The 62,116-nt window shown below is 43.1% G+C and overlaps 2 protein-coding genes across 3 annotated transcripts; both read left to right on the top strand.

Moving 5' to 3' along the window:
• The first annotated feature begins 9,222 nt into the window (after positions 1 to 9,222).
• Positions 9,223 to 38,637, top strand: TOP1MT (DNA topoisomerase I mitochondrial). Of its 2 annotated transcripts, XM_081951959.1 has the most exons (15): positions 9,223 to 9,242; positions 10,002 to 10,669; positions 18,454 to 18,569; positions 18,819 to 18,940; positions 20,658 to 20,780; positions 21,150 to 21,337; positions 22,646 to 22,790; positions 24,116 to 24,259; positions 26,267 to 26,452; positions 29,292 to 29,360; positions 30,574 to 30,688; positions 32,025 to 32,152; positions 34,772 to 34,866; positions 35,614 to 35,763; positions 38,308 to 38,637. In XM_081951959.1, the coding sequence occupies exons 2-15, from the start codon at positions 10,320 to 10,322 to the stop codon at positions 38,408 to 38,410; spliced, it is 2,034 nt and encodes a 677-aa protein (XP_081808085.1). In that variant the 5' UTR covers positions 9,223 to 9,242; positions 10,002 to 10,319; the 3' UTR covers positions 38,411 to 38,637. The 2 variants fall into 2 exon arrangements, with proteins under 2 accessions (XP_081808085.1, XP_081808086.1); XM_081951960.1 differs by lacking the exons at positions 9,223 to 9,242; positions 10,002 to 10,669 and adding an exon at positions 12,520 to 12,861.
• A 6,363-nt stretch (positions 38,638 to 45,000) lies between these two features.
• Positions 45,001 to 56,075, top strand: LOC309392099 (lymphocyte antigen 6E-like). Its single transcript, XM_081953075.1, has 3 exons — positions 45,001 to 45,133; positions 52,139 to 52,258; positions 55,276 to 56,075. Exons 1-3 carry the CDS (start codon positions 45,082 to 45,084, stop codon positions 55,431 to 55,433), a joined length of 330 nt encoding a protein of 109 aa, XP_081809201.1. The 5' UTR covers positions 45,001 to 45,081; the 3' UTR covers positions 55,434 to 56,075.
• The last annotated feature ends 6,041 nt before the right edge of the window (positions 56,076 to 62,116 follow it).

The following is a 62,116-nucleotide window of genomic DNA, read 5'->3' as shown; positions in this document are numbered from 1 at the left end:
AAATAGAAAGAATAGAATAGTAAGTAGAATAAAATAAAAATAGAATAGGATAGAAAATAGAATAGGATAGGATGGGATCATGGGATGGGATGGAAGGGAATAAAAGAGAAGATAGAATGGAATGGAATGGAATAGAATAGAATAAAATAATTTGAATAGAATAGAATTCAGAATAGAAGAAAGAATAGAATAGAATAAAATTCTGAATACAATAAAAATAGAATAGAATAGAACAAAGAATAGAAAAGAATAGATAATAGAATATGATAAAATAGAAAGAATAGAATAGAATAGAAAATAGGATAGGATAGGATAGGAGGGAAGGGAAGAGAAGATGGAAGGGAAGGGGAGAAGAGAGGGGAGAAAGAAGAGGAAAGAGAAGAAGGAAGAAGAAGCAGGAGGAGTAAGAGGAGAGTGAGGAAGAAGAAAGAAGGGGGAGGAGGAGAAGAAATGAGTAGAGGGGAGAAGAAAAGAGTAAAGAGGAGGAGGAGGAAGAATAAGGAGAGGAGAGAAGAGTAGAATAATAAAGAGAAGGATAGAATAGAATAGGATAGAATGCAGAATAGAATAGAATAGAAAATACAGAATAGAATAGAATGAAATAGAATGGACAAGGAATAAGAGCCGAGGTGTCACAGTGGTTAGAGTGCAGTACTGCAGGCTACTTCAGCTGACTGTTAGCTGCAGTTCAGCAGTTCAAATCCCACCAGGCTCAAGGTTGATTCAGCCTCCCGTCCTTCCGAGGTGGGTAAAATGAGGACCCAGATTGTTGGGGGCAAGAGGCTGACTCTGTAAACCGCTTAGAGAGGGCTGGAAAGGACTGTGAAGCGGTATATAAAGTCTAAGGGCTATTGCTAATAATGAATGGAAGATGACCAAGGAGAGATTCAAGCTAGAAATAAGGAGGAACTTTCTGACGGGGGGAACAATCAACCCCTGGAACAGAAGTTGCCTTCGGAAGTTGTGGGAGCTTCATCCCTGGAGGCTTTCAAGAAGCGACTGGACTGCTATCTGTCAGAAATAATGCAGGGCCTCCTGCTGGGCAGAGTGGGGGGGGGTGGACTAAATGACCTACAAGGTCCTTTCAAACTCTTCTGTTATTCTGGAAGTCAGCATTTTTGTTGAGCAGATAAAAGGAGGAAAAGACGTAGAGGGAACTCCAAAGCAAGCGTAGCAGTGCTAGTTCCCCAGCTCCAATCTCTTTTCCTTTGCAAAAGGGAATTCCACCTGGGTGATGATAGATTTGGGTGGAGGAGGGGAGCCGGAAGGAGCTTAGATACAACGCAGAGACTTCTGCGGCCAGATCCCGTTTCTTTCCTGCTCTGGTGGCTGATAGGGATGTTTTCCCTGCTCACTGGAGATACGCAGAAGGCAGGATAGCCAGAGAAATCTTTGGTTTATCTCGGGGCTGCACAGGAAGAATCAGGACGGCAGCAATTGGTGGTGATTTGGAGCACAGGGGAAACACGATGGGGACCAGTGGCGGTGCCATTGGTCTCGTGGTGTTGGAAGAAACGTCCTTCTAGGTTCAGTTCCAAGTGGGGAAAAAGACACTGGAAACATGGAGGCTGCTTGGAAAGATGGTTTTAATGGTGGACAGGACCACATGGCTCGAGCTCCTGAGCAGAATAGGGGGACCAGATGCTTCCAGATGAGAAGAAGAAAAAGGGACAGATGCTGAAAGTCCCTAGTTTTATGCCCTCTCTGGCCTTTGATCTTGTGCTTGTCTTCTGATTGGTTGTCAGACTCCATGCAGGGGCAATTCTCTAGGCCAGGGGTGTCCAAACTTGGGAACTTTAAGACTTGTGGACTTCAACTCCCAGAATTCCCCAGCCAGCCATGCTGGCTGGGGAATTCTGGGAATTGAAGTCCACAAGTCTTAAAGTTCCCAAGTTTGGACACCCCTGCTCTAGGCTGTGAGCCACGTTTGGTTGAGCATTGCTTCTTCCCAGGTGCCCTGTGGTGAGATGGGTCAAGGGCTAATCGTATCATGCCTTAAACCCATCACCCTGGAGCTGAAGGGGGAGATCTTTGTTATGTAGAATAGACTGCCACAGGCCCTCTAATGGCCCATTGGCAAAGGTGGGGGCTATTAAGAGTGAGTCTGTTTCCTGTCTAAAGGCACGTTTCTCCATTTCTTACCCAGGGAAATATAATATTCTGCCTTTTCAATATTTCCCGGGAGATTTCATTTTTCTAGGAGAGGGGTGGGTTTTAACTTCCTACAGTGGTGTAGGGTTGATTCAAGGATGTTTACAGCATTAACAGCATTAACAGAGCATTAACAGAGTTGGAAGGGACCTTGGAGGTCTTCTAGTCCAACCTCTCTTGCTCGATCTGGAGACCCCCTATCATTTCTGACAAGTGGCCCTTATGCCACCAGGCTCGATATTTTAGACCTGGGCAACCTCGAACTATGCCACCTACAGTCCGACCTAAGCAAAGTTCACAAAACTGTCTGCTATAACGTCCTACCTGTCAACGACTACTTCAACTTCAACTGCAATAATACAGGGGCAAACAATAGGTACAAACTCAAAGCAAACTGCTCCAAACTCGATTGCAGAAAATACGACTTCAGCCACAGAGGGGTCGACGCCTGGAATGCTCTACCTGACTCCGTTGTTACATCCTCTCTAACCCTCACAGCTTCAACCTCAAACTGTCCACCGTGGACCTCACCCCATTCCTAAGAGGTCCTTAAAGGGGGCGTGCATAAGCGCACCTGCCTGCCTACCGTCCCTGTCCTACAGTCCCCATTGATAACGTACTCATTTTATGTGCTCATGTCCATGTTAGACTTATTTATATCCATCTATTTGTACCAATCTCATGCGATAATGTCCATGTCCATACTAATAACTATTATGTTGTACATGTTGACAAAATAAAGTAAATAAATAAAAATAAATAAATCTCTTCTTGAAAACCTCCAGTGATGGAGCACCCACAACTGATTAATTGTTCTAACTGTCAGGAAATATCTCCTTACTTCTACATGGCTTCTCTCCTTGATTAGTTTCCATCCATTGCTTCTTGTTCTACCCTCAGCTGCCTTGGAGAATAGTTTGACTCCCTCTTCTTTGTGGCAACCCCTGAGATATTGGAAGACTGCTATCATGTCTCCCCTGGTCCTTCGTTTTGTTAGACTGGGCATACTCAGTTCCTGCAACTGCTCTTTGCATACAGAAACAGAATAAGAGAATAACAGAGTTGGAAGGGACCTTGGAGGTCTTCTAGTCCAACCCCCTGCTTAGGCAGGAAACCCTATACCATTTCAGACAAATGGTTGTCCACCATCTTCTTGAAAACTTCCAGTGTTGGAGCATTCACAACGTCTAGAGGGAAGTTGTTCCAATGGTTAATCATTCTCACTGTTATGAAATTTCTCCTGAGTTCCAGGTTGCTTCTCTCCTTGATGAGTTTCCATCCGTTGCTTCTTGTCCTGCCTTCAGGGTCTTTGGAGAATTGCTTGACCCCCCTCTTTTTTGTGACATCCCCTCAAACATTGGAAGACGCTATCCATTTATGGTTGCAGAAGGACTGCATATGAGTCTGATTGCTTAGCTGTTGTCAGGATCCATGAAGCTTCTCCAAGTTCTAGGAAGACTATCTTAGTTCCCCAAACCTTTGCTCAGTCTAGATTACAGGGGTCCTCAACTTGGCAACTTTAAGACTTGTGGACTTCAACTTCCAGAATTCTTCAGCCAGCTATGTCTTTTATCTGAAATGATATAGGATCTCCTGCTTGAGCAGAGGGCTGGACTAGAAGACCTCCAAGGTCCCTTCCAACTGTTTTGTCCTCTCCTCTCCTCTCTCCTCTCTTTTCTCTTCTCTTTTCCTCTTCTCTCTTCTCTCTTCTCTTCTCTTCTATGTTCTCTTCTTTTCTCCTCTCTTCTCCTCTCTTCTATCTTCTCTCTTCTCAAAATGAAAGTTTGTGGTAGGGTGGATGTCTTCTTTTTCTCAGTTTAGCGTCACAGAGTGGCAGGAAGCTGTGTCACCCAGGTCTGACAACTGTGTTTACAGGTGCTTCTGAGGGACACCAAAATGGGTTGGACCTTGGTTTATCTCCCACTACATTGGGGTGAGAGGACTAGGAAGCCAGGATTGGATTGGGATGGGTGTAGGTTGTCATTTGAAGGGCGCAGAGCCCAAAAAAGACACTAACTCTTGTTTGTAGATGTATTAGAGTTATAATTGAGTTTTCCTCTTACAGTCTTGTCTTCTGAAAGAAAGATCCACATCAGGGTTTTCTGTCAAAGGAGATGCCATTGCAAGAGAACACAGCTTTCCAAGCTGAACTTTTGCTTGGTTTTAGAAGAAGGGGACCGTGCCAAAAAGGGTGTGTAGAGTGAAGACGATGGTTTTCCCAGTTGCAATGGATGGCTGTGAAAGTTGCACCAACATGAAGGCTGAGTGCCAAAGAATGGAGGCCTTTGAACTCTGGTGCTGGAGAAGAAGACTCCTGCATTGAGTCCCTTGGACTGCAAGGCCATCCAACCGGTCAGTCCTAGAGGAGATCAACCCTGACTGCTCTTTAGAAGGCCAGATCCTGAAGAGGAAACTCAAAGACTTTGGCCAGGAGAAGGAAGGACTCACTGGAGAAGAGCCTAATGCTGGGAACGATTGAGGGCAAAAGAAGAAGGTGACAGCAGAGAAGGAGGTGGCTGGATGGAGTCACCCAAGCAATCGGCATGAGCTTAATGGACTCCAGAGGATGGTAGAGGACAGGAAGGCCTGGAGGAACATTGTCCATGGGGTTGGGATGGATCGGACACGAACTCACAACTAACAACAACAACAAGGGACCCCCACATCTTCTGTACGGGACTGCACTCAAGTCTTACTTTTGCTTAACTTTTGCTTAACCAACCTTGGCAACTTTAAAACTTGTGGACTTCAGCACCCACAACTCCACAGCCAGCTTGACTGAAACCCATTGGTCTTAAGTTGCCAAGGTTAGACGCCTCTGCTTTGACACATAAGTACTTAAATATTTCTTTAATATTTTTCTTAAGAATGAATTAAGAAAACTTAGAAGTTGGATCTCACGATGATCATTGCTTATGAAGAGAGTTGGGGTCTCTAGGGACCATGTGATCTGCTCACTCATTGCACTGAGCCACAATGTAGATTTATGGGTTTTTGTTGAGCGTGATATGTCAACTAAGTCAACTGAAGCTTATTCAACCAATCGCTGTTGAGCAAATTAAAGTTTAAATGTGATTTGTGATCTCATAGAGACTTGAAGCTGGTCTTGTAGGCCATCACTTGGTTGATGTAGCTCAGTCTCTGCTCACCTTGGCTTGAGGATCTTCAGCAAGAGAGAGATCTTCCATGACTCATGATTCATCCAAGTCCATCTCTCTTGACGTTGAACCTCAATCAACCTTCCTCATTTATTTTTTTTAAGCCCCTATATCTAATCTCAATTTCTGGGCAGCAGGAAACGAAGCCTTCCTTCATCCCCTCCGTCTACATTTCTCTAGGTAAAAGTTATTCTACATTCCTCTTCATGGCTTGTCTTCTAAACTCATGACTGTTGTCTTCTCAAACATGGAGCCCTGAATGTACAGTAGATAGAGTCAGATGGAGGCATTAAAACTCCCTTTTTTAATATAGGTTACTAGCTGATAACGCTCCGTTACACTGGTATTTATTTATGTTAATCCTGTATTAGACAGGAAAAGGAATGAATTATATCTATAGTGTTAAGTCAAAGTAATGCTGGAATTCAGACAGACAGACAGACATATACATCAACTCGAATCCAAAATGTATGCTATCACTGTCAAAAGTACTGTGATTTGACAATATAGATATAATTCATTCCTTTTCATTTTAGCGGCCCAGGCGTTCCAGAGTTAATGATGGAACACACAGACACAGACAGACAGACACGCCCACACCAAGGGGTGTTAGGAGTGTCTTACCCCCAGAGTATTTGTTTCCAGAGAGTAAGTCATCTGTGTACCAAATGTGGTTGAAATTTTTCAGCGGCCCAGGCGTTTCAAAGTTATGCTTTGTGTACACGTACATGTACACACACACACACACACACACACACACACACACACACACACACGATCGATATGATATACCATGGTTTTGGCTTTATTGTGGTTGATGAACTCAGACATTCTACTTGGTTCAAATCAGAGTGAAGCAAAATATGGCTTAGTGGAATGTTGAAATTCAGCTCCTAGCTTATTAGGGGAAGGAAGCAAGGAATGCTGGTTTAATGTTGAGCAGACTATGAGTGGAAGTTTGTTTAGCCATTTCCACTGGCAGACAGACTCTGTGGGCTTCATGTACAAGCAAGAAAATTAATCCATTTTTTTTCATCTGTCCAAAAACTCCTATTCATAGGGTGGAGTTGAAATCTAACAACGATCCAGAGCTTTCAACATAATTGGTTTATGATAGCATAGAATCGAATCTGTCTCAAAATCTGTCTCTGGATTATATTTTGTCCCTTTGGTTTTATATGCTATTTTTTAATATATAATTTTCTTGAAACTTTTAGCCACATTAAAAACAATGCAAATATTAGAAAAGAAGTGAAGAAAATAATAAATGAGAAATAGGGAAAAAAAGAAAAATAGTTTCTCATCTTCTTAAAAGTGGTTATAAATGCATTTATATTTTACTCTCTCTCTCTCGGGTTACTCATAATTTTCCCCTTTTCATATGGTCACCTTTCTAATCTTCAAACTCATAAATTACAAAAATCATTTTTTTCTTTCTCCCCCCCCCATAAAATGTTCGTAAGGTTTTTACCTGCTATTTTTTTTTAAAGAATTTTATAAAACTTAGGTAAAGGTAAAGGTTCCCCTCGTATACATGTGCTAGTCGTTCCCGACTCTAGGGGGCGGTGCTCATCTCCCTTTCAAAGCCATAGAGCCAGTGCTATCAGAAGATGTCTCAGTGGTCATGTGGCTGGCATGACTCAACCCCAAAGGCGCACAGAACGCTGTTATCTTCCCACCAAAGGTGGTTCCTATTTTTCCACTTGCATTTTTTACATGCTTTCAAATTGCTAGATTGGCTGGAACAAGTAACGGGAGCTCACTCCATTATGCAGCTCTAGGGATTCGAACTGCCAAACTGCCGACTTTTCTGATCAACAAGAATAGCGTCTTAGCCACTGAGCCACCCTTTATTAGACTTATGGAAGTCTAAAGTACAAATAAAGATGAAAATATTGGGAAAATGGAGAAGGCAAAAAAGGGAGATTTTTGATGTGTTCTTCTTAAATTCTTTTCTCCTTCCAGAACTCTTGAGAATGTCATGGATTGCACCCTACATAATGGATGTGGTGTTCCCTTTCTGAGGTAAATTCAATAGGAGCCAGCCATGTGCTGGAGCTGCCAAAAAAGCCAACACAGTTCTAGGCTGCATCAACAGAGGGATAGAATCAAGATCACGTGAAGTGTTAATACCACTTTATAATGCTTTGGTAAGGCCACACTTGGAATATTTGCATCCAGTTTTGGCCGCCACGATGTAGAAAAGATGTGGAGACTCTGGAAAGAGTGCAGAGAAGAGCAAGAAAGAGGATTAGGGGACTGGAGACTAAAACATAGGAAGAACGGTTGCAGGAACTGGGATAGGTCTAGTCTAGTGAAGAGAAGGACCAGGGGAGACATGATAGCAGTCTTCCAATATCTCAGGGGTTGCCACAAAGAAGAGGGAGTCAAGCTATTCTCCAAGGCACCTGAGGGTAGAACAAGAGGCAATGGGTGGAAACGTATCCCGAGTTCCTTAACAGTTTTGGGGTTTCTTGAAAGTTGAAATCCTGGAGTATTCTCGGGGGAAGATGCAGCCGAGTTTTACGCACCCGTCTGAAGATCCCTTCTGCTGTGTTTGCATTTCAGAGAACAGCCGGCGTTAAAGAAGACCAGGCTTCAGGCGGAAGAGGGGGCAGATGTGGCTGCACGTGGGAATAAGGCAGTAAGCATGGTGTAATTTTGTGTAGCGGTTGCATTTCGTTCTGTAGTGGGAATGGCCTTGAGAGCAGAGGTGGGTTTTACGTAATTTTTCCACTGGTTTGCCGCGCACCGAAACTGTGAGCATGTGTGCCTTCCGTGCATGTATGTGGCCTTCTGTGCATGCACACTGCTTAGAAAACGTGGCTAAATAGGGCGACATAGAGCCGAAGCAGGTCGCCGCTACTGGTTCGCCTGAACCAATCTGAACCGTCTGAATCCCACCACTGCTTGGGAGACAGGAGGAAGAGCTGCAGATTGGACAACTGGCAGATGAAGGATGTCTCAGCCCACAGTAGGAAAAGGAGCATGGGAAGGGCTCAAAAGGGGACCCTCCCTAGTTTCCCAGAGAGTAAGAGTGGGGCGAGAAATGTTTTCAGTCTTGCAAGATGCTACTACTTTAACCTTACAATAGAGATAGAGCTAATGCTTCTACAGACAGTCCTCAACTTGCAAACAGTTCATTAAGTGATGGTTCAAAGTTACGATGACACTGAAAAATGTGACTTATGGCTGTTTTTCACACTTACGATCGTTGCAGCATCCCCATGATGACATGATCCAAATTTAGATGCTTGGCAATTGACTCATAGTTAAGACTATGGGGTCACACGATCCCCCTTTGCGAAGTTCTGACCAGCAAAGTCTATGGGGAAGCCAGATTGCGCTTAACAATCAGGTGACTAACTTATCAACCATAGTGATTCACTTCTAGAAAGAGTGCAGAGAAGAGCAACTAAGAGGATTAGGGGACTGGAGGTCTAAAACGTATGAAGAACGGTTGCAGGAACTGGACATGTCTAGTTTAATGAAAAGAAGGACTAGGGGAGACATGATAGCAGTGTTCCAATATCTCAGGGGCTGCCACAAAGAAGAGGGAGTCAAACTATTCTCCAAGGCACCTGAGGGTAGAAGAAGAAGCAATGGGTGGAAACTAATCAAGGAGAGAAGCAACTTAGAACTGAGGAGAAACTTCCTGACAGTTAGAACAATTAACCAGTGGAACAGAAGTTGCCTCCAGAAGTTGTGAATGCCCCAACACTGGAAGTCTTTAAGAAGATGTTGGATAGCTGTTAGGGATGTAACCCTAGGCTTGGCTTGCCAATGTATATTAAGCTATGATTATGTTACTGTTACTTTAAATGCTTAAGAGATTAATTGGTTTGTTACCTCAAGCAGCCATAAGAGGGAGCTAGAATGGTTGTTAGATCTCTCTCTCTGTTTTTGTTAGAAGCTGATCAGGTGTATTTTGAGGTATTGTGGTTTGTTACTGTTAGCTATACTTTGTGTATTTAACTGAGAATATTGATAACTGACTGACTGAACCGTGTATGACTTGGACTGTTAACCAGACTCTGAATACCTCTATATTTCTACATAGTAAACTACTATATTTTTATACTATTCATTTCAGTGTCTCTGTATGCTGGTTTGTGCGTGTTCTTCCATATCACTCTCATTACGCTTCTCTGCATACTCACTCTCCCAATGGGGAGCTTAATTACTTAACAATAGCCATTTGTCTGAAGTGGTGTAGGGCTTCCTGCCTAAGTAGGGGGTTGGACTAGAAGACCTCCAAGGTCCCTTCCAACTCCAATTCTAATTCTAATTCTAATTCTCTTCTCTTCCATTCCATTCTTTATTATTCTATTCTGTTCTTTTCTGTTCAGTTCCGTTCCATAATATTCTATTCTATTCTATTCTATTCTATTCTATTCTATTCTATTCTATTCTATTCTATTCCATTCCATTCCATTCCATTCCATTCCATTCCACTCCACTCCACTCCACTCCACTCCACTCCACTCCACTCCACTCCATTCTATTCTATTGGTAGTTACCTTTAAATCCTTCATAGCTTCCTTCATAAGTAACCCTTATGAGACTTAATGACTGTGACAAGAAAGGTCATAAGCCACTTTTAAAAAGTGCCATTGTCACTTCAAACGGTCACTAAATGAACTGTTATAAGTCGAGGACCGCTCGTAAACCCGTTCACATTGTCTTTAACAGGTGATTGAACAGCAGGAGCAATCTGCGGACTCCTTCCAAAGTGATGGACCAGAGGAGGAGAGGAGAAGAAAGAATGAGAGAATTTGTGTTAGGAAAGTAGAGGCAGAAGGTCATTCCACCCAGGAGGGGAAAAGGGGTAGCAGAACCACAGAAGGTCTGGACCAGGAGGGTTTCAGAGGAACAGAAGAAGGGAGGAATAATGACAAGCAGCTGGAGCAGAACGTTGGACCAGGAGAGAGAGAAGATGTGGTGGACAGAGAAAGATCTGAGCAGAACATTGAGATCAAGACGGAGAAGGAGTGGGAAGGTGAGAGAGAGATGGACAAAGAATGGACTGGTGAGGAAATCCCTCAGCTGGGAACAGAAGTGGAAGAAGAAGGAAGGACAGAAGATGAGTCCGGACTTGGGGCACCATTTGAGATCAAGCTGGAAGGTGACTCAGAAGAAGAAGAAGAAGGGACAGAAGGCCAAGGAACCCTACAAGATGGGGTTGAAAAAAAGTCCAAGAGAAGCAGAAGCAAAAGAGGTGTTCGAAATGTAGAATTTCTCAGGGGGTCCCGGAAAAGGAAAAACGAGGAAGTGGACAAGACTTTGAAAAAGAAGAAAAAGAAGAAAGATGAAGGAAATTGTGGGAGAAGGTCAAAAGCCGAGGAGGACAAGTGGAGATGGTATGTTTATTATTTAAGTGATTTGTGATTTATATGGCAAACGTTTTTGATGTTCAATCTCTACCATTGAAGTCCCTCCACTTGATTTTATACAGATAGAATAGAATAATAAAATACAGAATGGAATGGAATAGAATAGAGCTGGAAGGGACCTTGGAGGTCTTCTAGTCTAGCCCCCTGCTCAAGCAGGAGAACCTATACTATTTCAGACAAGTGACTGTCTAGTTTCTTCTTAAAATCCTCCAGTGATGGAGTGATGGAGACGTTGGTTTCACAGAAGTTTGCCACCTGTTTGCCGTGCGTTTGCACACTCGCTTGGTGAGGGTGTGTCTTCCGCACATGCGCTTTGCGTGCTCTCGTGGCTTGCACACATGCGCTCACTTAGAAAATGTGGCTAAATAGGACAGCATAGGGTCATCATTTCGGCCGAACTGGTCCGAACCGGCTGAATATCACCTCTGTGGAGTACCCACGATTTCTGGAGGCAAGCTGTTAGTTAAGAGAAACACTTTTTTCAACATTCAAATGCCCCCAACATTTTTGGGGAGTTAGTTTGAGGTAGGTTAAGACCGATCTATTGAATTTGCAAGGGTTTCTACATTTATTTGAAAAGACATTGAAAAGCGATGAGGTGGGTTAATAAGAATGATCAGTAAGTTATAAATCAAGTATAAACAAATTGTAAGCCTTACAATGCAATGAGTTAATCTTACCTAGGTGCTACCAGACTTTTTCTGAATTTGTTTGTGATTTTTTTGCGGGGTTGTTGTAGACTCTTATAATATTTACAAGAAGTGTCATAATTATTATGGTGCTTTATTCCTGCTATACTTCTATTTATCCACTAGATGTCATCCAAGACTTCTGTTTTGAATTTCTGGTAATTCTTTCGGTCTTGTTCCTTGGACTACGACTCCCAGAATGCATTGGTGTCTGGACTACAAGTCCCAGAAAGTGCTGCCACATTGAATTCTGTGGAATAGCCCATCTAGAGAGCACAGATTTGGAGCAAACTGTTAAGAGTCAATGTATGCATTGCTCATTAAAATAGCAATCGCCTTCCAACAAAATTACTGGATGCATTAAAATTGCAATTTTGAATTGCAATTAAAAATCAGAAGGGAGCACCTTTTCCAAGTGACAAATTTTATTACAGGATGAAAGCTTTGGGGATCGCTTAGAGTTCAGCTGATCCCAGCTTAAATCCTAACACAGTCTAGCCCAAAGTTTCTTAAAACTTGAAGATGGGTGGCCTTCAACTCCCAGAATTCCCCACCCAGCCTCTCTGTGCATCTGATGAAGGGAACTACACCTGAGTAAGACTTCTTTCTTCAAAGATCAGATTTAGGTATGGGAAAAGATGCCCCCAAATTCCTGAGCTTCTCTCCCCCTCTTGACTGATATGGGTCTCCTCTTCCTCCTGGCAGGGGAATTCTGGGACTTGAAATCCACACATATTTACAAGTCTTGGTTGGGGAATTCTGGGAGTTGAAGTCCACCCATCTAAAAGCATGCTGCCTGGGGAATTCTGGGAGTTAAAATTCCACACATAGTTACAACTCCTGGCTGGTGAATTCTGGAGGAATGAATCCACCCACCTTAAAGCCTGATAGCTGGGGAATTCTGGGACTTGAAGTCCACCCACCTTATTAAAGCCAATTTTGAGTAAACACTGGGTCACAGCATGACTTTCTGACTAAGGGGGACGCCTGTCTCTTTAAGCGAGCTCGATTGCTCTGGTATCCATTAGCTGCCCCTAAGCCAGGAAATCCTTAAGAGGACTACATTTCCCAGGTGCCTCGGGACATGCCCATTGCACCGGAGCCTCCTCTCCCACCCCCCCAAAAAAAGACCCACAGCGGGCGGGATGCAGCATTTGGTGAGGGCTGCCTCACTTTTGCACCATGCCTCGTGCAGGAAAAGGCACCACGCGAGCCCAGTTTGATTTTGCAAAATTGAATATTCATTTTTTTGCAAACTAGGGATTGCCAAAGGAGGGTTTACCTTACTCCCCCCCCCCCCAGCGCCATCTAACCCATCCATGTGGCCAGCTGCACATGACTGGGCTGGCAAGGCATGCTCAAGCATGGGCACAGCCTGGCACGGTGGGCACGCTCTCCACTCCAGCTTGCGCCTCTGACTTTCACCCGGATTTGCGCCGCGTGCATCAGGGTCCTGGCCCCCAAAGCCAGGTACTGTGTTCAGGTTTTGCCAGGGGAGGAGGTGTACACGTGTTTTGCTGGAGTGGCACGGGGCGTGCATGAGCGTGGGAGGCTCTCCAGCGTTGCTGGGCATAAAGCATGGAAGAGAAGGCTGGTTTGATTGCTCTTTATAATAATTTCCTTTGGATTTTGCTGCAGTTTCCTAACTCCAAAGAGTATGTAGGTGGTGAGGTGAGGTCCCCCCCCCCCCCATGCCAACACTCTGCTAAGCAATCAATTGCCACAATACTGTTGCAACTATTTAGTTAGTCTGTATTACTATCCTTCTTCTCATCCTTCCTATTACCTATCTCCTTTCTCTACTTATGGCTATAACTTTGTTGCTTGTAAGCTGTATGGTTCCTATTGGTTTATTTAGTTTCCTAGTATGGTTTCCTAGTATCTTCCTTGTACCTAACCACTTATGACTATAACCGAGTTGCTTGTAACTTTGCAATTTATATTGTTTTGTTTCCTACTATGATTTGATTGCTTATTAGTAACCTATGATTATCACTAAGTGTTGTATCTTATGATTCTTGATGAATGTATTCTATTTTATTTTTCTTTATTTACACTGAGCACATGCACCAAAGACAAATTCCTTGGGTGTCCAATCATACTTGGCCAATGAAGAATTTCTATTCTATTCTATTCTATTCTATTCTATTCTATTCTATTCTATTTTTCTACTCTACTCTACTCTCTACTCTCTTTCTTTTCTTTTCTGTTCTGTTCTTATTTCTATTCTCTATTTTTTTCTCTTCTGTTCTCTTCTACTCTATTCTCTATTCTCTACTCTATATTTCTATTCTATTCTATTCTGTTGATTGCTTATTTAGTATCCTATAACTATCATCAGGTTTTGTACCTTATGACTATGATGAATGTATTTTTATGATGATTATGATCATGATTGATCACTTATAACTTTTATGTACCCTGAGAGCTTATGCACAGAAGACAAATTCCTTGTGTGTCCAATCACACTCGGCCAATAAAGAATTGTATTACCTTTTCTAGCCAATTATTCTTAATGGAACTATGGTTTAATTTTGGAAATTGTGGGATCATAAGGGCTGGAAGGGACTTTGGAGGTCTTCTAGTCCAACCCTTGCCCAAGGCACTAGTCCTCAGTACTTTATTTAAACAAATACTGTTTTCTAGGAATATGGTAAAGTGATTGAAGGCTTGCATGCTTTTCTCGATGCAATTTAAAACTCTGTTTGCTTTTCTGCAGCTCTATTTGAGAGTCACAGTCAACTTGTATAAAATAGTTTAAATAGAATTCTTCACCTTTTTATTGAGGGGTAAAATATTATAAGATACAAAATACAAAAGTAACTAGAAAAGCAGTGGGGAGGAAGAGGGGGAAGAGAAGTGAGGAAGGATAAAAAAAAGAAAAAGAAACATTGATTGGCATAAGGTGGTCTGCTTGAGCAGGGGGTTGGACTAGAAGACCTCCAAGGTCCCTTCCAACTTCATTATTCTGTTAAACTTCCAACTCTCTCTGTTGCAGTAAAATAAGGCATTAACATCAAATCACAACTTTTTGTTGTGTCTATAAAGATCTATCAATCTACTTGGTAAAACCCAAAAATCAAAATCTCATTCTTTTTTATCTCATTGATACCTAAAGATAAAGAGGGCCCTAAGAAACCAGAGGATTACAGGCCGATATCTCTTCTGAACACAGATTATAAAATATTTGCTAAAGTATTAGCCAACAGATTGATGCCGGTTATTCAAGAGATTATTCATCATGATCAAGCAGGATTTATTGAAGGCAGACATATGAAGGAGAATGTAAGGCAACTCATAGATTTAATTGACTATCTTGATAAGAATAAGCAGATCTCTGCAGTGCTGGTTTTCTTGGATGCAGAGAAGGCCTTCGATCGAGTGAATTGGAACTTTCTAACCAAGACTTTGGAAAAGATGGATATGGGACCACGATTGCGGCAGGCGATTGGAGCAATTTATCAGCAACAAAATGCACAACTTATTATTAATGGAAATTTGTCAACAACTTTCGAGATACAAAAAGGCACAAGACAAGGTTGCCCATTATCCCCATTGTTATTTATTTTAACTTTGGAAGTCTTGTTGAACGCAATTCGCGACTCAAAATCCTTAGATGGCATAGCTATCAGGCAAAAGGAATACAGAACTAGAGCATTCGCCGATGATCTGGTTGTTACCCTTTCACATCCTTTGAAATCAATAATCCAGATGAAAAATATCATAATAGAATTTGGCATGGTGTCTGGGTTTAGACTAAATCAAAACAAAACGAAAATGATGGTTAAAAACATGACAGAGACTCAAAGAAAGAGACTTGTAAGTTTAGCAGGTTTTGAAATAGTTTCTAAAGTTAAATATTTAGGAATACAAATTTCAGAATCAAACACAAAACTTTTCTCAAATAACTATGAAGTGTTGTGGCAAAAGATACAGAAAGATCTTGAAGCGTGGAAAAAGTTACAATTGTCTTTGCTTGGAAGGATCTCAGCAATTAAAATGAACATTCTACCTAGATTTATCTTTCTATTCCAGATGATTCCGGTGCTCAAGTCAGATAAAACCTTGTTAAATTGGCAAACAACATTAAATAAATTTGTTTGGAAGGAGAAAAAACCGAGAGTAAAGATGAAGATTATGCAAGATACACGTGAAAGAGGTGGCCTCAGACTCCCAAACCTTCGATTGTATTATGAAGCTGCGGTATTAACGCATGTAGCAGATTGGTTTGGGAAAACAAAAATGGAATTGCTCAATATAGAAGGCCATGATCTTGTTCTGGGATGGCATGCATATCTTTTTTATGAAGACAGGGTGGATAAAGTGTTCAACAACCATGTTCTCCGTAGTGCCTTGATGAGAATATGGAAGAAGCACCGGCCCAATTGGGATTATAAAATACCGCTTTGGTTGGATCTTGCAGACACCATGGGGATTATGAATATTAAGTCACTCGGGGGTTGTTTATATAAAGATGTGCTTATTGCTGATGGGGGCGAATGGAAGTTAAAAACTTTGGAACAGCTGTTGGAAGAAGGAATTACTTTAAATTGGTTACATTACATACAGCTTCAGAAGAGATGGGAAGAAGATCGCAGGGTCGGCTTTATGGATAAAGAAGTGGAACTGATTAAGCAGATAAAAGAGACTGGTCCAAAACAAGTTAAAAGAATATATAATGTACTGTTAGAAAGAGACTCAGAAAGTGAATTGGTTAAGGATTGTATGATTAAATGGGCTCAGAATTTTGGGGAAGTGGTTATGTTGGAAACGTGGGAAAAAATATGGGTTCAGAATGTTAAATTTACACAGTCACAGAATTTAAGGGAGAATTTTTATAAAATGTTTTACAGATGGTATTTAGATCCTAAAAAATTATCATGCATGTACCCAAATGTTCAACCAAAATGTTGGAGATGCGGGTGTCTAGATGCTACCTTTTTTCATGTATGGTGGACTTGCAACAAGGTTAAAGCTTTTTGGATAAAAATATGGTGGGTTATGCAGAATGTATTTAAGAAAAGAATACAATTCACTCCACAAATGTTTTTATTGGGTATAGTTAAGGATTTTACCAAAGGGGAAACAAAATTGGCCTTGTATATGGTTACAGCAGCTAGGTTGTTGATTGCGCAACATTGGAAAAAAGATTTTTTGCCAACAATTGATCAATGGATTCAGAAGGTGGCGGGGTTCGCTGAAATGGCAAAAATTTCAGCTTTCTTAAAAGCTCAGAAACAGGAGGATTACACACAGGAATGGGCAAAATGGATTGATTATATACAGAATAAATACCAGACTAGGAGTTATTATCTAGCCTTTAGGTAAGAATGTTTAGACCGTAGATGATCAGAGTAAATAGTATATGGGATGTTTGGAATTATTAGAGTGGTATACAGCGGAAGTCAGGGGGGTGGGTTTGTGCGGGAGGTGGGGGAGGGTTAGGGTGGAGGGTGGGGCAATATATATGTATGAATAAATTAGAAGATGGGACTAATGAAACATTGTTAGGCTAGGAGAAATTTATATTAAGAGTTATAGATGTTAAATTAGCTTAGAAAATGATCAATGTGTTATTATTAATTTAAGACTAATCTCTATAGTTTTTGTTGGGAGGAGAGGGGTTATGAGTAATCTATTTTAAGATGGGGGGTGGGGAGGGGGTAAAGTGTTTGGTATAATATTTGAATGTGAATTTTTGCGGGGGGGTATAGCATTTGTATGAGATTTATATTGTATGGAGGGGGGGGGTGAAAAGGGGGAAAATTTGTTTGTACAAAACTCTTTTAATAAAAAAAAAAAAAAAAAAAAAATCTCATTCTTTTCCACTCCGAGCACGAAGTTCAGAAGTGGTTTCCCAACTTTTATATTCTTTTCTTGAATCAAAACAGTCAATTTTGCCATTTCAGCCATCAACATTTGCAACCATCCATCCATGGTGGGAATCGAAGTGTCCTTCCATTTCTTTTTTCATACAATATAGTCTTGCTGCTTTCAACATATATAATGAGTTCCAATTTTATTTCTCCAGTTCTTTTTTCATTAAGCCCAAAAGGAAAAAGTTCTGGTCATTTACGTAAATAGAATTCTTGCTGACATATATGCCAAACCTTTGATTTGGCCTGCAAGAACTTTACTTCAAAATCTTGAGAAAGACGCTTAGCATCTTTGAAGTTCTTTGGATGGTGAATTCCTTCATTTCTCCCCTACTTCAACCCTCCCAACGTTCAACGTGCAAATCCATCGTTTCTGAGTTCCATGTTTATAATGAGAAGATTAGGGGTCATACTTTTTGTCAGGCCTGCAACCATAATTGGAACTTTGAGTATTATTTTGCCTTGGATTCTGATGTACTTTTTGGGAACCCTGACACTTTTAAGAAGAGTTAGGATGTTAGGACTGAGGAAAAAAAAAAAGTAGGATTTAGGAATCAAACTATACACCCAAGAGGTTCTTGGTCTTCTCAGATGATGTGAAGATCACGTGAAGTGTTAATAACACTTTGTAATGCCTTGGTAAGGCCACACTTGGAATACTGCATTCAGTTCTGGTCGCCACGATGTAAAAAAGATGTGGAGACTCTAGAAAGAGTGCAGAGAAGAGCAACAAAGAGGATTAGGGGACTGGAGACTAAAACATAATGAAGAACGGTTGCAGGAACTGGGTATGTCTTTTCTAATAGACAGAAGGACCAGGGGAGACAGGATAGCAGTCTTCCAATATCTCAGGGGTTGCCACAAAGAAGAGGGAGTCAAGCTATTCACCAAGGCACCTGAGGGTAGAACAAGAAGCAATGGGTGGAAACTAATCAAGGAGAGAAGCAACTTAGAACTGAGGAGAAATTTCCTGACAGTTAGAATAACTGATCAGTGGAACAGCTTCCCTCCAGAAGTTGTGAATGTCCCAACACTGGAAGTCTTTAAGAAGATGTTGGATAGCCATCTGTCTGAAACGGTATAGGGTTTCCTGCCTAGGCAGGGGGTTGGACTAGAAGACCTCCAAGGTCCCTTCCAACTCTACTATTGTATTGATGTTAACCCTTTCCAAACTTCCTCTCGCCAGGTGGGAAGAGGAGAAACGAGATGATGGGGTCAAATGGCATAAGTTGCACCACAAAGGGCCCTACTTTGCTCCACCCTACCAGCCTCTGCCAAACTCCGTCAAGTTCTACTACAATGGTAGGTGGTCTTCTCTGGGTTTGCATCTATGGTGGAGTCCTAAAGGTGCTTTTTCAGGAAGCCCCTTTGGGACAATCATGACCTGGATGACTGAGAATCTCTACAGACATCCAAGGTGGAGAAGCTGGGTGTGTGGTGGCATCTCCTGAGCTTCGTAGATGGGTGGAGAGAAGAGTTGGCCCTTACTGGGATGGAAGGATAGCCAGGACCCCCACCTGATCACTGCTTGGTCATCCCCTTCTGTTGTAGGCAGGCCGATGAAACTTAGCCGGGCCGCTGAGGAAGTGGCGACGTTTTTCGCCAAGGTGCTGAACCACGATTATGCACGCAAGAAGATTTTCCGGGACAATTTTTTCTGTGACTGGATGCAGGTATCCACTGGGGTGGGGGGCTATTTGGGAGATTGTTATAGCGGAAGTGCCCCTCCCTTCCCCCCAAAAGCAGAATGATGGAAAGGTGCAGCGGACAGATAGATAAGGTTGCTTAGGACACAGTGTCCAAACTTGGCAACTTTAAGACTTGTGGACTTCAAGTCCCAGAATTCAACTTTAAGACTTGTGGAGTTCAACTCCCAGAATTCAACTTTTAAGACTTGTGGACTTCAAGTCCCAGAATTCAACTTTAAGACTTGTGGAGTTCAACTCCCAGAATTCAACTTTAAGACTTGTGGACTTCAAGTCCCATAATTCAACTTTAAGACTTGTGGACTTCAACTCCCAGAATTCAACTTTTAAGACTTGTGGACTTCAACTCCCAGAATTAAACTTTAAGACTTGTGGAGTTCAACTCCCAGAATTCAACTTTTAAGACTTGTGGACTTCAACTCCCAGAATTCAGCTTTAAGACTTGTGGACTTCAAATCCCATAATTCAACTTTAAGACTTGTGGACTTCAACTCCCAGAATTCAACTTTTAAGACTTGTGGACTTCAACTCCCAGAATTCAACTTTTAAGACTTGTGGACTTCAACTCCCAGAATTCAGCTTTAAGACTTGTGGACTTCAAGTTCCAGAATTCAACTTTTAAGACTTGTGGAATTGAAGTCCGAAATTCAACTTTAAGGCTTGTGGACTTCAATTCCACAAGTCTTAAAGTTGCAAAGTTTGGAGAGACCTGGCGTAGAAATCCTTTTTGGTAACTCTTTCTTTTATATCTGCTTCTTCAAGTGCTTATACTGGCTAGGGGATTCTGGGAATTGAAGTCCACACTTCTCAAAGTAGTCATGCTGGCTAGACCAATTCTGGGAATCGAAGTCCATACGTCTTAAAGTAAGGCATGTTGTCTGGGGAATTTTGGGAGTTGAAGTCCAGATTGCTTAAAGAAGCCACGTTCCACGGGAAATTCTGGGAGTTGAAGTCCATACTTAATGTTGCCATGCTGTCTATGTGTCAGCCTGCAGCCATCTTTTCTTTTGAATCTTTGGCCTGCCACACTTTCTATAATTCTATTATGCATTTTCTTTTTTAAAAATAGCTTTTTATTTTTCCCTTTCAAATTCTTCATAGATATACATTCTTATAATTGCTATTTAACATTTATCTATTCCTCATTAGTCTCTATGCTCATTTTTACACACATATATAATATAGTTTGGGTCCCTTTCTTGCAGCCCCATGCCTCCATCTTTTTTTGCAACAACCTTATTCTTTCTATCTTCTCAACCTCCCTTCTCTTCCATTATTCATTTTCTATTGTGGGAAAATGGGGGTGGAGATTGTAAGGAGTGAGATGCTCTGCAGCCATAACAACATTCTTTCTAGAAAGCCAAGGTCATCCTTTGTCTTTGCACCTCTGCACCTGACCGGAACTGAATGGGTGGAAGGGACCTTGTGATGGTTTCCCCAGATGTGCCAATGTGGCTCTCTTCATAAATTGGATCTTTGAGCAATACTTTGCCTTGGACTCTGATTTACTGTTGGATGCTATTTGGAACCCCGACATTAACCCGAATCTGACACTATGGGATTCTGGTTGCCAATAAAGTTGCCAAGATTGATGAAGACTGTTTTAGAAGGTATCTTATTGAACTTGTTTTCTAAGTCATGTACCGCTTTAGCACTTAGATGGCCTCCTCCTTTTCCCATGTAGGTGATGACTCCACAGGAAAGGAAGAAAATCAAAGACCTGAAGAGGTGCGATTTCAGCAACATCCATAACTACTTTCTGGAAAAGCAAGAAGCCCAGAAGGCTTTGCCCAAGGAAGAGAAACAGGTGCAGATAGGATTGACGTTGGTAGAACCTGAGGTCTTTTTCACTCTTGTTGAAAAACACGAGCAAAGCAAACCGGTTGTTACACCGGTTGAATCCCACCAATGAAAAAACTCTGTATTGGTGACAGGAAGGGCATCTGGCCAGTAAACACTTAGCTTCATTCAGTTGTCCAGACTCCATCCCGCAAGGGATTATGGAGTCGTTAAAAGATGATGATGAGTTATTCACTTAACAGCCGCGGCAAGAAAGGTGGTAAAATGGAGCAAACTCACTTAACCAATATTTCACTTAGCGACATAAGTTTTGGGCTCACTTGTCGGTCGCCAGTCGAGGATTGGCTGTAATCACCTTTGTCTATCCTTTTAATAGAGGTTGAAAGAGGAGGCAGAAAGAATCCAAGAGGAATACGGTTACTGCGTAATTGATGGGCATCGGGAGAAGATTGGGAATTTCAAAACCGAACCTCCGGGTTTATTCCGGGGCCGTGGGGATCACCCCAAAATGGGGATGCTGAAGAAGAGGATAATGCCAGAAGACGTCATCATCAATTGTAGCAAGTGAGTCTGGAATTGTGCAACGTTGGTGTCAACTCATAAAGTTGCCATGGTGAGGAAAGGAGGGGAGAGCGCATTCCACGCATACCTTTGGCTAGAGTCGGATCTCAGATTACTACGTCTGACTTGTGAGGGGTGCACCTCGTTGGAGAATGTGATTTATGACACAGACTGAGGGGAGGGAAGAAACGGGCAAAGTTCAGCCATAATTTAAATGAGGTCAGATCTGACTGCAATGGGGTATTACCAAAATGTGTTCCTAATAAATGACTGGTTTTCTTTTGAAACTTGGCTCGAGGCTCATGAATCAATTAGGGCATCTGTCGGAAACCTGACAGATGGGTCTGTGGGCAGCGATTCCGAACCTTGGCAATTTTTAGGATGGGTGGCCGTCAACTCCCAGAATGCGCCAGCCAGCATGCTTTAAGACTGAGCGAAGGACTTGACGTTCTCACTTCCTCTCTCCTCCTCGTTTAAAAGTTCCGTTCTGGTTAATTGAAAGGGAGCGAGTTTGCTATAGTAGTTAAGTAGTAGTTAAGACAATAGGCTAAGAGACGGTGAGTTCTAGTCCTGCCTTAGTCCTGAAAGCTGGCTGGGTGACTTTTGGCCAATCTCTGGAAGATTGTGAGTTTTAGTCCTGTTTTAAGTATGAAAGCTGGCTGGTGACTTTGAATCAGGAGACAGTGAGTTCTAGTCCAACTTTAGGCATGGAAGCTGGCTGGGTGACTTTGGGCCAATCCCTAGAAGACTGCGAGTTCTAGTCCTGTCTTAGGTATGAAAGCCAGTTGGGTGACTTTGGATCAATCATTAGGAGACAGTAAGTTTTAGTTCAGCTTTAGGCATGAACTTGGTCCAATCACCAGGAGACGGTGAGTTCTAGTACTGCCTTAGGCATGAAAGCCAACTGGGTAACTTTGGCCAATCACCAGGAGATGGTGAGGTCTAGTCCTGCCTTAAGCATGAAAGCCAGCTGGGTGACCTTGGGCCTATCAATAGAAGATGGTGAGTTCTAGTTCAACTTAGGCATGGAAGCCGACTGGGTGACTTTGGACCAGTCATCAGGAGATGGTGAGTTCTAGTCCTGTCTTAGGCATGAAAGCCCGCTGTGTGACTTTAGGCCAATCGCCAGGAGGTTGGGAATTCTAGCCCCGTTTTAGGCATGAAAGCCAGCTGGGTGATCCAATTCCTAACCTAGAGTGGAGAGCCTTGTAGGGGGGAAGGTCTCCACCATGCTTCAACAGCCCCGTTGCTCTCCTGCTTACTTTTTAAACTTTTAACCCTCCCTGTGGTTTTTTTCCTTCTCCCTCCCAGAGACTCAAAGGCCCCCCGGCCTCCGCGGGGTCACCAGTGGAAGGAAGTCAGGTGCGACAACACCGTCACCTGGTTGGCCTCCTGGACGGAGAACATTCAGGGCGCCATCAAATATATCATGTTGAACCCAAGTTCCAAGCTGAAGGTAAGGCCCATCATGACCTGCTTTTGGAGTTGGTCACTACTCAGTGCCTGTTAGGTAGAGGTGGATCTGTACTTACAACAGCTCACTTAGTGAGCTTTTGAAGTTACAACCGTTTCTGTCTTTCTCTTCCAGTCCCTCCCTCCCTCTCCTCTTTCTCTCTCTCTCTTTCTGTCACTGTTTCTCTCCCTCTCTTTTTCTCTCTCTCCTCTCTTTCTCTGTCTTTTTCTCTCCCTCCTCTCTCCTCTCTCTCTATGCCCTCCTTATGTCTCTCTCCCTCTCCCTTCTCTCTCTCTCTCTCTCTCTTTCCCTATCCTCTCCTTTCTTTCTTTCTCTGTCTTTCTGTCTCTCCCCTTCTGTCTCTGATTCTCTCTCTCGCCTTTCTCTCCTCTCCTTTCTCTTTTTGTCTCTGTCTCTCTTTCCTCTCCTTTCTCTCTTTCTCTTTCTCTCTTTCTGTGTCTCCTCTTCTTTCTCTGCTTCTCTCTCACCCTTCTCTCTTTCCCTCTGTCTCTCTGTCCCTCTTTCCTTCTCTCTCTCTGTGTCTCTCTTTCTCTCTTTCTGTCTCTCCCCTTCTGTCTCTGCTTCTCTCTCTTTCTCTCCTCTCCTTTCTTTCTCTTTTTGTGTCTCTGTCTCTCTTTCCTCTCCTTCCTCTCCTTCCTTCCTTCCTTCCTTCCTTCCTTCCTTCCTTCCTTCCTTCCTTCCTCTCTCTCTCCCTTTCTCTGTCTTTTTCTCCCCCTCCTCTCTCCTCTCTCTCTCTATGCCCTCCTTCTGTCTCTCTCCCTCTCCCTTCTCTCTGTCTCTCTCTCTCTTTCCCTATCCCCTCCTTTCTTTCTTTCTCTTTCTGTCTCTCCCCTTCTGTCTCTGCTTCTCTCTCTCGCCCTTCTCTCCTCTTTTTGTCTCTGTCTCTCTTTCCTCTCCTTTCTCTCTTTCTCTTTCTCTCTTTCTGTCTCTCCTCTTCTTTCCCTGCTTCTCTCTCACCTTTCTCTCTTTCCCTCTGCCTCTCTGTCCCTCTTTCCTTCTCTCTCTCTGTGTCTCTCTTTCTCTCTTTCTGTCTCTCCCCTTCTGTCTCTGCTTCTCTCTCTCTTTCTCTCCTCTCCTTTCTTTCTGTGTCTCTGTCTCTCCTTCCTTCCTTCCTTCCTTCCTTCCTTCCTTCCTTCCTTCCTTCCTTCCTTCCTTCCTCTCTCTCTCTCTTTCTGTCTCTCACCTTCTGTCTCTGATTCTCTCTCTCTCTCCCTCCTCTCCTTTCTCTCTCTCTCTCTCTGTCTCTCTCTCTCACACACACACCTTCGCAAAAACGCTAGTCTCACAACACTCCTCTTTTCTTCTAGGGCGAGAAAGACTGGCAAAAATACGAAGTGGCCCGTCGGTTGAAGAAGCTGGTTCACCGGATCCGACGCCAATACCGGGCAGACTGGAAATGCAAGGAGCTGAAGAAGCGACAAATATCCGTGGCCCTCTATTTCATCGATAAGGTAAGGGCATTGCAGCCCAGGAGGTTGGCATCCTTCCCTGCATCTCTTCCCAAAGACCACGTGGGTGGACATGAAACCCACCGAAGAGAATATTTGTCACTTGGGTTTGGTCGGTGGGGTCCTTGGTTTTGTCCGAGTTTAGTTGTCTTCTTGCAGACGTTTCATGACCCAACTGTCTTTTTTAAATTTTAAATTTTTATTGTATATTGGGTTTTTATTAAACGGGGCATGTTAATGGTTTTAATTTGTCTAAATGTTTTAATCTATTACCTCCTCCGTGCATGTATGTCTTTGTATATATGTATGTTTATATATGTCTTAGTGTACGCCGCCCCGAGTCCTGCCCGGAAAGGGAGCGGCTAATAAATCCAAATTTATTATTATTATTATTATAACTAGGGAACATCATCAGGGCAGAAGGAAGTGGGGTTTGCAGAGCAGAAGAGGAGGAGAAAGACTGCTTGGTGCTCTCTGAGCTTGGTGGTTTTCTTGCAGACGTTTCATGACCCAGCTAGGTAACATCGTCAGTGTTAGAAGGGATGGGGGTTTGTGGAGAGAAGGATTGGGGGAGTCATTAGTGCTAGGATGTTGGGTAATGAAATATCTGCAAGCAAACATCCAAGCTCAAATATCACCAAGGACCACCTCCTCTTCTTTCTCCCCTTCCTTGCAATCCCCACCCCCTTCTAGTACTTAAAACCCCCAAACAATCAAAGCAGTAAAAAGGTGCATCAAAAAATAAAATAAAAGATACTACACACGTGTGTGAAAAGCTAAGTTCTGAGAGCGTCCCTTTTCTTGGCTGCTCTCGTGGTGTGGAGACAATACTTTTGCCCTTAACACCAATAAGATCAAGGAACTTATAGTGGACTATAGTGTCAGCATTCCAAATAGGATCCAAAAGTAAATCAGAGTCGGAGGCAAAGGATTGCTCAGAGTTCCAATTTATGAAGAGAGCCACGTTGGCACATCTGGGGAAACCCGAATCTGAAAGCTTCCCTGTTTTCCCCACCCAGTTGAAAGTTCAAGATCTTTCCCCCACACCCACCAGTCCATCCCATGGTCCAATCTCCCACTGCCACGCTGGCACTTTCCACCCATCCAGTTCTGGTCAGGTGCAGAGACAAAGGATGACCTTGGCTTTCTAGAAAGAATGTTGTTATGGCTACATGGCATCTCACTCCCTACAATCCCCCCTCCCATTTTCCCACCATAGAAAATGCAAAGTAGAATAATAGAAAGTGTGGCAGGCCAAAGACCCACAAGAAAGGATGTCTGCAGGCCTGACATATAGAAGGAATAGATCAGACATCCAGCCTTGGTTATCCATGGAGACCGAGTGGAGCAAGTGGCCAGTTTTAAGTTTCTGGGTGTTGTCATAAAAGAGGACCTCACCTGGGACAACTCACATTGCAGCCCTGGTCAAAAGGGCCCAGCAGAGATTATACTCCCTGGGACTTCTCAGGAAACAACAACTGAACGAAAAACTGCTGGTGACCTTCTACCGCTGCACCACAGAGAGTATTTTAACTTACTGCACCTGTGTATGGTTTGCCAATGGCACAGTGGCAGATAAAACAGTGCTCCAGAGGGTCAACATCATTGCCCAGAGGATCATGGGTTGCCCCCTCCCCTCTTTGGAAGAGCTTTATAGCTACGGTGAGAAAGTTCAAAACATTTTTAAAGTTCCATCTCACCCTGGGCACCCTTTTTTTTTTTGAACTATTACCATCTGGCAGCCGGTACAGGGCAATAAAAACTAAGGACAAACAGGCTGAAAAACAGCTTCTATCCCAGGGCAGGAACTCTATTGAATTCTGCTGTATAGTGCAATATTAATGCCATATCAGGGGCTTTTAATTCAATTGTGTAGAATGTGAAGGATGAGTGTTTGTGTGTGTGTGTGTTTTTTTAATGTATGATGTACACTAAAGGCAGCATTTAGTTTCGTTGTACGAGGCGCAATGACGATAAAGTAAACGATCACCCTTCTTTGTCTCCTTCCAGCTGGCCCTGAGGGCGGGGAATGAGAAAGAGGAAGGGGAGACGGCCGACACGGTGGGCTGCTGCTCTTTGCGAGTAGAGCACATCGCTCTGCACTCACGGCAGGGCGGCAAGGAGAATGTGGTGGAGTTTGACTTCCTGGGCAAGGACTGCATCCGTTACTACAACAAGGTCTCCGTGGAGAAGCAGGTGAGCTAGGAGAGGCGCTTCCAAAGAGCATAACCCGGAGAGCTTAGGCCAGAGGTGTCAAACTCAAGGCCTGGGGCCGAATCCAGCCCACGGAGTGTTTAGATCTGGCCTGCGGGGCCACCCTGGAATCAGTGAAGGACCGGGCCAAAGTGTCTCTGCCAGCAAAATGGATTCCTGAGCTCCGTTTCCGGCTGTGATGGCCTCCTGCAAACCTCTGGTCCATTTCCGAACTTCCGGTAGGCCCCTTTTTCGCCCTCCCCAGGCTCCGGAAGCTTTTCTAGAGCCTGGGGAGGGCTAAAACGGACTCCCCTGGCGTTCTGGGGAGGCCGGAAATCAGCGCATGGGTGCTGGAGCTGACATAGGGCAAGGGCTCGCATTCCCTCAAGAGATGGCTCCATGTGCCACCTGTGGCACATGTGCCATAGGTTCGCCTTCACGGTTCTAATACTTTGCAATGGAAATGCACCAGAGCTATTTGGGATCTATTGCCTACCAGGCCTGACCTGGATAATTGTTCAGAACGTTGCAAAATTCTCCTTGTCCTGTAAGGCCTTCAAAGCCCAGAACAGATTAGAGAAGAACGTGGCTGCCTAAAGACATTTAATGTAATCTCCTGGACTACTGTATTGCAATTATATTACGGCGTCCTATTTATTTGGGATTTTATTGATTTCCCGTTTCATTTATGGATTTGTACATAATTTAGAGTCTATCAGGACTGGAACTCTATGTAGCAAACTGTCAAGATCCAGCTCAAAAATCCAAATGAAACTCCCCTTTCATTCCGTTTCCCAAAAATCTTACTGTTTATTGAATACACTGCAGGGTAACGTCGAAGCAAAACTAACTCTGAAATTCCCAGACACCAGTTCGTAGAATTAAACAATAATTTCCCCAGCCCAACCTCTCACCTAGTCCATGGGAACAAGTTCACTTTGTTACGGGAACCGTCTGCTTCAACGCGAACACCTGCTACGATGTCCTTGAAAAGGTTTCAGGCTCTCACCGTCTTCAGCAGAACAGTGGAGGTTTCGTTTCTCCATCTAACCTTTTCTAAAGCAACACCTCCTCCCCTTACTCTAACGGCAAGTTGAAAAGAAGAGACACGTAGCTGCCAACGTTTCACACTTGACATGCCTCCCCCCTGCCCTCCCCCCTGAAAGAAGAATGGATCTGGAAATATACATATAGAAATGATTTTAATCACCTAATCTTCCCCCCTCACCTGGGTCGTTCAGGGTATCTAGAATGGAATTTCTTTATCAGCTTAGCTGCTCTAACATTATTCATTGCTACCCATTGTCTCTCTGCAAGAGGGTATCTTTTCTGTTGTGGCCTGCCGGCGGTCAGTGTAACTGACAGCAGACTCGGAGAGTGAGGAGGTTGGGGAGGAACATGGGCCAGTCCTTGAGTCTGGGGAAGGCTCGGACGAGGGATCTGCATCAGAGGCAGAGAGGGAGTTAGATAGCAGCGAGGCAGAGGAACAGCCTGTTCCCAGAAGACAAGAACAACTAAGAAAGCAGGGTCGACTTGGGAGTAAAGCCTTGGAGGTGATTGGCCCTTCCTATAGGAAATAAAAGAGGAGCAAATGGGGAGTGGGCTTTTGCAGGAAACCATTCATTCGGTCATGTCAAGAGTGGAAAGTTCTATTTGTAACTGTAAGAGACTCTGTGCCAAGTGTTGCCTTTCTCTGCGTTTGGAAACTAGTTATCTGGCAGCTCTCCAAGCGAGATAAGGTTCGTGTTGATAAACATTCCTCTGAAAGGCTGTTTGCGAAAGCCTTGCAGACTGTGAATGAAAGGAATTCACAGTCATGTAAATAAAAGGGGTTTTGCCGGGACCAAAACTCCGCTTCTTGCTGTTTAAGGAAGATTGGGTCAGAACACATTCCACCTTGCTCGATATTGCAGCTTTCCTCTACAATATCTAGAATCCAAAGTTGAAGATTTCCAGAAGATACATGCCTTTTTCTTTTGAGGCCTCCCATCTTCTGGGAGATAATCTGATCTGCACTTCTCCCGTTTTCTGAATTTTTTTATTTTTTTATTTACTTTTATTAAGTTTTTTTTTATTTTTTTAACACATAAATTCCATTTTCAATTAATGTGTTGTGTGGGTGCAAATAGTTTGAAGGATGGTCATAATGTTTACAAAAATATTAACAACACTGAAATTCTATAACAATAAAAATAATAATCGTGATATTTACTTTTCTATCTCCCTTATTTCATTAATCTTTTTCTTACATTTCCATGTTTCTAACTTCTGTTTTTGTTATCTAACCATTGATAAAATACATCCCATATTATAAAATATTCAGCTCGTTCCTTTTCCTTAATTGCAAGTGTTAATCTATCCATTTCTGCACCTTCTGTTGCTGTAATTTTTTTGAGGGCCTTATTGTGAAATCTGTCAGTTTGTGGCAGAAATCAAATCCAGAAAGCATAACTGATTCAGCAGGATTCATTAACTTCTTTATATACATAATAACACATGAGTAAATGTACAATACCAATAGTGGATTCTCCAACGTGGTAGTAGTTACAGGCAAAACACAGGCAAAGGAGAGATTGGCTTTCAGTTCAGAGTTCAGAGCTTAATACAGACTAGATTAGTTCTCTTGCACAGACTCAGAGCTACGTAGGTAAGCCACACCCAGGCTCCAAGCCATCTGGCATGCCTCTCAGTCACCAAATAGTTCCCACTTGCCATGCCTACGTATATATGGGCTGTCCTTGTTACCACGTCCTCCTATTCCAGCCAGCCCCCAATGGCTGACCTGTTGCTATGTCCTACTCCAGTTCATGAATATTCTGACAAAATCTGTCTTTGCTGTAAGGTGTTCAAGAACTTGCAGTTGTTCATGGAGGAGAAAGAACCGGGGGACAGCCTCTTCGATAAGCTTTCTGTAAGTGCACGTTGACTGTCTTGAATTTTGTACTCCTGGCTGTCTTCCTTGTTTTCCTTCGGAGAGTACATTTATATTCTCCTACTTCGTTAGGTTTGAAGGAGACGGAATGATGAGGTCCATCATTGAATCCAGGGCATGTTGATGTGAAATTATTTGATGGCTCAGTTTGCTTAAACACATGGGGATCTAATTCAGAGGTCTTTTTTTCAAGAGGCAACTGGACTTACTTGTTTTTTCTCTGAAGACTTTTTGCTTTTCATCCAAGAAGCTGCTTCAGCTCTTCTGGATGGTGGTGACTGGAGATTAACTAGGATCTAATGTATATAGTTTGGGGTTCTACAGTGGAAGAAGTTAAAGATTCAACATACTATATTTCTCGGAGTATAAGACACACTTTTTTCTCCTCTAAAAAAGGGTGAAAATTTGGGTGCGTCTTACACACCGAATGTAGCCCTGCCCACTCGCTGGCTGGCCCACAGCAATTTGCCTCCTTGCAGAAAACAGTGAACAGCCTGTTCAGCTTCAGCACAGCCTGATTAGCACAAGTAGCTGATTGTTGGTTGGATCGGCCTCCCGACCATCAGCTGTTTCAGGCTGCAGGGATTGCCATTGCCAATTGCTGCCTCCGCGCGCCCCATTTTCACCCTCCGGATCCCATTTTTGGCCTCGGCAGATTTTTTTTTCTTGTTTTCCTCCCCAAATTATACTTCGGAGCGTCTTACACTCTGTAAAATACGGTAATTATGTAGAATAGGTTTTTTTTTTTAAAAAAAAACATGCATTTGCATTTCAATTCAAAGTGTCATGATCTTCTATTCCAGGGATCTCCAGATTTGGTAACTTTAAGACTTCTGGACTTTAACTCCCAGAATTTCCCAGCCAGCCATTTTAAGTCTTAATGTTGCCAATTTTGGAGGAAACCCCCTCCCATCCCAATCCATATGGTAGAAGTGGCCTTCAATACCACCACAAAACTCTTAAGTAAGCTTTATCTTGGATTAAAAATGATGGGAAGTGGATTAATGCCAATCCTACAACTACCTTTTAGGGAGAAAGGAATTATGTGAGAGTTGGAGGAAAGATACGGGTATTCCTGAATTAATTTTCTATCTGGGCCTTCCTGAAATTGAAGGTCAACTGAGAGCTCTTACATGGGCCACTATTTTTCCTGCTCCTCTTCTCTAACTTTACTCCCCACTTGCCTTTCCAGACAACAATGCTGAACAAACATCTACAGGACCTGATGGATGGATTGACAGCGAAGGTCTTCCGGACTTACAATGCGTCCATCACGCTGCAGGAACAGCTGGATGCACTGACCAATGGTAAATCAAATTGACACACCACCTCCTAAGCTGCTCAGCTTTGGGACCTCTGTTAACCCTAGCGGAATTTTTCAGCGCCTCTGGAGAACTTTTGATGGGACATATTTTGGGGATGGAACAGATGAATGGATTCACATTCCAAGTGGTAACGAGGTGGCTCAGTGGCTTAATGATGCTGGAGATGGTCTCTGCTCCAGCGGTTTGCGTGGCAAGGTGAGCTCCCGTCACTCAGCTTCAGCTTCTGTCCCCCAGCAGTTCGAGAGCATGTTCTATGCAAGTAGATAAATAGGTACCACGTTGGTGGGAAGACGAGTTAGTGCTCTGTGCAGGCAGTCAGATTCCTGCTGGCTCTGAACCTTCCTGGTTGCGATGCCCATTTTTGAGGTGACTCCAATGGAGGGAGATGGCCTAGGATAATGTTATGGGAAGAGCCACTCGTCTTCCTGGTGCGAAGCCAGCATGCTCACCTGTGACGCACTAAGGGAAGTAGACTTGTAGAAAATTGCAGCTACATCCTAATCAGTTCATTGGCACTTGGTCTTCCTCTGATGCTAAGAGGAAGGGGATTGGGAGAGACATTTCATGAAACTTTCTCTTGTGAAGGACACATTGATCACATTGATTACAATTAATCAGAGAACAACTTGCCTCCAGAAGGTTTTGGTGCTCCACCACTGGAAGCTTTTAAGAAGAGATAGGGCAGCCGTTTGTCCAGGATAGTATAGGGCTTCTTGTTTGGGATTGGACTAGAAGATACAAATTAACAGAGTTGGAAGGGACTTTGTAGGTCATCTAGTCCAACCCCCTGCCCAAGTAGGAGACACTACACCATTTCTGACAAATGGCAGTCCAATCTCTTCTTGAAAGTCTCAAGTGATGAAGCTCCCACGACTTCCTAAGGCAACTTCTGTTCCATGAGTTGATTGTTCTCACCGTCAGAAAATTTCTCATTTCCAGGTTAAATCTCTCCTTGATCAGTTTCCATCCATTATTCCTTGTCTGGCCTTCGGGTGCTTTGGAAAATAGCTTGACTACGTCCTCTCTGGGGCAGCCCCTCAAATATTGGAAGACTGCTCTCATGTCTCCCCTGGTTCTCCTCTTCACTAGACTAGCCAGGCCCAGTTCCTGCAACCGTTCATCGTATGTTTTAGTCCCCAGTCCCCAAATCATCCCAGTTGCTCTTCTCTGCACTCTTTCTAGATTCTCAACAACTTTTTATAGTGGGATGACCAAAACTGGATGCGGGATTCTAGGTGTGGTCTTACCAAGGCATTATATCACTTGATCTTGATCATCTTGAGTCCTTGAGCTAACTTCCCACACGTTGCACCCACAGAGAAGGACAGCTTGGCTGCTAAGCTCCTCTCCTACAACCGAGCCAACCGAGCCGTGGCCGTTTTGTGCAACCACCAGCGGGCAACTCCAAAGACCTTCGAGAAGTCCATGAAGAACCTCCAGGCAAAGGTGAGGCAGTCAAAGAGGAGACGGAGACACACATGCGTTTTGCTGGAGACTTCTGGGTGGTTAACTTGTCGCCGGTGTAAGAAACAAAATATTCTGTGTGGGTCTCTTTGCTACCTTATAATTGCTGCAGGGGTGGGTTTCAATTTTTTTTTTACTACCGGTTCTGTGGGCGTGGCTAGGTGGGGGGGCATGCGACTGAGTGGGCGTGGCCACCTTGACGTCACTCGCGCACACGCATCACATGTCCCCCCACCTAGCCACGCCCACAGAACCATGAACATTTCTGGCAAAGAAGCCTCACTTTCCACGCTGCCGCGCTTGCTTCCTTTACCGCTCACTGCCGCTCGCTCCCTTGCCGCTTTCCCGGCCAGCCGCCCAGCTAAGCAGGGCAGGCAGGGTCCGGCCTGTAGCCGGCGAGGAGGGGGGTGGCATCTCTTGTCTCTTTCCTCTGAGAGCTGGCGCGGGGCTCCCTTCCGCTCCGCTCGCCCATCCGTGGCTGCCCGCTCCCCCTGCGTTTTCCCCTCCTCCCTTTAATGCTTCTGCAGCTCTGGCGCTTGCTTCATTAACACTGATGATATTCCCTAGCTGGGTCATGAAACGTCTGCAAGAAAACCAACAAACAGAGCACCAGCGACGTCACAGTTCAACCCCGAGCTACAAAGGGTTGAAGTGTGTCTTCTATTGGTATTAGGAGAATAAATCCTCACGCCCTTCCTTGGAGTAGCCCTTCAAGTATTAGGAAGGCTGTTCTCAGGTCACTGCTTAGATTTTGCTTTTCGTGCCTAAAGGCGCCTGATTCCTTGAAGTGTCCTAGTCTCCCTCCGTCTATGTTGCATTTGTCTGCGTGCTTCTCATTTTCCGATGAAGCCTTCATTTTCAGGGACTTCTCTTTGCTGGCATAGCAGTAGAGGACTCGTTTTGGCTTCTTCTTTTTTTTAAAAAAATATATTTTTATTGTTTTTACATTTAAAATAGCGCAGCGAAGCTATTATGGCCAAACAATCACTGTATATACACATAATTTCATCCCTTAGCCGCCAGCCTACTTGAAATGTTGCGGCAAACTGGGGCGATGAACCTCAGTCAGCCAGAGAGTGGGACGTGAGACCACAAGGTGCAAGAGAAAACAGGTTTATTGATGCATCAGAGTTCAGAGCGTTAACACAGCAAAGTCTGAACTGCCCTGGGTAGGCCCAGGACAGGGGTTTTATACCCACCTGGACTCAGGGGGTTTACACAGGCGTGTTCTTCCAAGGAAAAGGAGGTGCGAGGGGAGTTTACATATCGGATTCATCATTATTGCACATTTTACAGTAATATGTTGGAAATGTACTTTTGGAAGATTACAGAAAGAGAAGTGAAAAAGTTAGCATTAGCAATCTCTCAATACTAAGGTTTATTAATACGCTAAATGGCAGTTTCATATCTTACCCCATCTGTTTCCTCCTGTGCCCAACTCGTGAAGCATGTTGCAACTTATGTTTCAGTAAGATTTGTAATACTTCCTAAGCAAGCTACAGAAGTCCTTTTAATATGCAGACTTAATTAATGCTTTTATCAAGGAGTCTGGGGGGCTCCTATACCCATCAGGTAAGGGGGTTATCTACCTGCTGCCTCATATACATTATCTATCCTTCTATCCAATTGCATTATTTGCATTTCATTCCAGTCTTGTCACTTTGTCTTATACCAATCATAAAACCTGTTCCAGGCTTCAAAATATTCCGACTCCCCTTTATTTTTTAATTCTAGGGTGAGCCTGTCTGCTTCCGCACAGGCCAAATTTTTTCTAGTTATGTCTAACTCTGATGGGATACATTCTTTTTTCCAATACTGCACATAGGTTGTTTGCGCCACAGTCAATACATGGATAACTCAGTTGGGCATGCCCTTCTTATACCCCTCTGTATTATGCCTAGGAGGAAAATTTCTGGTTTGAACAGAATTTGATCTCCCACCATTTGTTCCAGCCATAATTGTATCATTCTCCAATATCTTTTTGCCTCGTTGCATGTCCACTACATTTGACTTCTTGTTGTTGTTAGTTGCGACGTCGTGCCCGACCCATCGTGACCCCATGGACCATGTTCCTCCAGGCCTTCCTGTCCTCTACCATCCTCCGGAGTTCATTTAAGCTCATGCCGACTGCTTCAGTGGCTCCATCCAGCCACCTCCTTCTCTGCCGTCCCCTTCTTCTTCTTTTGCCCTCCATCGTTCCCAGCATGAGGCTCTTCTCCAGGGAGTCCTTCTTCCTTCTCATTAGGCGGCCAAAGCCTTTGAGTTTCATCTTCAGGGTCTGGCCTTCTAAAGAGCAGCCAGGGTGGGTCTCCTCTAGGACTGACCGGTTGGATGGCCTTGCAGTCCAAGGGACTCAATGCAGGAGTCTTCTTCTCCAGCACCAGAGTTCAAAGGCCTCCATTCTTTGGCTTTCAGCCTTCCTTATGGCCCAACCTTCATAGCCATCCATTGCAACTGGGGAAACCATCACCTTGACTAGATGCACTTTTGTTGGCAGGGTGATGTCTCTGCTTTTGAGTATGCTGTCTAGATTTGCTATAGCTTTCCTTCCCAGGAACAAGCATCTTTTAATTTCTTGGCTTACCCATCTTGTATTTCCAGATAGACTCCAGAAAGTGTCAGCTGGCCGATGCAAAAGTGGGGCTGAGAAAAGCCAGGGCAGAACACAAATGCAAGAAAGAGGCAAAATCCAAAGCGTGAGTGAAAATCTTGGTTCTTTTGAGGCCGTTTAATCTCAGTGATGGCTCTCCCTCTTTATTCTCACTGAAAGGCATGTAGATATACGTCCATGTGAGCTGGTTCAGTCTAGTGGGGGAAACACCAGGTTAGAAACCAGGAGATGTGAGTTCAAGTTCCGCCTTAGGCATGAAAGCCGTCTGGGTGACTTTGGGCCAATCACCAGGAGATGGTGAGTTCTAGTCCCACCTTAGGCATGAAAGCCAGTAGGGTGACTCTGGTCCAATCACCAGGGGACAGGAGGTTCTAGTCCCTCCTTAGGCATGAAAGCCAGCCTGGTGACTTTGGGCCAATCACCAGGAGATGGTGAGTTCTAGTCCCGCCTTAGGCATGAACGCCAGCTGGGTGGCTTTGGGCCAATCACCAGGAGACTGTGAGTTCTAGTCCTGCTTTAGGCATGAACGTCAGCTGGGTGACTTTGGGCCAGCCATTCTTTCTTAGCCCACATAGTCCAATTCGTTCCACAGGCCAGCCAATTCAATTCTTGTCACAACCAGTGGATCAATACTTCTTCGATCCAACAAAATCAAACCCTGTGGAGGGAAAGGGTAGGAAGAAAAAAAAAGATATATATGCATGTATTTGTAGGAATGCTGACTTTGAGCCCCAAAGTATTAAAATATAATGATAAAAATAATTCCCCATGTTGTCTGGGGAATTCTGGAGCTGGAAATCTATCCCTAAGCGACCTCTCTGTTTTGCAACAGTGCCGTAGAAAAGAAGAAGAAACTGGTGAACAAGATAGAAGAACTGCTGGCCCGACTGAAATGCCAGGCCACCGACAAAGAGGAAAACAAGCAGATTGCCCTGGGCACCTCTAAGTTGAATTACCTGGACCCCCGCATCACCGTGGCCTGGTGGGTGAAGGGCAACTAGAAGGGGGTTTGAGAGGGAGGATGAAGGGCAGGGACGTTTAGGAGAAGGAGTGGCAGGATCCGAGGGCAGAGTCAAGATAGGATTGAGCTTGGAATCCCTACGTTGTTGTTGTTAGTTGCAAAATCAGGTCCAACCCATTGCAACCCCATGGACAACGTTCCTAAAGGCTTTCCTGTCCATCCTCTGGAGTCCATTTAAGCTCATTGCTTCGGTGACTCCATCCAGCCACCTCCTTCTCTGCCGTCCCCTTCTTCTTTTGCCCTCAGTCGTTCCCAACATGAGACTCTTCTCCAGGGAGTCCTTCTTCCTTCTCATTAGGTGGCCAAAGGATTTGAGTTTCCTCTTCAGGATCTGGCCTTCTAAAGAGCAGCCAGGGTTGATCTCCTCCAGGACTGACCATAGTCGCAAACATAATCACAAACAAAGTCCAACCTCCCTTGAATTCCATTATTTTGGACTAGGTAACCTCATCAAAGCAGTAGATTTAGTTTCAGTCTCCTGCAGTGATGACGCTAGCTGGCCACTAACGAAACATCTGAACAAAAACAACCAAGAGAACATCAGGAATAGCAATGATAGTTATATACTGCTTCACAGTAAGCAGTATATAAGTCTTAACAACTTCTCTAAGCTGTTGACAGTGTCAGTATATTGCCTTCAACAATCTGGGTCCTCATTTTACCCACCTCGGAAGGATGGAAGGCTGAGTCAACCTTGAGCCTGGTGGGATTCGAACAGCCAAATTGCTGGCAGCCGGCAGTCAGTAGAAGGAGCCTGCAGTATTGCGCTCTAACCACTGCGCCACCGAGATGTTCAACCCTAAGCTTCATATACTCTCAACTTTTACAGGGCTCAAATGATGTTATCCAACAGATTTTGATAAGACGCAGCTGTCTGCTATAGAGTGTTAGCTACCATGACATTTCTTGGTTGCTATATAACACGGGTGTCAAACTCGCTGCGTCAAGTTGCGATGTGACTTTTGTTTTTCCCATTCATGATGCTGGGGTGGGCGTGGCCTGTGTGTGACAGGTCCGGCCCATGGGCCGCCAGTTTCACATCCCTGCTACGTACCGTATTTTTCAGAGTATGAGACGCACCAGAGTATAAGACGCACAAAGATTTTGAAGAGGTAAATTTAAAAAAAAGAGATTTGCACTCTGCAGGCTTCCCAAACCCTCTGCGCACCTCATTTTTTGTGAAAAACGGGGCATGCAGAGAGTTTGAGAGGCCTCCAAAGTGCTCCTGGGGGCTGGGGGGGGGGGAAATTGAGCAAAAACTGTCAGTTTTTCGCAGAAATGGGCCCGTTTTTTGCCAAAAGAGGGGCATGAATAGCATTTATAATAATAATAATAATAAATTGAATTTATTAGCCGCTCCCTTTCCAAGTAGGACTCGGGGCGGCGTACAATGGAGCATATAAAACATAGAAAATGTATAAAAAACAAATAGACATACATACATACCAAACACATATACACATACACGGACACGGACACGGAGGAGGTAACAAATTACATCATATAGACAGTTAAAATTAGCATTACAATACCCCAATTGTAAGAACTCAATATGTAATTAAAAATTTAACGTTTAAAAACAATTTAAAAAACAGTTAGGAGGAATAAGAGAAAAATTACGATTGAGCCAGGCCAGATAATTGAAAGAGGTGGGTCTTCAGCTGTACACGGAAGGAGCGGAGATCGGACGTAATCCTGATGTCACGGGGGAGGTCATTCCACAGGGCTGGGCCCATCACAGAGAAGGCTCTGCTCCTGGGTGTCGCCCCCCGACACTGTTTGGCGGACGGCACCCGGAGAAGTCCCTCTCTGTGTGAGCGAATCGGTCGTAGGGATGTGTGGGGCAGGATGCGATCCTGCATGTAACTAGGCCCTATGCCATGAAGCGCTTTAAAGATCATAATCAAAACCTTGAAACGCACTCGGAAGACCACAGGAAGCCAGTGCAGCTCGCGCAGGAGAGGTGTTACAGGGGAGTATCTAGTCCTCCCCATAATCACCCGCGCGGCCGCGTTCTGGACCAACTGTAGTCTCCGAGTGCATCTCAAGGGAAGCCCCATGTAGAGAGCATTGCAGTAATCCAGGCGAGACGTCACTAGCGCATGGGTGACTGTGCGTAGGGCATCCCGGTCCAATAAGGGGCGCAATTGGCGCATCAGGCGGACCTGATGGAACGCCCCCCTTGCCACGGCTGTTACATGGTCATCCATGGACAGCCGGGCATCTAGGAGGACGCCCAAATTGCGCACCTGTTCCATGGGGGCTAGTTGGACGCCCCCAATGGCCAGAGATGGAAGCACCTGGTTGAACCGGGAGGCCGGAAGCCACAGCCACTCCGTCTTGGAAGGGTTGAGTTTTAGTCGGTTGCCATCCATCCAGACCCGTACGGCCTCCAGACACCGGGACATCATTTCGACGGCCTCATTGGGGTGGTTCGGGGTGGAAATGTATCTGCTTGGGTGCTGATGTGTGTCCTTCCTTCTCCTCCGCATTCCTTGACTCCAGGTGCAAACGGTTTGATGTGCCCATCGAGAAGGTTTACAACAAAACTCAGCGAGAGAGGTTTGCCTGGGCCATCGCGATGGCGGATGAAGACTTTGTATTCTAAAGGGATCGAGGCTGCTCCCGGCTTCTTGCGGGTGGCTCGTTGGCAGGTTTTGGGTGCCTTTGCTAGCAGGGAGGGCCGTTTTGCACACACACAAAATACATCTAAAGGAGAATGGAGAGCCCATTGTTTCTTTTTCTGTGTAAAAGGGGAGGCCGCCCTGTTTTATTTATTTACTAGCTGATAACCTGGCGTTGCCCGGGTATTTATTTATAGGGGGAAAATGTCCGGACCAAATGTAATTTCTAATGTTGGTTTTTCCCCCTTTGCCAGAAGGAGTCCCCCTGTGGAGTACTGCGAAGCCGTTACCAGGGCAACTCCACTGTGCTGTACAGTAGAAGCCATTTTACGGCAGTACAGTAGAAGCCATTTGAAGGCACAACAGGCTGTATCGTAACACAACACCCCCCCCCCCGAGGGGTGTCTTACCCTCACAGTATTTTTTTCCAGAGAGTAAATCATCTGTGTACGAAGTTGGTTGAAATTGCTCAAGGCGTGTCAGAGTTATCCTGGAAAACACACACACAAAGCCATATATATATACATCCTCACAGACCAGGATGGAGAACCAATGCTACTCATATATATATATATAAGCCATATATATATATTTTAAGCCCACAGCTTGAAGATGGCAGGTGTGATCCTGCCGAAACGTTGCAAAGACAATCTCAATCTTACACGGGAAAAGACCCGAATACAACAAAACCAGCATACCTACACCCGTGAAAATCTACAAAAACAAATATATATGTTTATATAGGTTTCTCAGGGATGATCATGGTATGAGGAGATCCAGCTGTCTTGAACTGAACCTTCAGCTTCTTTCCCAAAGACTTTCAGGAAAAGCTACTTCTCAATGGAAGGTTGGGTTGAACAATGTTATGTTGTAAAACTCAACTTCTTGAGTTCTTGTTCACTGCTGTTCAGTGACGGCCAAGTTCTTGATGCCCTTGAGATATGGTGGACCACCAACGCAAAAGACAGAAGCTGAAGATCCTTGGAACAATTCCTTACATCTAGAGGACCTCTAGTTCAGGGAAAGATGTGTCACCATCATGTCCCCTTGGTCCATTCAATGTTGTCTTCTAATACTTTGAGGAGATACATGGAACCCAGGAAGAAAAGAGACTTCCGTAGGCCATTTGGTGCATTTTCTAACTTTTCTCCTTCTTGGGTGCTCCTCACCACCTTAATTCCTCACCCTTTAGTGAGGACTCTCAAACATTAGCTAGAACCAGTCGAGTGCCTTCCTTTGGGAGAGAAGACACAGAGGGAGATCCTTTCATGTTTAACAGGACTGTGGTCAAGACGTTGGAGGTGCCTTCAAAAATCTGGATCAGAAGATTGGGTAATTCAAAGACTGTTCCTACACACAGTTTTGGCACACTCACTAATGAGAAGTTAAATGTGTCACCAAGTATTTGTAGTAGTAATTGTGCAAAGTTACCCCAGTCAAGGAAGATCTGCGTGATGTTGGCAGATGTTGGCAGTAAACAACTACAATTCATAGCCAGTTTATGATTGTTTGGTTTAGTAAACGGTGTAGCAAATGCTAGACTTCAAAACCAATGAGGGACGCAAGGTCTACACCAGGGTTAGGCATCTATGACCCTTTAACTTCAGCATGGCTCAGGGATTCTGGGAGTTGAAGTCCACAGATCTTAAAGGGGCCATAGTTGCTCACCCGTGGCCAACATCTTGAGAGATTAATTCCAGAGTGTCTTTCTGGAGCCATTAGAAGGTGGAAGAACACCAGTTCCTTGCAGAATTAATATTCTGGATCATCTGACGTATAAAGATTGCTAATCTTCCCACAAAAATGATGGCGGTGGTAATTCTAGGGTTAAAATGTTTGTTTCAATGCCACAGACTAAACATCGGTTTTACTTGTGGGCACACATACCCTATTTCTGTGATGGCAAACCTATGGCATGTGTGCCAGAGGTGAAATGCAGAGCCCTCTCTCTGGGCACACGTGCTGTTGCCAGCAGCTCTTCTGGTTTCTGGCACATGCACGCCGGCCAGCTGTTTTCATGGGCGCCAGAAAATGGCCTGGAAAAACAGCCTGAAAACAGCCCGGAAAATGCCCCCCAAAACAGCCAAAAAGCCAGGCAGTTTTTCGGGCCATTTGCAGGCCGTTTCTTGGCTGTTTTTGAGCCAAAAATGTCCTGAAAACGGCCTCAAAAATGGCCAAAAAACATGCTGTTTTTCAGGCTGCTTTGAGGCTGTTTTTCAGCCAGTTGCAGGCCATTTTTCAGCTGTTTTCGAGCCAAAAATATCCTGAATAGGCCCCAAAACCGGACAAAAACAGGCCAGTTCTCGGGCTGTTTTCAGGCCGTTTTTTGGCCAAAAGCCTGAAAACAGCCCAAAAACCTTTGAAATGCCCTCCCCAAAGAGCCTGACAACCGCCTAAAACCAGGCATGCATGCGCCGGCTAGCTGGTCTTTCGGTTTCCGGCATTCCGGCGCGCACACATGTTCCAGTTTGGGCATGTGATGCTGGAAAAGGTTCGCCATCCCTTTCCTATTTCAGTTCAATTTCCTTAAACAATTCAGCCTTGAGGTTGGTGCCACCGGTGATTAAAAGTATTCTTAAATCTAATCATTTAGTCACCTTCAGGTTTATTGGATGTTTTTCTGAGAACAAGGTAATTGGCGGTCATTAAAATAATATTTATTTTGTAAGAAATGGGCTGATAACAAAAATGGAAAGAATTTGCTCCAGAATCAATTTGCTTACCTGGTAAAGCATAAAGGGGTGGGTGGGGGGAATCTACTTTTTCTAGTTCAGTGGCCTTCCAAGCCATCATAGGAATGAATGCTGCTGACTGGGGATTATGGGCACTTGTATCCAAGACAGAAGGAGGTGTCCCTTTGGGAACAGCATGTTTTAAGAGTTTTAAGTGCCAGCTTTCAGCTTTGGCTGAATGCACCAGAGTCCAGTAAAGGAAGCGGCTAAGAGGTTTGCTCCTTAAAATAAAATTTTGCACAGTTCAATATTTGAATATCTTATTTCTATCACTATGTGAAGGAAGTAGCGTGAAATGTTTCAGAGCATGGAATTTTCACTTTTACCCATAGAACAAATATTTTCGTATGAAATTGCAACAACAATAATTTCATCATCATGTATATTGATTTCTGTTCTTGATGCAATGGGAATGACAAAGGAGAGAAGATTTTCTGTTCTAATATATGTCATGCATTCATGTAGGTTGACAGAAATTTGTTGCAATAATACTGTTTGCTGCTGCTATTTTCCCAGAAATTCTTTTCAGGCGGTTTTACTTGATCCCAGTTTTAGGGCCTTTATTTTATTTCACTTTACTTTACTATTTTATTTCATTTTATGTTACTTTACTATTTTATGTTATAATGTTATAATATTTTATAATTTTATAATGTTATAATTTTATAATGTCATAATTTTATAATTTTATTTTACTTATTTTATATATGTGTATATATATAATTTTTTATTTTACTTTACACACACACACACACAGACACACACACACACACACACACACACACACACACATATATATATATATATATATATATATATATATATTTATATAATTATATAATTATATAATTTTACTTTACTATATTTCATTTTATTTATTATTTCATTTTATTATTTTATTATATTATGGTTTTTTAAGAAGTGCACTGTCCCAGGAGAGTTTTTTGGGGATTGTATCGTTCTTTTGCCTTGTTCAACAGAGGATCTATCTTTAAATGTATTTTCCGAGATCAATCGCAGGAGACAAAGATCCTTGGATTATTCCGTTTATCAATGTTTTTGCAACCAATTAAAATGGTTTTTGAAAAGATTCAGGTGGTTTGTTTTTCCTTGATGCAATGCAGCCTCTCGCCACACGAGGGCGTGCATCTTTGCAGCGTCTGAGGTTGTTTGGTCGCATTCACGGAGAAAGATGAAGAGAGGAGAAAAAGTAGAAATCTGGTTGCTTTATCGGAGCCTGCAAGTGACTTTTGCGCTCTGCCTGTAAGCCGCCTGGTCGTGTGAACTTGCCCTATTTGGTGGCAAGAAAGCAAGAAAAGGGAAGGGAGGGAAGGAGGAAAAAAGGAAGCGAAAGGGAAGGAAGGGTGAAGGAGGTCTGGAATTTTAAGAGAAAGGAAGGGAGAGGAAAGGGATGGTGAGGAAGGAAAAGGAAGGGAGGGAGGCCTGGAATATGAGAGGAAGGAAGGAAAGTAGGAAGAAGAAGGGAGGGAGGAAAAGGAAGGAAGATGGGAGGGAGGGAAGGAAGGAAAGTTAAATGGTGAGAGGAAAAGAAAGGGAAGGAATGAAGAAATGAAGAGGAATGGATGGAGGAAAAAAGCAAAAGAAAGGGAAAGAAGGGTAAGGGAGGTCTGGAATTTAAGAGAAAGGAAGGAAGGAAAAGGAAGGAAGGGAGGGAGGACTGGAATTTGGGAGGAAGGGGGGAAAGGAAGAAGGGAGGGAGGAAAAGGAAGGAAGGAAGATGGGAAGGGAGGGAGGGAAGTAAGGAAAGAAATGGTGAGGGAAGGGAACGAGGAAGAAAGGAAGAGGGAGGGAGGAAGGAAGAAAAGGGAAGAAAAGGAATGGAGGAAATGGAAGGAAGGAAAGTAAAAGGAAGGGAGGGAGGTAGAGTTTGAGAGGAAGGAAAGGAAGAGGAAAGGAGAAGAGAGGAAAGGAAGAAAGGAAAAATAAGGTAAGGAAAGGGAAGGAACAACAGGAAGAAAGGGAGGAAGGAAGGAAAAGAAAGGGAAGGAAGGATGAGGGAGGTCTGGAATTTAAGAGGAAGGAAAGGAGGGAAGGGAGGTCAGTCTGGCGTTTGAGAGGAAGGAAAGTTCAAGGGAGGGAGGTTGACCTTAAGAGGTAGGAAGAGAGCAGGGGAAAGAGGGAGGAAGGAGGAAGGGAGAGGAAGGAAGGAAAGTGGAAGAAGGAAGAGGGGAGAAAGAAAAGGAACAAAGGAAGGGGAAAGAAGAGAGAAAACTAGAGAAAATAAAGTAGAGGATATATAATGTTATGAAAAGTACCAACTCTTGATTTACAACCATTCATTTTGTGACTGAAGTTCTCACACTTAACAACTGTCCCCACAATTCCACAGTCGCACAATTAGGCTTCAGAAGCTTGGTCACCAACATGTATTCATGGTAGAGCAATTTTGCTGATGGTAAGGTAATTCCCACAACTTCACGTTCTGGAAGGAGCCTGCTCAAATGTCCAGGAGTAGAAATTCAACTCCGATGCTCCCCAGGATGAGTTCAGAACATGCTGTAATTCCTAATTGTATGGTTGATTTAATCTGCTCAGAAGTGTGTCAAATCGTCACTTCTTCCTCCGTGTCACTGAATGCGCAATTACAAGGAGGGGATGAATGGCAACCTTCCAGGGTGTGAACTACTCCTTATCCGGAGGGAATGTGATTCTACCAACTCAATAGAATTTGAACCTTTTCTCTCTCTCTCTCTTTCTCTCTTTCTCTCTCTCTTTCTCTTTCTCTCTCTCTCTCTGCCTGTCTCTGTCTCTCTGTCTCTCTCTCTGTCTCTCTTTCTCTTTCTGTCTCCCTCTCTCTCTGTCTCTGTGGTTTGTCTGTCTGTCTGTCTATCTATCTATCTATCTATCATCCATCCATCATCTATTTCCATCCATATCTCTCTCTCTCATCTATCTATCTATCTATCTATCTATCTATCTATCTATCTATCTATCTATCTATCTATCATCTATCATCTATCTATCATCTATCTATCATCCATCCATCATCTATCTATGTATCATCTATCTATCTATCATCCATCCATCATCTATCTCCATATCTCTCTCTCTCATCTATCATCTATCTATCATCTATCTATCTATCTATCTATCTATCTATCTATCTATCTATCTATCTATCTATCTATCTATCATTACCATCCATCCATCATCTACCTCCATCCATATCTCTCTCTCTCATCTATCTATCTATCTATCTATCTATCTATCTATCTATCTATCTATCTATCTATCTATCTATCTATCTATCTATCTATCTATCTATCTATCTATCTATCTATCTATCATCTATCATCTATCTAGTCCAAGGAATGGATTGTTACTAATGAATGGTTGCAAGTTGAGAACTACCTCTATTCCTGGTTCCCTGGAACCATCCAGATAATCCTTAGTTACTTCAAAAGATCCCTGATGAACAAGAGATACCTACTCTGTAGCTTCTCTGTGTCCTCAGCACTTACACATAAATCAGACAGATTCCATACATTTGGACCAGGCTTTCTGGATAAAGAGTTTAGCAGATCCTGCAACATGAGCAGCATTCACGTTGCCAGGAATGTGAGCGCCTCTGACCCAACTGTCTTGCAAATCCAGTGATCTTCAGGTGATCTTCAGCCAGCCACTGACCTTCCCTAGGTGGAGAAGTGGCTAGGGAAAGAGGAGGACCTTTTGACGGTGGAGATAGTGTCAGTGACATGTTTTACCACACCTATTTTCTGGCGGCAGCCATCGGTTTTCTCAGTTGTACCTCCCAAAGGGGAAGGCAAGACGACTCACCCACAGGTGTTTATATATCATTGTTCACCAACATTCCAGTTCCTTTGGAGAAGCTAAGTCCACCGCTTCATCAGCTCCTCCAAGGTCCGGTCGAGGGCGTCAAGGAAGAAGGAGAACCTCCGATCATGAAGATCTACCTTGTCGTTCTTGGCCTGCTGCTTCTGCTTAAAAATGAAGGTAAGCCCGTAGTACTGGATCAACACAGATTGATTGCCAAAGCTGGCTTTAGGCACCGATATAGTTACCCAACTCAAGTTTTGATCTGTTCATTGACCTATTTTATTTCAATCATAATGTCTTGGGAGAGGTAGGACATTTCAAGAGTTAGTTCCAGTTCTACCAGTTGTTCAGTTGCTAACTCATAGGCAACTCATGGAGCATAGCATGTCAAGAGGTCATGTCCTCCACTGGTTCTCAGAGTTTGCCCAAAATTGATGTTCCTTGCGTTGATGACACTATCTATCTCCTCCTCTGCCGTCTCCCTGCTCCTTTGGCTCCCAACATCGGTGAGTGTCTTCTCCAAGGAGTCCTCTCTCTCCCATTTGGTGGCCAAAGGAGTTGAGCTTCAGCATCTGTCCTTCCAAGGAACAGTCAAGATTGATTTCTTTTAGGATTGATTGATTGGACCTCGTGGCAGTCCAGGTTGAAGACTCTCAAGAAGCTTCTCAAACGTTAAAACAATTATTTATGTATTTATTGAATTTATATTGCTGCTTATTTGCCCATGGCGACTGGAGGTGGCTCACAGAATATAAAACCTCATTTAAAACAATAAAACTAATAAAAAGTAATCAAATAAATTATATAATACAGTATAATATAAATTAATATAATATAGTATAGTATAAATTAATATAGTATAAATTAATGTAATATAATATAGTATGGTATAATATAAATTAATATAATATAGTATAGTATAAATATAATATAGTATAGTATAAATTAATATAATATAATAATATATAATAATCTATAATATAGTATATTATAAATTAATATAAATTAATATAATATCATATAATATAATAATATATAATAATCTATAATATAATAATATAATATCATATAATATATTAATATATAATATAATATAATATAATATAATATAATATAATATAATATAATATAATATAATATAATATAATAATATAATATAATATAATATAATATAATATAATATAATATAATATAATATAATATAATATAATATAATATAATATAATATAATATAATATAATATAATATAATATAATATAATATAATATAATATAACATAACATAGTAATGTATATATGATACAATACCATACAATATAATATTGTCACCCCCCACCCACGCCCTGGTGCAGTGGTGGGTTTCAAAAACTTTTAGAACCTATTCTGTAGGTGTGGCCTGTTTTGTGGGAGTGGCTTGGCAGTCATGTGACTGGGTGGGTGTGGCCAACTTGTAAAATGTGGTGAAACTCACTTAACAACGCTCTTGCTTAGCAACCAAAATGTTGGCCCAGAAACTCTGGCATTTGAAGCATGCAAGTCTTAAAGCTGTCAAATTACAAGACCCTTGCACCCCTAACTCTTTAGAAAAAAACCCAGGGGTGTTCAAACTTGACAGCTTTAAGACTTGTGGACTTCAACTCCCAGAATTCCTCCTTCCCTCGCTCAGCTGCTATTGCCGGAGTGCTGCCAGGTCAAGCAAGGTTTTGGGAGGGACCATCCCTCCCCCTCCAGAAAGCCCATACCGGGAGAGAGGAAGTGGGCTGGTTTGAATGCTGGCGAACAGAGAGGGAGCCACCACGGAGAAGGCCCTTCTTCTGGGTCCCACCAGCTGTCTCTCCCTAAGGGATGGGACTGGGAATATTCCCTGCCTGTCTGCTCTGATGGGTCGGGTAGACGTGACCGCCAAGAGACGGACTCTCAGATCACCTGATCCCAAGCCATGAAGGGCTTTCAAGGTGACAACCAGCACCGATTTGCACTCAGAAGCAAATCGGCAACCAATGCAGCTCCTGCAGGAGAGGTGATTCATGTGCACATTGGGTCTACACCAGTGGTGAAATCTAATTTTTTTGCCCATTGATTCTGTGGGTGTGGCTTGGTTGAGGGGGGAGTCATGTGACTGGGTGGGCGTGGCCAACCTTTTTTCACTTTATAAAGTATTTTTTCCTGCCTATTTGCCTGAACCAGCAGGAAAAAAATGCTTTTTAAAAAAAGGGGGGGGAAGCTTCCGAGGATTGTGTGGACCAGCTGTCAGCTGCCCAATCATCGGAAGCTCTTTTCTTCACTTTTTAAAGCATTTTGTTCCTTGCCTATTTGCCCAAACTGGGGAGGGGGGATGCTTTAAAATGCAGCTGAGCCGCACGATCCTCGGAAGCTTTATTTAACTACGCATTCGCAGAACCAGTGACAATCGTCCCTACTGGTTCAGCCGAACCGGGAGGATTTTAGCCCTGGTCTAACACAAAATCATGGTGGCCGCTGCATTTTGCACCAACCGGAGCTTCCGGATATGATTGGAGGAAGCCATTTTGGAAAGTAAGTTCACCCTCTTTCTTCATGTGAGAATCTAAAATTCTTCAACTCAAAAACTTTGACATAGATTAAAAAAACCTTTAACAAGTATTACAAATAAAAATATGAAAGCTAATGCAAAGTAAAATAAAAAGTAAAAATAATGCATAAAAGATAGAAAAGTACCAAAAAATAAATAAATAACAATATTGTAAAGACAAAAAAGTGGTTTTATATGAAACAATAATTTCCCTGTTTGGCAGAATAATGAATTTATGTCTTTAGAGGCTACATTACCACTGTGAGCTTAGCTGGAATCCGTTGTATCCCAGCTGCTTGGCTCACCAGTTGACTGAAACCTTGGTTCTTACAGTCATCTTTTAAGGAACAGTTGTCTGGAGTACATGTGGGCAATCCCATGGTATTTCCTTTCTCTGGAGAGATTTCAGTGGCTACGATTTACTCTCTGACTGCTGATCTCAGCCATAATGCCATCCTCACTCCTACAGGGACATGTAGCTCACCATGTCCTCACCGGAAATCACAAATTGTGACGTAGACACAAATGACAACAGAACAACACTTTATACCAATTATCCTGATCGTAAGGTCCTAATACTCTGTGAAGGGATGCGATGGCTCAGTGGCTAAGTGGCTCAGTGGCTTGTCAATCAGAAATGTCAGCAGTTCGGTGGTATGAATCCCTAGCGCCACGTAACGGAGTGAGCTCCTGTGACTTGTCCCAGCTTCTTCCAACCTAGCAGTTCGAAAGCACGTAAAAAATGCAAGTAGAAAAATAGGAACCACTTTTGGTGGGAAAGTAACAGCGTTCTGTGCATCTTTGGCATTGAGTCATGCCGGCCACATGACCACGGAGATGCTTTTGGACAGCGCTGGCTCTTCGGCTTTGAAATGGAGATGAGCAGTGCCCCCTAGAGCCGGAAACAACTAGCACACACGTGGAGGGCAACATTAACCTTTACCTTAATACCCTGTGCCCTGGAGAAATGGAAGATTGAAGGTGAAAATTTAATAGAAACAAAGAAGATGAAGCAGCAGGAAGTACAAGTAAGCTGAAAATATAGACCAAGAAAGAAGAGAAAGAAAAACAAGAGACAAAATTGTGAGACCAACATCTGAGGCAGGCTGCGGAACTAAGGTAGGGATGTAGAGTAGGATATAAGTATCGTATTTTTCGGACTAGAAGACGCACCGGTGTATAAGATGCACCAAGATTTAGGAGAGGTAAGTAAGAAAAAATGTTTTTGCCTTTCCTGAGTCCCCAGCAGCACTCTGCAGGCTTCAGCAGGGCTGGGGCAAAGCAAACATGTCCCTGTTTTTGTCTTGGGAGCATTTTTGCCTTGACCCAGCCCTTCTGAAGCCTGCAGAGTGTTGCTGGGGGCTCAGAGAAGGCAAAAAAGACTTTGTTTTTTTGTAAAAAATGGCCCATTTTTTGCAAAAATGGGATGTGGGGAAGAGCTTCGGGAGGCCAAAAATGGCTGTATTCAGTTTATAAGACGCACCAACATTTCCACGTTCTTTTAGGGAGGGGGGAAGGTGCATCTTATACTCCGAAAAATAGGATAAATAGCAAAAGTCAATCAGAAAATGAAGCTTTACTTGGAACAGTTTGTATCCTGCGATGATACCTTTCTGTCCATGAAATATCCATATGGTAAGGCCACACTTGGAATACTGCATTCAGTTCTGGTCGCCACGATGTAGAAAAGATGTGGAGACTCTAGAAAGAGTGCAGAGAAGAGCAACAAAGAGGATTAGGGGACTGGAGACTAAAACATATGAAGAACGGTTGAAGGAACTGGGTAAGTCTAGTTTAATGAAAAGAAGGACTACGGGAGACATGATAGCAGTATTCCAATATCTCAGGGCCTTCCCCAAAGAAGAGGGAGTCAAGCTATTCTCCAAGGCACCTGAGGGTAGAACAAGAAGCAATGGGTGGAAACTAATCAAGGAGAGAAGCAACTTAGAACTGAGGAGAAACTTCCAGACAGTTAGAACAATTAATCAGTGGAACAGCTTGCCTCCAGAAGTTGTGAATGCCCCAACACTGGAAGTCTTTAAGAAGATGTTGGATAGCCATTTGTCTGAAACAATATAGGGTTTCCTGCCTAGGCAGGGGGTTGGACTAGAAGACCTCCAAGTTCCCTTCCAACTCTGCTATTCTATTCTATATCTGCCTCTCCCAGGTCCTTGGGAAGGGTTTGGTACATGGACAAAAGTGCCAAATCTAATCTGAACATCTGGCTGACTGTATAACCAACCAATGAATATATAATGATAGACGGGGTGAGCTTATTATCATGACTCAGTATAATAGCCTTATCTTGGGAAATTTTGAAAAATGAGATTACAAAAGCCCAGTCTAGCACAATACCAACGAAGAAGAAAAATAACAGCTCCCAAAAGAAACCAGCATGGCTGCATAAAAAACTCTCTGACAAATTGAAAGACAAAAAAGATAAATACAAAAAGTGGAAGGAGGGGGACATAACTAAGGCAGAATATCAGCAAATAGCCTGAGCCTGTAAAGATGAAGTGAGGAAAGCTAAGGCTCACAATGAAGAAAGGCTTGCCACAAAAGTAAAAAATAACAAAAAAAAGCTTCTTCCAACATGCTAAAAATAAGAAAAGAGTTAAGGAAACAATTGGTCCATTACTGGGAGAAAGTGGCAAGAAGGTGACAAGCAACAGGGAGGAAGCAGAACTATTTAACTCATGTTTTGCATCTGTCTTTCCACAAAGGGATAAAACAGTTCAACCTATCAAAAACAGCACCACAAAAATCAGATTAGGAACACAAATTGAAATAGGGAAGAAAATGGTAAGTGAGCACCTGTCTACCCTAGACGAGTTCAAATCACCAGGACCAGATGGATTACACCCCAGGGTTCTGAAGGAACTGGCAGATGAAATCTCAGAACCACTGAACTATATCTTTCAGAGATCCTGGAGCACTGGGGAACTACCAGAGGACTGGAAAAGAGCTGATGTGGTTCCCATCTTCAAAAAAGGGAAAAAAACCAGGTCTAGAAAACTACAGACCTATCAGCCTGACCTCAATATCAGGAAAGATTCTTGAAAAGATAATCAAGCAACGAATTAGCGAACACCTAGAAGCAAACAAAGTAATAGCCAAAAGCCAACATGGGTTTGTCAAAAACAGATCATGCCAGATTAATCTTATTGCATTCTTTGACAAAGTGACAAAATTAGTGGACCAGAGGAATGCCGTTCATATAGTTTACTTGGACTTCAGTAAGGCTTTTGATAAGGTAGACCATAACCTACTACTAGATAAAGTAGAAGAATGTGGGTTGGACAGCATCACCACCAGATGGATTCGTAACTGGCTGACCAACTGCACTCAACGTGTAGGGAGGTATGCAGTGGAGTACCCCAAGGCTCTGTTTTAGGCCCAGTACTCTACAACATCTTCATGAATGATTTGGATGAGGGAATAAATGGGGAACTCATCAAATTTGCAGATGACACCAAGCCGGCAAGAATAACCAACACTCCAGAAGATAGGCTAAAGATACAGAAGGATCTTGACAAACTTGAACATTGGGCACTATCTAACAAAATTAAATTCAATGGTGAAAAGAGTAAGGTTGTACATTTAGGCAAGAAAAACGAAATGCACAGGTACAGTATAGGTGGTACCTTGCTCAGTAGTAGTAACTGTGAAAGGGATCTTGGAGTCCTAGTGGACAACCATTTAAATATGAGCCAGCAGTGTGCAGCAGCTGCCAAAAAAGCTAACACAGTTCTAGGCTGCATCAACAGAGGGATACAATCAAGATCACATGAAGTGTTAATACCACTTTATAATGCTTTGGTAAGGCCACACTTGGAATATTTGCATTCAGTTTTGGTCACCACGATGTAAAAAAGATGTGGAGACTCTAGAAAGAGTGCAGAGAAGAGCAACAAAGATGATTAGGGGACTGGAGACTAAAACATATGAAGAACGGTTGCAGGAACTGGGTATGTCTAGTTTAATAGAAAGAAGGACTAGGGGAGACATGATAGCAGTGTTCCAGTATCTCAGGGGTTGCCACAAAGAAGAGGGAGTCAAGCTATTCTCCAAAGCACCTGAGGGTAGAACAAGAAGCAATGGGTGGAAACTAATCAAGGAGAGAAGCAACTTAGAACTGAGGAGAAACTTCCTGACAGTTAGAACAATTAATCAGTGGAACAGAAGTTGCCTCCAGAAGATGTGAATTCCGCAACACTGGAAGTCTTTAAGATGTTGGATAGCCATTTGTCTGAAACAGTATAGGGTTTCCTGCCTAGGCAGGGGGTTGGACTAGAAGACCTCCAAGATCCCTTCCAATTCTGCTATTGTATTGTATTGTTGAACCTTTTCAGCTTTTGCTTGCTGGTCTAGGATCAAAGTCAACACTTTATATTGTTGTTGTACTTTAAAACAGGATCAGCAGTTAAAGATGTTGAGCTTGCCAGCTGGAAAGCTGATAGGCTGCATTTGAGACCCGAGCTGAAAAGGTTTAAGATAAGGCTATTATACTCATTTGGGGATTCAGAGGCCAAATCACATCTGGAAATGTTGGGCATGGATATGTGCCAGATGTCGCTTTCCAGAGCTGAAACATTCTTTCTTTGTTCCCTCCTTCCTTCTTGCCTTCTGCAGTTTCCCCGCTGACCTGCTTCATCTGTGAAAACCAGTCCAGCAACCTGCAGTGCCTCCGTTTCAGAGAGTGCAGCGAGCATGAAGTGTTCTGTGTGACTGCCCTGGCCGCATATGAATTTGGTATGCTTCAGGCACCTGGTTGCTGACCAGCTGAGGTGAAAGTAATCTGGGCATCAGTTGTTTGGCATCCGTAGGGCTCCCTACCCCCAAATTAGAATTTTGCTGATTTTATCTGTGGTGCCTTTGATGAAAGGAAGGAGGGTAATGCCATTGTCCTGTTCTGTATCTCGGTTTTTTGGGGGAGTCTCCCTTTGGATTGGGTTGGTAATTGTTGGTAATTGCCTATGCCCCAAAATACAATTCACCATGGAAATAGAAGCAAACAAACAACTTCCCTTTCTGGATGTCCTAATCTACAAAAAAACCAATGCCTCCCTAGGACATATCATCTACCAGAAAAAAACGTACAACAACTGCTACCTAAACGCACAATCCCATCACCACTCTGCACAGATCAACTCTGTAGCCAATACCTTCATCTCCAGAACCAAACGCCTAGCCGATAAAGACCACCTGAAAACTGAATTACACACCCTCACAAACATATTAATCTCCAATGGATTCCAAAGAAAAACAATTACCAACCTAATCCAAACGGAGACTCCCCCCTAAAAATGAGACACAGAACAGGAAAACGGCATTGCCCTCCTCCCTTACATCAAAGGCACCACAGATAAAATCAGCAAAATTCTCCACAAACACAATATCAAGACAGCCTTCAACACTGACCAAAAAATAGCCAACATCTTAAAAAACCACAAAGACAAAATTCAGCTAGAAAACCAAGGAGTCTACGAAATCCCATGCAAAATCTGCCCTGCAACATACATAGGACAAACGAACAGGAGAATAAATGCACGCATCGCAGAACACAATACATCATATACATATACATACACACACACACATACACACACACACATACACACACATATATAGATGGATATAGATATGGATATAGATAGACAGACAGACAGACAGATAGACAGAGACACAGACAGAGAGAGAGACACACACACAGAGAAAGATTGAGTGAGAGAGTGAGAAAGAGAGTGAATGAGAAAAAGAGACAATGAGTGAGAGTGAGAGAGAGAGAAAGAGAGACAGAGATGGAGAGACACAGAGAGAGACAGAGAGAAAGAAAGAGAAAGAGAGGGACAGAGAAACAGAGAGAGAGAAAGAAACACAAAGAGAAAAGGAGAGAGAGAGAGAGCAAGAGAGTGAGTGAGAGAGAGAAGGAGAGAGAGAGAGGGAGAGAGAAAGAAAGAGACACACACACAAAGACACAGAGAGAGAGAGAGAGACAGAGAGAAATACACACACACAGAGAGAGAGAAAAAGATAGAGACAGATAGACAGACAGACAGACACACAAACACAGAGAAACACACACACACACAGAAAAACAGAGATAGAAAGAGAGATGGAGAGCAACAGAGAGAGAGAGACCCAGAGAGAGAAAAACAGAGATAGAGATAGAAATAGAGATAGAGATAGATAGATAGATAGATAGATAGATAGATAGAGGGAGAGAAAGAGAGAAAAAAGAGAGAGACCCAGATTATAGGGATCCAAGGCAGAAGAAGATACTAGACAGATTGGAAAAGCTGCGAGGTCCCTTCCAGCCCTATGTTCCATGCAGACTACCAATAGAATAACACAATAACCAACGAGTTGCAAGGGCCCTCACATGTTTTCCAGTCCTCCCTCTCAAGCAGGCGACCCTATGCCATTTCAGACAAATGGCTATCTAATCTCTTCTTGAAAACTTCCAGTGTTGGGGCATCCACTACTTCTGGAGGCAAGCTGATCCACTGGTTAATTGTCCTCATAGTCAGGGAATTTCTCCTTAGTTCTAGGTTGCTTCTCTCGGTGATAAGTTTCCACCCGGTGCTTCTTGTCCTGCCTTTGGAGGCTTTGGACAGTAGGCTGACCTCCTCTTCTCCATGACAGCCCCTCAAAAGATAGTCCCTCCAAGTGAGGCCCCTTGGAGGTTTCTCTGTGTCCTCCTCAGGGTCACCTGAGTGGTGCAAATGGGTGTGGAGCCTTCTTGGAACTGCTGAAAGGACTTTGTGTTGTGGACTGGAGATAGATGATATTGTATCTCTCCCCCTTTGTTGAGAGAGGGCTGTTCAGTTTGGACATAGATGTCCTCTTTGACCCCTCTTTCAAACCAGGTGACCCCCGAGGGCACAAAAAAACCTCCAGGTGCCTCAACGACCCTCTAAAAGGATACAAATGACCAGCTGTCTGCAAGGAGTATAAAACCTTCCATTCCCCACCATCCAGTCAGAGCAGAAGAAGCTTCTTGGGTGAGAAGCGAAACATCTTCAAAACAAAAAAACAAACAAACAAACAAGAGAGTCCAGTTGCCTCCTGAAAAAACACTTTTGGGATAACCATGATCTTGATGACTGGGAATCTTTACAGAGTGTTGGTAGATGTCTGTCTTCTCTTCTTTAAACTAAACACTCCCAGTTATTTTCATCATTCTTCACAGGATAGTTGGGTTCTCCAAACACATCACTAACTAGTCCTCCCCTGATCCCCTCTTCTTTGTGGCAGCCCCTCAAATATTAGAAGACAGCTATCATGTCGCCACTAGTCCTAAGGAAAAGAAGGACTAGGAGTGACATGGCAGCAGTCTTCCAATATTTGAGGGGCTGCCACAAAGAAGAGGGGGTCAACCTATTCTCCAAAGCACCTGGAGGAAGAACAAGAAGTAGTGGATGCAAACTAATCAAGAAGAGAAGCAACTTGGAATTAAGGAGAAACTTCCTAACAGTCACAACAATCAACCAGTGGAACAGAAGTTGCCTCCAGAAGTTGTGAATGCTTCAATAATGGAGGTTTTCAGGAAGAGGTTGAACAACTATTTGTTTGAAATGGTATAGGGTTTCCTGCTTCAGCAAGGGGTTGGAGTAGAAGACCTCCAAAGACCCTTCTACCTCTGTTTATTGTCTTCAAATTGTGTGGAATTGCTGTCAATAAACTCAATCCCTGTAGTCATGTTGAAGCATTTGTACTCAAAATATATCAATTTATCTCATTCTCAGCTTCTTCCTTGTGTCCTTCAGGTATGATGACTGTCAAAAAGAGAATCACCAAGAGATGCTCATCCTTTTGCCCAGATTTTCAGATGGTGTTGGGCTTTGCTTCATTTGGGACCTCTTGCTGCCAGCAATCCTGGTGCAATATTTGGGGATCTCTAGGGGAGAGGAATGCCACTCAATGATCGGAATGCCCAACCATTGTCCTGACCAAATCTTCTGATGACAGAACTTGAAGAAGAGTAAGAAGTTACCAACAAAGGACAGGGGCTTCTTGGCTTTCATCTCTTCGCAGGGGTTCCAGGAGTGGGACGCAGGGTGAAGAGATGGAGCCAAATCTTCTGAGCTTATGCAGAACGTCTCCAGAACAAGTCCCATCTCCTCATTTTGCAATTTGTGTTTTTATAAATAGGCAAATGTTATGAGAGTTATGTAGTAGATTTACCTTTGTCTAATATCTCCACTTTGTGATATCCCATGTCCAAAATGGTCTACCATAGCTGCCATTCAAAGAAGTTATGAAATCTTGCATCAAAAAAAATATTCTATGGTAGTTTCTCCCACTCATTGAAGCTCTGAAATTTGGGGGTCTCATATCCCAAATGATCTACAATTTCTTCTCCCACTCAAACAGGTTATGAAATTTAGGGTCTCATGTCAAAACGGATCTAGGATAACTTCTCCCATTCAAGGAAGCTCTGAATTTTTTTTACAATGAAAAGTTGAATTTTGTACAGTTAACATGGTTATATTATGTCAGATACTGAGGTTGATGTAGCATCTTTCTTCCTCTCGATAATAACATTATTTTGTAAAACTGGCTTAATTAAAAATAACTTCCTACTTGGATGTACACAAAGGGCATCATTAATCACATTTTCTTCTTTGGTAATGTTTTTCCCCCTCCCCCACACACTTTCCAAGATGCGTTAATGATGGTTCTATTCACCTGGCGTGGAAAGGACACAACTGCAAGTCTTTAGGGAAAAACGAACCCTAGGCGAATCTGATGACAATCAACCCTGGTCAGCAGCAACAGGATTGCAAGCCTGGATGTGAGAGGATGTGGTTGTGGCTACTTAGAAGGTCACCATGTGGTGTGATCTTGTGGGACATTTTAATCAAATAATATTTTAATCCTTATACTGTCTCCATCTTTCCTTAAATATTAACAGAATCCATAATTGTATTAATATTTAAGGGAATACATAATCCATAACTACTTCAGCTTCAACCACAATAATACACAGGCAAACAACAGATACAAACTCAAGGTAAACCGCTCCAAACTCGATTGCAGAAAATATGACTTCAGCAACAGAGTGGTCAATGCCTGGAATGATCTATCCCACTCCATTGTTACATCCCCTCTAACCCCCACAGCTTCAACCTTAAACTGTCTACTGTGGACCTCACCCCATTCTTAAGAGGTCCTTAAAGGGGGCGTGCATATGCGCACCAGTGTCCTACCGTCCCCATTTATTTCTACTCATTTCCTTTGTTCATGTCTATGTTCATAAATATACCTGCTATCTTGTACATGTTTGACAAACTAATAAGTAAGTAAGTAAATAAGTAAGTAAATAGAGGAGTGAGAATCAGCATCTCCACTAGATAATTGTCAGTCAAGTTGAAACTAAGTTAATCAAGTAAAAATAGTAAATGGGAGAAAATGTTTTATTCAAACTTCCATAACCCTCCCACTCCTCAAATAAGTTACCCAGAACTAATCAACACATCAAAGAAGAAGGTCAATAAACACAAATAGTTTAAAATTAAACTATTAATTTAGTTTAATTTGAATTAAAACTGTCTCCCAGTGGAACTACACATCCCCGTGCCCTTCGAGTGTCACTCTAGAACCAGTATGCACACACATCCATATCCCCCCAAACCCACACTAAGGACAAGCTCCCTTATAAATCAGGCTATTGTGCCTGATTTTCTCCGTAGCTACCTCTAGAGGCAAACCTCTTTGCTTTGGGGAATAAATGAATCTCCTTTCCTCCCAGCTGTCTGGATTTCATTTTGATTTCTTCTTGCACAATACCCATTTGAGTTGGAACCCCAAGGTATTCTTCCAAGATTCTCTTTTTTCAGCTTCCATGATTTTGCAGCTGGTTTTGAAATTTGAAACTTCACCCTGCTGCTTCAGTCCTGTGATCTGGGCTGTATGTTAATAAAGTTTTGTCTCGATGTTCACCAGTATCCCAGTTGCAAACTCATGTCCACAGTGCAAGCAGGGGGAAAACTCGGTTCCCCTCTTCATTAGCTCTAATTTAACCATTCATGTTGACTTCCCGTAACAGGGGATATCTGCAGCATAAGGTTCAAGGGCTTTAATGGTGTCATTCAAATTTTTGCCTGTGTTACGTCAAAATCAAGAAGGGGGCTGGGATGAGAAGAGCCAAGTTCTGCCTGCTCCCTTAACAACCAGGTTTCCACAAGGCATGCCAAGTTGACAGCTGCATCCCTGATAAAATCACAGGTATGTTTATCACCCACATAACTTGGCATTCAAAAGCAATGCAGCAGGCAAGACAATTGAAGATACGATAACCAGGACTGAGGATAGAAGCCAAGAGCCGGACACTTTCAGGTGGTGGGACCATTGTCCTGTGTCTGCTATTCCCCACTGAGAAGGTCCTCTCTGCTCTTTCAGGTGGAACTAGACATTGAGTGCATTGCAGTAGTCCAGACAAAGGAAAGGCTATAACAGACTAAGTGTCAGGCCTGCAGCCATCTTTCTTTTGGATCTTTGGTCTGCCACACTTTCTCTTATTCTACTATGCACTTTCTATTGTGGGAAAATGGGTGGGGGAATTGTATGGAGTTAGATGATATGTAGCCATAACAAAATTCTTTTATAGAAAGCCAAGGTCATCCTTTCTCTTTGCACCTCTGCACCTGACTGGAACTGGATGGGTGGAAGCTGCCAGCGTGGCAGTGGGAGATTGGACCATGGGATGGGCTTGTGGGTGTGGGGGCAAGATCGTGAACTTTCAACTGGGTGGGGAAAACTGGGAAGCTTTCAGATTCGGCTTTCCCAGATATGCCAACATGGCTCTCTTCATAAATTGGAACTTTCAAGAATCCTTTGCCTTGGACTCTGATTTAATTTTGGATGCTATTTGGAAGCCTGACGCTCTCTCCCCTCTCAGGTGGAACTAGATATTAAGTGCACTGCAGTAGCCCAGACAACGGTGACTTAAGCATGAGTGATCATGAACAGGACTTCTAGGCCTGCAACAGACTAAGATCATGCAAAGACCCTTGCAACAGATGTTACAGATGGTAGCTGATCTTCAAACGGTGAGGTTACAAGCAGCCATGGGTTATGGGCCAACTCTTTCCTGAACCCCTAGGGATGTCACACCACTCAGAGGGAGAGTTGGTCCCTCGATGAAATTTAGGAACATGTGTTCAATTTTACAAATGGACTGATTATGGAAGAGCAATGTGGAATTCAAAGCAGGAAATCAGTGTGTCAGCCTCTGTTTTGCTATTTGCTTTCGGCTGCCATAGAAATGGGGAGGGGGGGCATGGTATGTGGGATGGGAATAATTGGTACAGGAGTGATAGTTAAAAAGGGAGTTTTGTTCTCACCATCTTCTGTGCATGCTGATGGCCGGTGTTTGGAGTTGGTCAAGGCCAACCATCCTGCATACCAACCTGATGATGCTTCTTGGAGATGCACCCACATGACACCCAAGGGATTTGCAGATTGGGCAATGGGGTGAGGGTTGTTGGGGGAAGGGGGTTGGGCAAATGTTTGATATGTATGATTTCGCGCATTTGTGCCTCAGACCTTGCTTTGCTTCGCTGCTATCTTTTCATAACCAGTAAAAGTACTCTTACTTCTGCAAAATGGAGTTAAGGGGTTTCTTTCTTGGTTGCTGATGGAGGTGTGCCTGACACAGTGTTTGTTAGATGGCGCATGCAGTAGGGACTCCTTCCCAAGAATATTGAGAGAGACCCCAGCTTACAAAGGGATGTTCTCCTGTATCCTTGATGGCGCACCCTCTCTCAGCTCAGCTCCACTGTGCATGCATACACGCCTCCCACTGGCCACCGGTTCTCCAGAACCTGTGAGAAGCTTCTGAATTTCACCACTGCCTGTGCCCCATTTTGGGCCTAGTAGGCCTCCCTGCAGCCTCTTGGTACCAAAAATGGGTCTCCTGCATGGGACAGGGCTCATGCATTCCTAGGCAGGAAACCCCACACCACTTCAGACAAATGGTTATTATTATTATCTTCTTAAAAACGTCCAGTGTTGGAGCATTCACAACTTCCGGAGGCAACTTCTGTTCCACAGATTAATTATTCTCACTGTCAGGCAATTCCTCCTTAGTTCTACGTTGCTTCTCTCCTTGATTAGTTTCCACCCATTGCTTCTTGTCCTGCCCTCAGGTGCCCTGGAGAATAGGTTGATTCCGTCTTCTTTGTGGCATCCCCTGAGATATTAGAAGACTGCTTCAGACAAACGATTCTCCAACATCTTCTTAAAAACTTCCAGTGTTGGTATTAAATTCTTCTGCAGATAATTCGGGGGTAAACCCAACTTTACGTAAGCTTCCCATCGCTGCAGATCATATGGTCTCCGCATCATGTTTCTCCCATTCCAACAGCTCATAGAAAAAGGTTGCTGGGCATTCTGAATCCTCAATTTTAACAAAAACCATCAGAACTGCTTTCATTAATAGCGTTGAGGCTTCAACGATTATTAAACATACCTTTAGATTCTTTGCAATATTGCATGGTGGTTTTAATTTTGTTTGCAATGAATTCAATTATTTTTACTGCAGATCTCTGTGAATGCAAGCCTACTCCCACATCTACTCCAATCACAGTTAGGAAGTCTACCTGCCCTTCAGTGACTGAGAATGGTTTGCATCTTTGTACCAGATTGTAAACAGTAAAAAATATTTTGCAAGTATTGGTACCCATTGCTTCATGTCCTGCCTTCATGTGCTTTGGAGAATAGTTTGACTTCCTCTTCTTTGTGGCAGCCCCTGAGATATTGGAACACTGTTATCATGTCTCCCCTAGTCCTTCTTTTCATTCAACTAGACCAGGGGTGTCCAAACTTGGGAACTTTAAGACTTGTGGACTTCAACTCCCAGAATTCCCCAGCCAGGCTGGCTGGGGAATTCTGGGAGTTGAAGTCCACAAGTCTTAAAGTTCCCAAGTTTGGACACCCCTGAACTAGACCTACCCAGATCGGATCTGCTCAAAGGATGCCATGTTTGTCGAAAGAAGTAAGAGGCACCCTTCTTGTGGAGTTTCCCTGTTTTTTGATCTGTGCTGAAATGGATAAATCGACGTGGGAATTGAAGAATAAAGATGAATGAGAATATTATAAGATCTGGGATAAACTTTATCGATGGTTGGAATATAAAAAGGAAAGCCCCAAATAGGCTAGGGCTAAGATTCATAGAATAGAGACTAGAATTACGTATGAAATGATAAATGCGAGAATGTACAAGATAAACACAAACCAACACGGCTGGAAATGGGATACTTTTTTATTTGTAATTACGGTATGGATGAAATGTTAAAAAACAGGGTGCCTACAATGTATAACTTAATATCTTAGCATGTATGGCATAGATTTTACCAGGACGGTTTACACTGTGTCCAACTTTTTAATTTGTGTTTAATAAAGAAACTTTTTTTAAAAAAAGAAAGAAGTAAGAGACACAGTCACCCCCTGAAGGTTTAGAAACATCCGGGCAATTTGTCGGTTTGATTAACTGATGTACAAACAAAAAATAAGAAGGCACTGAACTTGGCAGAGGGAATCTTTTGTTTAAGTTTGTACTTTGCAGAGGTTATGCAACCATCTATAAATTCAGGAAGAGATGTCAACCGCCCAGGTGCCCAAATTTTGCACGCGGAACAGTAGTGTTTGCCTGGAAGACAGTTGGTTCTGCTCGTACCTGGTTTCCCCTATAATGGTGGGGGAAAAAAAGAGACCATCCACTCTGCCCTGCCCTTCTCTAATATTACCACAATTCTAACTCCTATTTTATTGGCTAGCCATTGATAAAATAAGTCAACTGAAAAATATTCAGTTTCTTTTTCTTAATTTTAAGGGTTAATCTATCAATTTCTGCACATTCTAATATTTTTTAAATTATCATATCCTCTGTAGGATCTCTTCACTTTTCCATTGTTGTGCAAACACAATTCTAGATGTGGTGAAGGCATGTAAAATTAAGTAGTATTGCCTTGGTTATATTTTTCTGGTAAAATACCCAACAAACATATTTCTTTTTAAATCTATATGATTGTTTTATTGGTTTTTTCCAGGTAAGTATTTTGTCCAATATTTTTTGGCTTTGGGGCATGTCCACCACATATGATAGTACGAGTCTGGTGTCTGATGACATTTCCAACATTTAAGGACATTCTGTTTAAGGACAGAATTGTCCTTAAACATTTTTGCCAAAATGTTGCGTGAAAAATGCCATCTATAAAACATTTTACAATGGGACTTTGGGTCCCAAATGGCTCAGACCATGAACAAATTGAGTGCCGACCAAAAAAATCTGTCAAATGTTTCACTCAGGTCACAAACACATCCTTAGGTGCCGAATAAACACAGTTGCGGTGATTTTTCCTGCTGTGGCAATTTCCCCTTCCACACAATTTTTTGTGCGCACATGCACAGTCAGTCTTGCTTCTGGTCATAACCAAATTGGGCACCGACTGTCCTGGAATGGATTATGGTTGACACCCGAGATCCAACTGTATATAGTTTTTTAAAAATGCAGTTGAAAGGTGCTTTTTCAGCCATGATTGGACCACGTGACTGATTGTTTTGAGAAAGTGAAAAACTGTTGCTTTTAATTAGGTGAAAACTCTG

Source organism: Natrix helvetica, assembly GCF_964273705.1.
Source record: "Natrix helvetica genome assembly, chromosome: 4".
Lineage (NCBI taxonomy): Eukaryota > Metazoa > Chordata > Lepidosauria > Squamata > Natricidae > Natrix > Natrix helvetica.
This window is presented reverse-complemented; position numbering and strand designations above follow the sequence as displayed.

Excerpts from the sequence above, each read along its gene's own strand:
- TOP1MT (XM_081951959.1), top strand. The coding sequence starts at position 10,320 with ATGGACAAAGAATGGACTGGTGAGGAAATCCCTCAGCTGGGAACAGAA. Across the intron at positions 21,338-22,645 it reads GTCATCATCAATTGTAGCAA|AGACTCAAAGGCCCCCCGGC; the intron begins GTGAGTCTGGAA and ends TCTCCCTCCCAG. Across the intron at positions 29,361-30,573 it reads GCCTCTTCGATAAGCTTTCT|ACAACAATGCTGAACAAACA; the intron begins GTAAGTGCACGT and ends TTGCCTTTCCAG.
- LOC309392099 (XM_081953075.1), top strand. The coding sequence starts at position 45,082 with ATGAAGATCTACCTTGTCGTTCTTGGCCTGCTGCTTCTGCTTAAAAAT. Across the intron at positions 45,134-52,138 it reads GCTTCTGCTTAAAAATGAAG|TTTCCCCGCTGACCTGCTTC; the intron begins GTAAGCCCGTAG and ends TGCCTTCTGCAG. Across the intron at positions 52,259-55,275 it reads CCTGGCCGCATATGAATTTG|GTATGATGACTGTCAAAAAG; the intron begins GTATGCTTCAGG and ends TGTGTCCTTCAG.